The sequence below is a fragment of the Brassica napus genome, chromosome C3 (assembly GCF_020379485.1).
Source record: "Brassica napus cultivar Da-Ae chromosome C3, Da-Ae, whole genome shotgun sequence".
Classification (NCBI taxonomy): Eukaryota; Viridiplantae; Streptophyta; class Magnoliopsida; order Brassicales; family Brassicaceae; genus Brassica; species Brassica napus.
Window position 1 is genome coordinate 59,625,736 of NC_063446.1, and position 51,404 is coordinate 59,677,139.

Consider the following 51,404-nt stretch of genomic DNA (forward strand, 5'->3'; position numbering starts at 1 on the left):
TTAATAAAACTACATGTAGACAAATGACATCATGCTAGAATAATACCTGACGAAATCTAGATAAGATAGAATATACAAGAAATTTTTGTTTGTATTCTATATCTAAGATGAATCTATGTATAATACTTAATATCCGATTTCTATATTAAGTAAAAGGCTAGAATGAGTATTTTATCTGTAGCTATGATATAAAATAAAATATGATTCTACTATTTAAAAAATAAAAATAAATATATAAATGGTCATACTTATGTTTCCAATGGTTTTCATTTTTTTTTTTTTTTAACACTTATTTTACTCTTTTCCCACTACATAAGGGTAAAACAAGTCCAAAATGACCAAAAATATCAAAAATCCTATTGGGACAAATAAAAATTGAAAGTGTTTTTTTTTTTTCCAATTCTTCTAAAAATTAAATCGAATAATGTAGAAAAACCTCATGTGATGTTTTCGTTAATGAAGTATACCATGGGAAACTCTCAAACTCTTAAATAATCTTGTGGGACAAGTTTATGAATTCGATACGAATATAGCTGGCGTGCGGTGATTGCACTTAGAGAACGCAATGGTGATGAAGTTAGCGGAGACAGTGTGTGATATTGTGCTTAGGAACGCTATTTTTTCCTCTATATTTTACACTAAAATAGAATAACTTTATTATAGAGTTGAATTTGCTCCAATGGTTTACTCTATAATAGAGTTATTCTATAATAGAGTGAAATATAGAGGAATGTTGTTTTTTTACTCCAAATATGGTATTTATATAATAGAGTTATTCTATAATAGAGTGAAATATAGAGGAATGTTGTTTTTTTACTCCAAATACTCCAAATACATTTTATAAATGTATTTAATATTATTACAAATGTTTTAAATATATAATTTCCATTTTAGTGTTATATATTGTGTATTCTATAATATTATTGTTTATATTTCTTATTCAGCAATATTTGTATATAGTGATTTATTTAGTACTTTTACTTTGTTATTCATTTTTATTACTTACTAATATATTTTCGAGTTAGTTACAATAAAATAACAATCTGAAATAATCAGATGGAGAACCTCCTTCGAAATATATTGTTTCTTTAATTTATACATTTTGCATATAATACATTTTAAAATTTATTTATATTATAGAAAAAAATATGTTAAAAAAATTATAATTACATGTTGTGTTTAAAAAATATACTTTAGTATTTTACGGGATTTATAAATAAAAGCATTGTTTTGTTTAAATAATACAGCTCTATTATTTTAGTAAATTTTGTACATAATAGAATCATTATATTATTTTACTAAATTGTATTTATATAGGATATTTTTTGGATGTTATGATATTAATTTTTTTTAATTAAGATTTCAAAATATTAGATTGCAGTAATATTTACCACATATATATTTTGTTTTATTTTCAAAATTTGAAAATATTATCATTTTAAGTTTGAATATTTATTATTATCTATGATTTTATCTTTTGTAAAATTTGAAATATTTTCATTTTAAGTTTGAATATTTATTTTCAAAATTTCATATTTGTTAAAAAAAAACTTTAGAAAATTACACAACTATTTTGAGTTTGGAAGACTACATATATTTTGATTTTTTTTCTATTACATTAATACATTATTTTATAAAAAATATTTGAATTTTTCTCTATATTTTCTAAATTTTTCTCAACACATTTTTTTATAATTAAAATTTGATTTATTATTAATATTTTAAATGAGTTACTAAAATTTCATAGTTTTCTAATAACATACTTTTTTAAATAATGTAGTATATGAACCAAAGGTTATTATATACTATTATATTTTTGTATATAAACATTTAAAATATATATATATATATATATATATTGTTGAGAGTTTCAAAATAAATAAAAAGATAATATATAGTTGTAGATATAAAAGTTTAACATATGTTAATAAATTTATCTTTATATAAAAATATTATACATTTTACGAATTTTAACCCATTTTAAAGATAAGTGATAACTTATTTAAATGAAACAATCTTAAAAATAAATTTTGTTAACTTAACTATTAATATAATTTTTTTATATTTAATTCATGTATCACTTCTGTTTATATATAATACATAATATTATGGGGGATTTGCCAAAAATGGCTCAAAACTTGATTTTGAATACAAAAATGTACCCCAAATTCAATCAATTGCAAAAGTAATCCAAAAGCATAGTGAAATTACAACAGCCACTTTATGAACGAACAAAAAACATGTATTCAATTTTACCATTATAACCCTCCGTTAGAGAAGACTTACAAAGAAGTCTTCTCTATGATGACTTCTTTGTAAGTCTTCTCTTTTAGTAGATCTTTAAAAAAAGTTTATAATTTTATAAGAAATATTTTGATGGGTAAAAATTGAAATCATGTAATAATAAACATTTCTCAATGATGTAAATTTAGTTCATCTGAAATTGAATTATTTTCAACATAGATGAGTGAATGTATATTGGTTCATGAGTCATTAGTTTATGGTTTGGTAACATATGTTATAGTATTGTATGTATCATTAGGGTTAAATTCTGAAGTTTTACCTTCATTTTTTTCTCTTTCAAATTGACTCATATATGTTTAATAACTATCTAATAACTTGATTTAAATACTTTCTAAGTTTTTTTTAAAAGTTTAAGAAAGTGTTTTTTTGCATAGTTAATTGATTTTAGGGTCTCGAAGACTTATAGAAGACTTAAAAAGAACTCTGCAGACACATCCCGCCTAAATTTTAGTAAAATTTATGGTTCCCGCCTAAATTTTGGAATAATTTAGGTTTCCCGCCTAAATCAAAGTCTTCTATAAGTCTTCCAGAAGTCTTCCAGAACAAGTCTTCTTATGGATTAGATCTTAAAAATAATTTAAATTTTTTATAAAAAATATTTTCATGGGTTAAAATTTGAAACATGTAATAATAAACATTTTTAATGATGTAAATTTAGTTTATCTGAAATTGAATTATTTTCAATATAGATGAGTGAATGTAAATTGGTTCATGAGTCATTGGTTTAGGGTTTGGTAACATATGTTATAGTATTGTTGGTATCTTTAGGGTTAGATTTGAAATCTTATCTTCATTTTTTTTCTTTTTCAAATTGACCTATATATGTTTAGTAATTATCTAATAATTTGATTTAAACACCTTCTAAGTTTTTTTAAGTTTAAAAAGCTTTTTTTGCATAATTATTTGATTTTAGGGTCTAGAAGACTCACATAAGACTTAAAAAGAAGTCTTCCGACACATCTCACCTACATTTAAGTAAAATTTAAGGTTCACGCCTAAATTTTGGAATAATTTATGTTTCCCGCCTAAATCAAAGTCTTCCATAAGTCTTCCATAAGTTTTCCATGAATCTTCCATAAGTCTTCCAGAAGTCTTCTGGATCGAAAATAATTAACCTAATTAGAATTTTTGTCTCCATATATAAAGAAAATTTACACATTCTCTTTCTTCCTCTCAAATGACTGCAGCAAAATGTAATGTTTCTCACTCTAAAACTCTCCAACCTCTCTCTAATCTCTTTGAACATCAAAACACCAAACTTTATATCTATTTCTCACTTTTTCTTATGTCTTCTCACTTTTTCTTATGTCTTCTCACTAATTTATCTTTTTTTGCAGGTTTTTCATTACATGATTCTCATCTTTCACTCTTTCAAAGGTAGATCTCTAAATTTTGGATATGAATTTATGTGTGTGTTTATATGTTAGACTCTAAAAAGCTATAAACTCAACATAGTGTGACTGTTTTGTTTATTTTTCAAGCACAAAATTTTCATTTTTGAAATTTTTCTCTGTTTTGAAATCATTTGAATGTTTTTGAATTTGCAGGTTTTTCAAATCCGAGATAGATTTTGGAAGACTTCTGGGATCATTCTTGGAAGACTCTCGAAAGACTCTCGGAAGACTTCTCAGAAGCCTTCTTAGAAAGTCTTCTGGCATAAAAATGCTAGAAGACTTCCCACGAAATCTTCAGGAAATCTTCCGAAGTCTTCTGCCTAAAGTGGTATAAATTTTGGTTATGTATTTTGTGTGTTTTATATATTAGATTTTAAAAAATTATAGATCCAACCAAATGTAACTGTTTTGCTTATTATCTAAAAATTTATTTTTGAAGTCTTCTCTATTTTGAAGTCATTTGAATGCTTTTGAATATGAATATTTTTCAGATCCAAGACAGATTTTGGAAGACTTCTGGGATAATTCTTGGAAGACTCTCGGAAGACTGTCGAAAGACTCTCGGATGACTTCTTGGGAAATCTTCTAATGTATTTTATGCTAGAAGACTTCCCACGAAGTCTTCAGAAAGTTTTCCAAAGTCTTCTGCCCAAAGTGGTACAAAGAGATGATGTGAAGTGGAGTCCAAGCTTATCTATGTTGAAGAATAATATCGAGCGGTGTAATAATTTTGTTTATGGTCTTTTTATGATTTGTATGTGTAATATTTTAGTTGTGAATTATTTTGTAAACTTTAAGAGATGTTAATCAAAAGAACGGTAAATATGTACATGTTTTGCCAAAAGTACTTGACTTCATTAAGGTTATTGATGCAACATACCAAAAAATATTTTAATCATTCTACCCACACATAACAAAGCACAACAACACAAAAACTTAGTAAAATTTGCTAAAACTAAGAGAGAAGACTTCTCAAGAAACCTTAGTCAAATTCACAAAAGATCAAAATTGAATTTTAAACGAAAGTTGAAATTTTAAATCTCGTGGAAGCTAAAAATTGTATCATATGAGGAAGACAACACAAACACAAAACATCATCTTAATAAAACAAAATCATCGGAGAAGACTTCTGTTTAGCTAGAAAGACTTACAGAAGACTTCTGTTTAGCTAGAAACATTATTAAACATCAAAGCTTGTAACTTCATAATTATCACCAATTAAGTTATAAATTCGACTCAGTAGTTCCAATATTGACTAATAAACATGAATTATCAAGAAGATATTAAAAATTCATTTTAATTTTGGATAAATTTGAAGTTTAATAAAGATTTACGTTGAAAACTTCTTTTGAAGTCATCCACGGAAGACTTCAAAAGAAGTCTACTCTGTGTAGACTTCAAAAGAAGTATTTTATTTAGGTCATTTTTGCAATTGCAAATTTACGAAGGATGATTTTTTAAGAAGTCTACTCTACAGAAGACATCTTCGGAAGTCTTCATTTGTAAATATTGGCTTACTTTTGAAATTGAAATTTTTTCAAAATTTCCAAAGTCTTCTCTTATAAACAGGTTACTTTTGAATTTGACCGAAGTTAGTTAGAATTTTGATTTTTTGTAGAAGACTTGTAGGGAAGTGTACCTGGAGAATACTTCAAAAAAGTCTTCTCTAAGTCTTCCGGAAGTCTTTTCAATATCGCAAGAAGTCTGCTGGATTACTTTTGCAATTGACTATATTTGACTTTTCGAGAGAAGACTTCTTTAGAAGTCTTCCGTCGGATGACTTCTCTAGAAGTCTTCTCTCAAGGGCAAAGTTTTGACCAAAACCCAGAATTAAACTCGAAAAGACTTCTAAAGAAGTCTCATTGATATTAAATGTTTTACTATTATTTTTCAATTGCAAAAATAACCCACGCAGACATCTTCTGACATTGAGAAGACTTAGGGAAGATTTTCAGAAGACTATTGTAGAAGTTTTCTCCAAGAAGACTTCTACAAAAAGTCAAATTTCTGACTAATTTCGGTCAAATTTAAAAGTAACATGTTTATCCAAAGAAGTCTTCTCTGGGAATTTTGAATTTTTTTGTTTACAAAGGAAAGTTATTGAAAACACACAAAAGATCAATTGCAAAACTAACATATGCATTGACCAGAAGACTTCTAAAAAAGTCTTCTCGATGAAGATAACTTCTAAAGAAGTGATCTTCTTCGTCGAACAGATCTGAAAAATAAAATATAGTTCGTGATTTTATACCTTTAACTCGTGAGATGACTTGCATGGTTTCTCCAATCACCCAGAACTTCACCACAACAGCTACTTACTAGTTAATCACCAAGAATCGTGAGCTTATGAACCTTACATAATTTGTAATCAAAATCTTCAGTTTTTTTGATGAATTTTGAGAGAAAGTGTAAGATGTGTGGTTTGTGTGGATAGGAAATGAGAAAAGAAGAGAAAAAGTCAAAACTTTAGGGCATTAACACTCTCAATTTGGTAGTTCATGGTGGTTGAGGTATTGATGTCAATGGCAAAATTGTTAATATTTGGTGAAGATGAGGACGGTAAGGTAAAAGCCTTATTTTTGAAAAAAAAAGAAAAAAAAAATAATGGCATTTTCGTGAATAACTAGAACTTCTAAGGTGAATATGACAAAACAAAGTTAAAAAAAAAAAAGTTATTTTTGTGTTTGACTTAAAATTTTGAGTCATTTTTTGAAAGAACCTCTAATATTATTATAGAATTTATAAAAAATAGTATTGAATTTTTATTTTCTTTTTTTATAATAAAAGTTTAGTTAATAATGATTTATTATATATTATATTACTAATTACGAAATTATTAATGTGTTATTTTAATAAAAATATTTCAATTCTTAATTAAGATTTTGTTAGATACCTTCTCAACAGATTTTGTTATAATTAAAAAAATTTAAATTTATAGTTAGTTTATTATTTATGTAAATAATTAAATATGTCATAAGAACTCATTTTCTAAGTGGTCCTACTATGGCTTATTAATAGTAGATAAAAATAGGACCCTAAATTAATCGATTAGATGATCTTTTTTGCTTTGGCCGTCAAGATTGGCTTTTATTAACGTTGATTTGGTTAACTCTATGAAAAGTTAGGTGGCATTACTTAACCTTTATTAAATAGTTTTGGTATGATACTATCACAATATTTATCTATACTATTATTTGAGAATTTAATTTTTTTATTTGTTCTTTTTTTCCATGGTTTTAGGATAAATTATTAGTTTAATTAATATTATTATTTAAAATAATTTGTTTACTTGTTATATTCTTTATGATTTTAGGAAAAGCCATTAGTATAATTAATATTATTATTTAAATTTTTATTTTAATATTTATACTTATCATGATATTTAGAATATTTAATTAATAGATAAATATTAACTATTGTAACATCTTTGATGATTTAGCGTTTAGAAACAATCCCAGCCATATTAAATTTGTGAGTTTTTCAAATTTTTTTGTTAAAGTTTAAGAGTTTTTGTTTTATTGTGTATCGTTACATGAAAACATAAAGATTGTGCATCTGCAGTTTTCTCATGGTTTAGGAAGTCATGCAGCAAATCATGTTATCTATATTCTTCACAGATTTTTTTGTTAGTCTTAACTAGGGCTGGGCAAATAAACCGAAACCGAAAACCCGAACCGAACCCGATCCGATAAAAAAGAATCTGAACCGATCTGAATCCGATGTAAATACCAAATGGAACTTGTTTTATGGTATTTCGGGTTATGGGTATTATCCGAACCGAATCTGAACCTAAATGGATACCCGATAGAACCCAAAAGATTCAAAATCTCAAAAAAAGAATTTGTAGCGAACATGACTCGGTTTCTAATATATATCCAAAATACACTAATATATTATTGAACATCTAAAATATTATCTATTACATGAAGGTTGATGGTTAAAGGTGGCGGGTTGAAACTTGAAGTTTTTAGATTTTGGTTTTGTTTTCATTGAATAATGTTTCTCATTTCATGAGAACTTGGTTTTTATTTTATGCTTTCATTTATTTGATTTTATTTCACCCAATAACTATGTTTACCTTTCGTTTGATTTTGAATGATCATGTTTGATGTTCTATTCTTATTTTTGAATAGATTTTACTTATGTTTTGGTTACAAAATAGGTATAAATCAAGTATTTTAAAACCGAAGAACCGATTTTATTAATGTTTTGCTTAGAAAGTAGATACAAATCATGTAGTTTTAAACCGAATAACCGATTGGGACCCAAACCCGAAAGTACATCGGGTTGTACCGGTTTTTTGGAAATTTACTAACCCCGACCCGAACCCGGCAGAACCCGAACCGGTCCCGAACTGAACTTTCATATAACCCGAATGGGGCTGTTTTTTATAAATCCAAAAAACCGAGATCCGATTGGACAAAACCGAAACCCGATTGGGACCCCGAATGCCCATGCCTAGTCTTAAATTTGGTTTTGGGATTTCACTATTATAAAATTCAATTAATTGGATGTTATATTCAGTATTTTTCTGAAAGAGAGTTTATTAATAGTATAGATCGGGATTGAGAGGAGGTACCCCAACTTGAACACACCACTTTTTAATATATATATATATATATAATTTATTTTTTAGATAAGATAATTTATTAATATAACATAAATTTGCTAAAAGCATAGAAATATATTTTAAAATAAAAGATAAATCATATATAATCTGTTATTATCCGAAAATATGTTTCAATCATAAAAGTTTTAAAAATTAAGAAACAAAAATGTATAATTAAATATTAATTAAATAAAAATTGGATGTTGTATAATCGAAAAGGAAATATTCAGTGATTTGAAAATTTTATTTATAAGATTTACTTATTATCAACAAATGTAGTATATAAAATATTTAAAAATATATTTATAACAAGTGAAAGTTTCCAAAAATGTTAATGAACTTTGTTCGGTTTAAACTTTTTGAGAGCATAAACGATAACTTATCGATGAAAGTCAAATGAATATATGCGGACAAAACACCTAGTACATTTGTACGTGAGTTGTGAGTTTGGTGTTAAATCTACAATAAGATAGATTATTAATTAATTGATCTTAATTATTGTCAGAAATTATTTTTATTTCTTTAACTATCATAGACTCATTTCAGCAAAACAAACAAAAAGTCATTTATGTTGTAAACTTAAAGATTTAGAATCGGTAAGTTCTTATTATTATTCATAACATAAGGTGCTCTTATATATGGGAATTACAAAGAGATAAATGGAAAGATACAAATATGAAAAGTATACAAATACAAGTAAAATGAAACTAGGGTTTGTTGTCTCTCCTAGCCGCCTCTCTCTCTCTCTCCTCTTGCTGCGGCCGCCTCTTTCTCTCTCTAGGTATTGGGCCGGCTTATGGACCGGGCCGGTTATGGACATCCATCATATGGTTTATAACACTCCCCTTTTGATGTCATAACCATTCAGAGTTTGTAATACGCTTTGGATGTTGCCTCATTAAAACCTTATCAGGAAAACCCAGTGGGACAAAACCATGATGAAGGAAAAAGAGTACAACACGTATTACTCCCCCTGGTGTGTACCTCCGTATATGTCCTTCAAGTTGGCGCATCCCAACCTGATGGTTGAGCTTCATGGACGCCAATGACTAATGGTCTCAATACCAAGGTAAAGTAGTGCTACCGCGTTGCAAAGACATAACTTGCCTGGGATCTATCATTGTGGATCCGAGAGATAACATGTATCAATCAAAACATATTAACCCTTCTTTGGGTTTTGGTTAGTACAATGTAATCTCAAATTCTTAGTTCCTTGTAGGTAACATAGGATGTATTTTATCATGTCCCAGTCCCTTATGTTCGGACATGACCTAAACCTAGACAATAGGTTTACATCAATACTCATGTCCGGATGTGTATGACATGACAAATACATCAAGGCAAGGCGCCAATAGTACTTAAGGTAAGGGACGTGTATGTCTTTATTTCCAGTGCCTCATGGTCGAAAATGAGCTAAACATATATAAGAGAGTCACGGCAAGAACACATGTCCGGCCTAGTATGGCTTGCCTATTACATCAAGGCGCCAATGGCACTTGGGTAAGGGACTTTACCGGACCAAGGACATATTTATTTTCCTTCTTGGGACCAAAGAATCTGTGTCCAAGTCAGGGGTACTCACGACCATGTCCTTCTTGGGACTTACAATGGGTTTGTGTCCGGACCAAGGACCTTATGGGACAACTCAATGGGCGAGATTTGGTCCATGTTAAAACCGTTTGAATACCTTTCTATAAGTCCTTTGATGCACAAGGATTCCATCTTTTAAGATGTTCAATTTGTAATCCTAAACAAAACTTTGTTTGTCCCAAATTTTCATTTCAATCTCTTTCTTTAGATAATCGTTTGAAAGTCTCTCCAGAGGTTCCTAGGATATTTTAGATCATTAACATATACTTGTATACTTTAGTTCTCGAGAACCTGTTACATTTGACAACTCAATACCCTCTGGGAATTTTATATATATCTCATTATCCAGTGGACCATACAAGTAGGCGGTTTCTACATTCTTTAAAGGCAAGTCTATTTTTCTTCTTTTATGGCCAGACTTATTAGGAATCTAAATGTTTGTTGCATCCACCACAGGGGAGTATGTCTCCTCATAATTGATTACTGGTCTTTGTGGAATCCTTGTGCATATGGTCGTGCCTTATATCTTGCTATCACGTCATGTATCATTTCTTTCACAAAAACCCATTTTTGTCCAACTGGTTTCACATCTAGAGGTGTCCGAACTATGGGACCAAAACCTCTCTTTTCTTAATGAACTTAATTCCACGTCCCCTTTCCATTTGATCTAATCTGATTTGTTGAGTGCACTCACGTATGGACGTGGGTTCATGATCCTTATTCATTTCATAATCTCAAGTGCTACACTGCATGCAAATATATCATCAATGTCGACTTTCTTTCTCTTGTTCCATTTGTTCCCCGTACATGACATAACTTATTGAGGTTTCATTATGACCTTCAGTACCCTGAAGCTTGGCTTCCCAAGCCTCATTGTTAGGCACCTTAGGTACAACCATGTTTATGGTTTTCTCATCCACAGTTGTGGCTTTTAAGTTTGTCCATCTTAGGATCGACCATGTCTAGGATTCCCTCGTCCACGGATTCATTAGCACCTTCAAACGTGCCTTAGACTCAGTAGTAACTTGATTGTGTCCTTCTTGAACATCAATTCGAATTTGGTGCATTTACAGCTGGTATATATGACTTAGTCATTCTATTCGGGTCAGTAACGGAATCTGGCAATTGTTTAAGCTAGCTTTTGTATAATCTTTTGGACTTCTAAATCTCATTCTTGAGTCTGAGGATCTTGCCAATATAAGGATGTATAATTCCATGTAATTTCTTTTACTCTTTTACCAGCTTATTACTTTCTCCCCCCTAATCTGTGTACCTGGCCTCAAATTGATCACCCATATTTGGCTCAAGGTACTTAATAATCGTGGGAGAATCATATCCAACATTTATATCCATCCTCCTTTGAGGTCCCATCTTAGTTCTCTGTGGTGGAGTAATTTGTATATAGACGGCACATCCAAATGTCTTACGATGGGATATGTCTGGCTCTTGACTTGTTATCTAATCGATGGGGAATATCTATGCTCACTAAATGGCCTGATGCGTATTAACTTAGATGCATGTAAATTTTGTGTGGCCCAACCTGTGACTAGGAGTTTTGACCTCATAAGTAATGGTCTAGCAATCAGCTGTATGCGTTTAATAAAAGATTTCGGCCAAGCCGTACTTGGTATGGACATGTATCACAGAATTGTCCACACTTACCCCCATGGACATACCATAATCATTTAAACGCTTGAGACATGTATTCACCAGTTTATTATTTACTTAGTCTCTTTGACTGGTGATGGCCTATCAATGAGTTTCCCTTGTGTACATGCTACACACGTGAGATTCTTTGGGATAACTCTTTCTTTCTTTCAATGTGTGCCCATTTGTATATCAATTTCGCATCATGTTTGAACCATGATGGCCAATCCGGTTATGTCATAAAGTGAATATTTTTCGCAGGTATTTAGCCTCTGTCATCCAGATCTTGGCATAGTAAAGACCAGTAGAGAATGCATGTATAGTTTCGACCATTTTTCTATGGTCTTGGGCGAATTTTATATTTCTAAAAGGAACTTTTTATTTCTTTTGTTCATTGTTTCAATATGGAAACCACTCTTATATCTTTTAAACTCAATGGGCTTCTATGAGTGAATATAAATCATTAAACTTCTTTAGTCTGGTCGTAGCTTATCATGAGAATGGCTATACCCGCAACTATATTTCTTATTAACTTATATATTTGAAAAAATCATTCATTCCTTTTATTAAGTTCGGAGCCAACAAAGCAATAAAATAAATTCAAAGTGATAAAACAAAGCAAGTATAAAAGCAAAACAAACACAGAAGTCGAAATCAACATTATTCTTTTAGGCAATCAGAAATTTCATATTCCGTAGGATCATCTCTTTCATGATCAAAATCATCTTTACCATCTTTATATACCAAGTGGGCTTCAGGATTCTTCCCTTTCAGACTCTCTTGATTGAGGTCACAAAGATGTTTGGGAGTCCTACATATCTTAGCCGAATGGTTCCCCATTCCACATCTATGGCACACTGATTTGGTCGAGCTTTGTGGTTTAAAGGATATACCACGGTCTCTGCCTCGACCATGGTATCAAATTAGGTTGATACCCACGGCCTTTGCCATAATGGTTCCCACGGCCAAATGTATAATACTGGCCATGGCCACGTCCTTTCTAACCTCCACGGCCATGACCGTGTGGTCTATCATCCTGGACGTGGTTAGATTCTTTGGATTCTTTCTTTTCCTTTGTGGCCTTATTGGCTTCAGGTAATAGGATTGATCCAGGAGGTCTCAATTCATTGTTTCTCATCAGTATTGGAGGCTTAGCTAGCAATAGACTCATCCACGGACTTGTAGTCCTGGATTCTGAGATTCCTCCATAGCTTTTGGTAATAACACATTTCTTTGGTGATCATATCTCGATTTGAATTATGTCCAAAGATCTAGAGGATTCTCAATTGTCAATAAGATGATGGCGAATAATTAATATTGCCTTGTATCAATCTTTCTCATTTGCATTATTGCTTCTATGATACATTCACCAAGTCTTTTTGACTTTAGGATAATCTTTGTATCCAATGCCCACTGTAAATAATTATCTCCAGAGAGATTTAGGGCAGCAAAATCCAGGTTGATTTTCGACATCTCAAATCATATATCACTCAATATTTAGGTATAATTTTTCATACGGTCTTATTCTTAAAAACAATCAATTCGGATTTCAATCTTGTGAGAACAATGAAACTGTCAATCTTAAAAGCATTTAATCAATCAGTCAATTTCTAGCAAGTCTCAGCAATACTATTTCTATGTGCTCATAATATTATGGTTTATTAAGACTAGCAAAATCAGATTCAATTAATCACTCAATCTGTTTCAAGGCTGATTTTAGCAATACTAGAATATAAATATCAAGCATGAATTTCAATGAATCAGTTTCAAGGCTGCTTGGTATTTAGCATAAACCGTGTGTAAATAATCTATCTAGTATCCAAATTTATTAAACCTCAAAAACATATAATCAGATCAATCAATTTAATAGAACTCATAAGCATAATGAATTTAGGGTTTCAAGTTTCAGATATGAGGATTAAGGTTAGGACTAGAATTAGGGTTTCATGATTTCTAATCAGATCAATCAATAAAATCAAACCTAGCATACAATCTTAAACCTCAAGACATTAGATTTTATCATGAATCTATCAACCTATCGGATTATATAAGCAAAGCAAGCTAGCAACCTATCGGATTCAATCAATGCTTTAACAGGCTGGTCGGTTTAATCAATTTTAAATCAGATGAACAATTAACCAAGCAGGATGAGAAAATAATTCTATCAATCCTAACTTTTAGCTTAGTTTATTGTTGAAACCGAACCACCAAAGAATGAACCTCGAGCTGGACTGGACGCGAGCTGGCCTGGACGCGAGCTGGCCTGGACGCGAGCTGACTGCGAACGGATTGAGGCTGAGGTCGCGAGTGGCTGATCGGGGACGCGAGCTGTTTGATGTCGGATCGCGAACGGCTTGATCGTCTGGTGCGAACGGGACGCTTGCTGTCCGGGAACGCGAGCTGTCCTGGATGGTAGCTGAGGCTGAGTTCGTCTAGGATCAGGAACGCCTTGGGCTGGAGCTGATCGGGGACGTGAGCTGGAACAAAAGACGCGATCGGATGATTAGGGTTCGTCGGGTCGCGACTACGTTTAGGGTTTTGCGATTTTGGTTTTGGCTCAGGGTGTTTAGAGTTTCGTGCTGATAACGTGTTGTAAACTTAAGGATTTAGAATCTGTAAGTTCTTATTATTATTCATAACATAATGTGCCCTTATATATGAGAATTACAAAGAGATAAATGGAAAGATACAAATATGGAAAGTATACAAATACAAGTAAAATGAAACTAGGGTTTGTTGTCTCTCCTAGCCGCCTTTCTCTCTCTCCTTTTGTTGCGGCCACCTCTCTCTTTCTCTAGGTATTGGGCCGGTTTATGGACCGGGACGGTTATGGACATCCATCATATATGGTTTATAACAATTTCAAATTTTGGATCACACGTCAATTAATTAACCCGCAAGCAAACTTATCTGGACGTACGAGGGCTTCTTTGTGAGAAACTAGAACCACATGATTAGGTTCCAGAGCCCAATAATAGGCCTTGTTTGAAGCCTTCTTATAAGGCCCATTTGTCTTCTCAAGACGGACTTTGACTATAATTAAGTCAATGGGTCAGTTTTCAAGCAGGTTAAACAAAGGGTATATATATATATATATACTGTGAATGCAGGTTTTTATAAAAGACCTAATCTGTCTCTTTTCTTAATAATGAAGTATACAGAAGAAACAACATCTCGAGGCTGGTTTGATCTCAAGAAGGCGAAGAGGTATTTTTAACATAAGATTACTATATGATAATTCGTATTTTATCATAATCTACAAAGCTTCATCTTACTTTTGTTACAATCTCAGCCGCTATGAGTTCCGATGTCGAACAACTGCAGAAGAAGAAGAAGAATCCATCTCCTCCGTCGTTGTTGTCACTTCCAGAAGAAATAGTTGTAAACTGTCTAGCCCGAATATCAAAATCTTACTATCCAAAACTCTCCCTAGTCTGCAAGACCATTTGCTCTCTCATCTTATCCATGGAGCTCTACGTGGCTAGATTGGAACTTGAAACCCATGAAAACGTCCTTCACGTCTGCTTACAGTTGCTCGATAAAACCCGTCCCTCGTGGCGTCAAGCCCCTAGCATGACGGTAGCTAGAGCAAATGCCGTTGCGTGCGTCTTTGATGATAAAATTTACGTGATGGGAGGTTGTCATGCAGATGAATATACAAATTGGGCTGGGTTTTTGATCCAGAGACTCAAACATGGGAACCCTTACACTACAAGAAAACAACATGGATACTGAGGGAAAAAATCGTCGGAATTTCGTCGGAATAACGTTATTCCGACGACATACCGACGAAACAAGTCCTCGGAAATAATTCCTCAGAATTTTTTCTTTCCTCGGAAATCCCTCAGATATTTCCGACGGAATTCTGAGGAAACACATTTCCGAGGAAATTCCGAGGAGCACTAGTTTATCGGAAATCTCCTCGGAATATACCGAGGGAGATCTTCGTCGGGATATTCATCGATCGATGCGTTTTTGAACTTATACCCATCGATCGACCCGTTTATAAAAACACGTTCGGAATATACCGAGGGACACCTTTCCTCGGAATATTCCGAGGAACATGTCCCTCGGTATATTCCGAGGAACATCTCCCTCGGTATATTCCGAGGAACATCTCCCTCGGTATATTCCGAGGAAGATGTCCCTCGGTATATTCCGAACGTTTTTATATAAACGGATCGATTGATGGGTATATGTCCAAAAACGCATCGATCGATCGAGTAAAAAATATAATTAATTTCCTCGGAATGTAAAAAATATTAATTTTTTATAAAAAAAAAAAATTTTGAAATTTAAATTCGAAAATATAAAATTAAAATTAAAATTGAAATCATATTAATTAATATTCAAAGTTTCAGAAATAAAAATAAAACATTCCGAGTTTTTGGAAAAAAAAAAAACTACGGGTCTGGCACGTCCGGGAACACCTCGTTCGGGTACATCCTCTGCATCATCTCCATCATTTGCTGGTTCAGCCTCCTCTGTGCCTCATAGACCGCCTGTTGAGCCGCCATCTGGGTCTCCAACAAAGATATGCGATCATCCTTGTCCTTCAACTGAGCCGTAAGTACTTCTGGATCAACAAAGGGCGGTGGTGCAGAAGAAGGAGGAACCGACCGGGTGCGACGACCCAAACCGACCAAACGTCCCTTCTTCTTTGGAACCGACTGAATAGAAAATAGCCAAATTTACAAATTTAAACCAAGAAATAAATGAATTGAACTTTAAAAAAAAAAGAACTTACGGATTCAACGATTTCGTTGATTCGAAACCGGGACAAATTGGTCGAAGCCGTCGAAGCGTCATCCTCGGTTTGAAGCTGAGACACCTCGTCTACCACCTGAGTTTGGATCAGGTCGACCACGTCCCTCACAAGACCGTCATCAATCTGGCCGGTCTTCTTGTTGGTATACGCCCTCCTCATTAGGGCGAGATCATCAACCGGCTCGCCATCATTTTATTCCGCCTTGAAAAAAAACATAAATTAAAGAAACATTAGAAATTAGAAGAAATGCACAATAAATTAAAATTCTGAAACTCAAATAATTGAAGAAAAAACAGTTGAACTTACCATGCGATCTCCTAGAGTGGCAATAGATTGAGCACCCAAGTTATGCTTGTAGATGTCCATCCCTTTACGGTCGCTCCTGCGGTTGGTGGAGTTGGTGGAAGAAGTTTCTTTCGTCTCTTCCTTATCCCAATGCGCACACAACTCCTTCCAGACCGTGTCGTTCATCGACTTTGGGACCTTTTAATAAAAAAAAAATAGTTTATTAAATTTAAAAATAGTTTAATAAATTAAAAAATTGTTTAATAAATTAAATCGAACCTTATTGATTTCCCACTTCTTCTTCCACTCGTGGATCTGCTTCCCATAGTTGTCCATAACTTTATGGACGAAGTGGTGATAGATAAAGAGCGTCTCATCGGAATTCCAGTTGAACTTTTGCTGGAAAAAAAAACACAATTAGTAGAAAATTTATATTAAAGATTAAAAATGGAAGTAAAAAATTAGAATACTTACCGCAAACTGACGAAACCACAGAACCTGCTTGTCGGTAGGGAAGTGAGTGAAAATCGGATGTCCCTTGTCGAGGGCCGAGTACATCATACGGTTGATCCATGCGCTGATCCCGTTCCCGGATCGGTTGAACCTAATAAAAAGAACAAACGGTTAATAATGAATCCAAATTTAAAGAAAAAAAATGTTTAATTACCATGTTTGACCCCGTCCATGTGGATACGGAGTGAGATACGGAAGATGGTCACGACCGGGCTGTTGAACCAACTCCGCAACACTCATCACTCCCGGAGGACCCGGAGGAGGAGGAGCGGATGCAGCAGCGGGAGCGAGAGGAGCAGGAGCGGGTGCAGCAGAGGGAGATGTATGGTTGGAGCTGTGGGGCGAAGGAGAATCCTGAAAATGGCTGGAATCCCGAGACTGGCTCCCCGTACCACCACGACCACGACGCTGTCGAGGCCGGATCTGATCATCATAAGACCTGTAAATTAAAAAAATATATTTAATAAATACATAAATATATAAATTATTTTTGTTTTTTTAAAAGTCTCAAATAATTTAATCAAACAAAAATATTTATAGATATTAAAAATATTTAATAAATATATAAAAATAGTTCTAATAAAAAATAGTTTTAATAAATAAAAAATAGTTTAATAATTACAAAAAATAGTTTTAATAATATATAAATATATTAAAAATATTTTTAAATCCCAAATAATAGTTTTTAATCAAAAAAAAAGTTTTATAGATATTAAAAAATGTTTTGTAAAATCCAAAAAAATCAAATTTATATACAAAAAAGATTTTGTAAAATCCAAAAAATCGAATTTATATAGAAAAAATCGTTTTGTAAAATACAAAAATCGATTTTATATACAAAAATCGATTTTATAAATACAAAAAAAATAAAAAAATTATAAATCAATTCAACAAAACAAATTATTTAACCAAATCACAATTCTAAACCTATTATACAACCAAAAATAACAGTCCTAACCAATCTAACCAATCATCCTAACAAAAATCTATCAAAACTACACAAAAACCTAACAAATAGAACCTAAGAGAGTGGGATAGGGTCCTTACATGATTTGTGTGAGAAAAGAGGGAGATCGCCGGAGATATCGTCGGATTTCAGGGGGAAATCGCCGGAGATAAAAGAGAGGAGTCGCGCAGAGGAAGAAGAAAGAAATGGGGAAGAAGAAGTGGCTCGTGGTTATAAAACCTAGGGTCCGACGGATATTATCCGTCGGAATTCTAATTTCAATTTTCGCGAAATATTTGCCCGGTAAAATGAAAATATTCCGAGGACATTCCGACGGATAGTAAAATATCCGTCGGAATTTCCTAGGAATATTCCGAGGAAATACCGAGGAACTAGTGTTTGGGGTTTCAAAACATCAATTTTTTTTGCCGTATTTCATTTCTTATACAATTGTAATGTATACCATTGAGGAAAGCATCAGTGTTATCTTGACAATATGGACATGATAGCCTTCCATGCGTTGTCCATCCAGACAACATACCATATGCTGGAAAATCACTTATTGTCCACATTAGTACTGCCCGCATTTGAAAGTTTTCTTTACACGAAACATCGTATGTTTCAGCACCTTGAGCCCATAGTTGTTGCAACTCATATATTAGTGGCTGAAGAAACACATCAAGTGATCTCTTAGGATGCTCTGGTCCGGGAACGAGAATCGAGAGAAACAAAAACTCTCGCCGCAAGCACAAGTTTGGGGGTAGGTTGTATGGTGTAAGAATGACGGGCCATAGATAATACTGTCTTCCACTCTTGCCAAACGGACTGAAACCATCAGTACATAATCCAAGGTAGACATTTCTTCTCTCATACGCAAAGTCGGGATACTTTGATTGGAAATGCTTCCACGCTTTTGCATCTGAAGGATGTCTGATCTCACCATCTGTTGAGTGCTCCGCATGCCATCTCATTGGTTGCGCTGTGCGTTCAGACATATACAACCTCTGCAACCTTTCCGTCAAAGGCAAATACCACATCCTTTTATATGGCACTGGAACTCTTCCACTCGTATCTTTATAATGAGGCTTCCCACAAAATTTGCATGTAACCCGCTGTTCATCCGCCCTCCAATAAATCATGCAGTTGTCGCTGCATACATCTATTACCTGATACGATAAACCAAGACCAGCTACGAGTTTCTGAACCTCGTAGTATGAACCAGGAGCTACATTATCCTCGGGTAGAATACCTTTTACAAAATCAGCAATCGCATCCACACAGTCTTCAGCCAAATTATAATCTGTTTTAATGCCCATCAATCATGTAGCAGATGATAAAGCTGAATGACCATCTCTGCAACCTTCGTACAATGGTTGCTTTCCAGCATCCAACATATCATAAAATCTCCTAGCTTCTGCATTGGGTAAATCTTCCCCTCTAAAATGATCATTTACCATCTGCTCAGTACCTACACCATAATCTACATCCGCTCTAATTGGTTCTTCTAATCTAACCGCTGGCTGAGGTTCGCTAGTACTACCATGTTCATAATCAGTTTCCCCATGATGATACCAAATTTTGTAACTTCGTGTAAACCCACTCAAATATAGATGAGTCCAAACATCCCACTCTTTAATAACCTTTCTATTTTTACAATTAGAGCAAGGACATCTTAACTTACCTGTTTTTGCTTCCGGTTGTCGGTGAACTAACCCCATGAATTCGGTTATACCTCGTTGGTATTCTTCCGTAAGCAATCTCGTGTTCGGATCCAAATGAGGTCGATCGATCCAAGAACGAAAATAATTTGAAGAAGACATATTTTTTATGAATCAAATTCGTGTGTAAATAGAGTAAGAGGGAGGATGAAGATATGGAGTGAATGAAGAGGAAGAGGAGTGCTTGTATTTATAGGTTAAATCTTGCCGACAGACCGAGGAAATTCCGACGGAATTCCGACGCCAACGGCTAGTTCGTTGGAATTTCCTCGGAATTTTGTAAAATCCCCAAACGGCTCTCCAACGGCTATAATATTTCCTCGGAATTCATCGGTTTTTTCCGAGGAAATAAATTTACTCGGAATTTCCTCGAAATATTCCGACGGATTGATATTTCCTCGGAATTCCGTCGGTATATTCCGAAGAAATTCCAAGGAAACCAAATTTTGTGTTTCCTCGGAATTTCCTCGGAAATTCCTCGGGATATTCCGAGGATTTCATTTTCCGTCGGAATGTCCGTCAGAATATCGCTGTTTTCTTGTAGTGTTACCAGACCCTGGAGCTGAGCTACGTGTAACTTTGATTAAGAAAGTGGAGGTGAAAACAGGAAAAATTTGCGTTAAGAGCATTGAGGAGATGGATTATGTTTATGATCCGAAGGAAGGTAAATGGGATGTTCCAGAAGCATTTGTGATCGAAAGTGAGTGTGAGATAGATAACGTAAGGTATCAATGTGGTAGACAAAGTTGCTTGTGGTATGACATAAAGCATAATGAATGGAAAGCTGTTAAAGGTTTGGCTACATTGAACGGGAATCGTCTTTGTTATTTTGTTGAAATAGCTAACTACGGTGGGAAACTGTTGATCTTGTGGGGAAAGTTTGCGCCGCCTCGTCGGCAAAACAAGAACATTTGGTGTGCGGTGATTGCGCTTGAAAGGGGCAACAACGATGAGGAAGTTTGGGGAAAGGTTGAGTGGGCTAGTGTTGTCCTTACGGTTCCTAAATCATATGTTTTCTTGCGTTGTGAAGTGAAGCCGGTTTGATAAATATCTGTGGTCATGCTTTTGTTTTGATTCTGTTGATTTGACCATCGACAATGCCTTTTTTCTGATGGTTGTGTATTGTGGTTTTATATTTAGCTCTTAAACAAGCAGTTATCTAAAATAAGTACTATATTCAAATAAGTTATTGGCAACACGAATGGGAATACATTCAGATATGGTCACCATAGTATACTGCCATAGCTAGTGCAATGGATTTTGGAATCGGTATTATGCTAGTTAACCACATACCACAACAACCCATTAAGCTTTAATTAGCGAATAAGTGGAACTAGATAGTGGATATCAACAGGCGAGGCAAATTGGCCATTTACACTGAAGATGCATAAATGGGCGAGGTTTATAAAAAATATAGTTGGGCAGTGGAACTACTTTGAGCCACCGGCTAATACTAAAAGGAAAAAAAAATCATATGATGATCACCTAGAAAAATCTTGTGTGTACAAAATCCACAGCCTCATACTCATCTTATTCGAAAATCATTTTTATAAACAAATTAATACAATTGACATGTTTTGTTCTTCATATAATTTTATTGGTGATCAAAATTTCTATCCCATTTGGAGACCAGTGGTTGGTGATACAAGTTAAACGCCGGAAATTAAAAAGAACAATACAAACTTTTTCTCCTACACTTCCACATGGTCTCGTTGGAACGCATGGTTCTTGCCATCTCTTATTTATATATGTTTCTTCTTATGGTTTTTGTACTTTCTTTAACCGTATTCCCTTAAAAGTATTACTTTCTTATTTCCCTTGATTTATTTAGTTTAAAGCCCATCAACTATTCACTAAATCATTTAGACTTAGTAAACAAATAATTATAACAAGTTAGAGAAGATTGTCCAAGTAAAATATCGACACATAAGTTCTGCTCCCTATAATGAGGGCATCTGAGTCACATGCTTCCACATGCTGCCAAAGAGTTTGGAACTTCCCATACACACATATATATATTATATATTAGATGTGGTATGCGTATGAACACAACATTCAGAGAACACGTTTTAGAAAGTCATTCATAAGAACACCTTAAGATGATCCCAGATGGTTCAAGAAAAAAAGAATCTTGGTCATGTGAACTGTTCTTGGGGTTTCTAATGAACAACTATAATATATAATTTCTTTTACATTGTAGATACATCCAATGAGGTATTATATAATACATAGTACGCAAGTCTTGCTGGTCTTGGATTTATTTAATTGAAGGGTTCATTTACCCAATTTTTATTGTTTTGATTAATTGCTTGTTGTTTTACTTATTACAAATTTAGGAAACTTTCTATGTGTTTCGTCTTTACACATATTTCTTAAAATATATTTCATTAAAACATTAAAGATTATAACATTTAACAAGAAATACGATTCGTGGAATATTTATATATATATAATAAGTAGAACTTTTTGGAGAATAGTCGATTTGGGCAGGTTCCTTAGAAATTTAATCTCGGCTTTGTTTTTATTGTGTTAAAGTGCTAACATTATTATTACAAGGAAAGTAATGCCCGAAATTTCCAATTTATTTTATGTCAAAGTGAAGCACGTTAGCTTTAGTACGCTTGCATTCACTTGATATCAAACTAAAATTTCAAAGAATGCATGCATTATTTTCATACTTTCTTGAGTGAATAAATCTCTTAAGATTGACCTACGTGTAAAAGAAAAGGTCTACGAACTTAGAAAATTACGGCGAACAATAATTGGTCGAATACTACTATTATCGTGTTTCTAGGATTGTGAATTTTTGTCGGCCAATAATTGGAGCCTGAGATATTTATTTTTCAAAAGACATAGTTGTAGAAATTAAAGTTTAAAAGGTGAAATTATAGAGAATCTATCTCACCTTTTCTGGTGGGTTCCAACTCTTCACAACCAAGGCCTGTTCGTTTATCTATCGCGCGACCTGCGACATGCGACCTGCGACTTATCGCAAGTCGCAGATTGTTGTACGTTTTGCTGTCGTGTAACATGCGATTGGTCGCATGTCGCAAGTCGCAGGTTGTTATTCGTTTTGATGTCGCGCGACTGATCGCACGACCAGTCGCGGGTTCCCATTCAAATCGTCCGAAAAAACAGCGACTAAAAATTAAGAAAATTTTGATCGCGCGACCTGCACGTAAACGAACATAGTTTTAGTCGCAGGTCGCAGGTCGCAAGTTGCAGGTCGCGCGAAACGAAAACGAACGTAATCTTAGTCGCAGGTTGCAAATCGCAGGTCGCACGACACGAAAACGAACGTAATCTTAGTTGTAGATCGCATGTCGCATGTCGTGCGACACGTAAACGAACAGGGCCTTAACTTTTTTTCTTTCCAACAAGTTTTAAGATATTGTTTAGAGTCATGCATTGTTAACCTATGCTTTTTCTTAGTTGAAATTCCTAACCCAATGGAAAAGGTTTTATTTTTCTTAAGCCAGAGTAGGAAAAAGTGTTTAAGCCAAAATAAAAATAATGATACTACATACTTATTAATTTTGGCTTGATTTAATCATAGTGGACATATATAATATAAGGTCAAAGTCTCAAAGCTTGTCCTCGGTTTTGCATTTTTGCCTCTTTCATATTTTAAATTCTACAAATAGGTAATTCTGCTTTCCAAATTTCTTATGAGTAACCGATTTTAAAAAGAATATGATAGAATTTTTTTTTTTTTTTTTTTTTTTTTGCTAAAGGAATATATGATAGAATTTCCTTGCTAAACTCTAATTATTTGGTAAAATAGTTGGCGAGAGTTCGAAATTTATCGTAACTATGTTTTTATATCTTACAGAACATTGCCAAACGACTCAATTCTCAGATGCATTATGATTTATGAGGCACATATGATTCTATGAAAGATTCGGATCTAGAGTTGCTTCCCTTATTAATAAAAGCAAATTAGGGTTTGTGTAGTCGATATACATTAAATACTCCGAGGTTTGTTGAATCGTTTGAATAAGAAAATACATTAGTTAAATTTAGTGATAACACGTGTCAATGATGGTGTGATTGGAAATCTCAGACAAGCTTCACAGTTCACGAGCCAATTGGCTTAAGTCTCAATTATTTTTCTGTAGCATAGGAGTCTCCCTAAGAACTTATTAGGGTCGTTTAAAATGTATACGCACTTCATATAGATTAAAATATTACTGCGATAACAATTTTGGAGCTTTAACATTTAAACTAGTTAATGGATCGTATAGTTAAAGCTATAAATTAATCGCCACCAAATCTCACAACGATCTTCTTGTGGCACGTCGGGAGAAATGGGTGTAGTATCACTAATGGTTTGTTCTAAAGTTGACAGCCAATAACGTAAGACAAAACCCTAATCAAAGCCTAAATAACGATAATTATTTATCTAATTACCTACAGTCATTAACAAAATGTTTTCTTCCTAACCTCTCATGACTACAAACACACTTATAATTAGGTCCACGTCTAGGATATAAGAAGTCAATCAAGTTGGTCCTTGAACATGTTATTTAACTAGAGCTAGTTGTTTTTTCCTTACATTAATTATTTATAAGGAAAATATTGAAAAGTCTTATTTTGCATCTTCTCTCGGAGTCAAAATATTGAATTGACCACATGGGATGGTGACCCTATAACAATTCAAATATTAATACTAGACTGTCTAGATTCTATTTTTTTTTGGAAAGTATCAAAAATTTACTAACAAATAACAATGAGTTAAGGAATTAAATAAATAGAAAATGGTTTTCAAATAAATTTTTAATAATTTATGTTTTTTAAAAAACTAATGTGTATGTAGTTTAAATTTTAAAACTTGCTAATAGTATATATATATATAATCAGAGAAATGAAAACAAATAAATGGTGTACATGTGTGATTTAATCATTTTACAAAGATTTATCACTTTTCAAAAATAAAATTTAAAAAATTTAAAATTAAAACCCGAACAATAACTCCCAAAACATGGTTAAGAATATTAACTAGCAGTCGATTATAACCTACTCAAAAACAAAAAACAAAAAAGTATTTTGAAAAGTATAAATTGATAGTCTATAATCTACTATCAAAATAAAGAAGCATCTCACCGCCAAAAATTTTAAACCAATTTTATTCAAAATTCTAATTTGGCAATATAATATAAACCAATTTTTATTTAGTTCAGATATTTTAGTTTTATACTTTTATATATGAAATGGAGAATCAGAATAAGAATATAAAAACTCAAAATTTTTAATTAAAAGTAAGTTAGTAGTATATTTGATTGACTATTATCAAACATTCAACCCTGAACTGAAAAGTGCTAATTGCATCAATATCTGGTAGAATTTGTTTACTTTGATTAATTGTCATTATTTTGAACTTAAAATCCAAAAAAACTTATTAAAGACTGAAATATTATTTAATACTGAAATGAAAGAGTTACTTATACCATTATAGTTTCATTTCATTTTTAAAATCATGATAACATTTAGATGATATATGTCAAGTATTTATATACATGCGCAAAAAAATTATACAAAACTAATCGCAATTATATAAATATGTTCTTTAAGAATTGACAACAATTAGTAATAAGATTTTATACATACGCGTTGAGCCTTTGAGTACAATTTTTTTTCTCTGTTTGTCAAAGATACGGTGAGTACAATAGGGAAAAACTAGATTAACAAGTTATTAAAAAAGATTTCATTCTTATGTACTTATAGCTCTCATCATGCGCCAGATCTCAGTTGTTCCCATTCCACTAAACGTTGCAAGAAATCCATAACCTGTGAATAATTTAAAAATGGTGTGGTCAGTTAATGACATATGCACAATAAAGAACAGTTTAAGGAACTGTAAATTATTTGATAGGAACTTAATAACATAGATCGAACTATAAACTTAATACCTCATCAGGCTCTTGCAGAGAATAAGACGCATTAGTCTCCTTCGGAAATTTGGATACAAGAATGCCAAGACCTTGTCTTTTGTCTCTTAATATCTACAACATCAGTTGAATCAAATTTACTTAGATCGTTGAAAATGACTTTTTTTCTTGGGCAAAAGAACAATAACGATTTAATTTGAATATTACAGTAATTACGATTATATATATATATATACCTTAAATGCATCTTCGTCTGTGCGATCATCGCCGATGTAAATGGGGAAAACGTCAGTACAATTAGCATACCCTACGCAGGCCAATATTAATTTTAATTAATACTATAAATCTCAACAGTAGTCATGTTACTCATAATTAATTAATTGGTGAAGATTTTACCAAGTGACTCTAATAAAAACTCTAGTGCTTTGCCTTTATCCCACTTAATGATAGGACGAATCTCCAAAACCTGAACGATTTTACCAAAACATAACCCATTAATTAAGAAAGTAAACATAAAACCATTAAGTAAAATAGTATTAATTAATATCTTACTTTTCTTCCTTGAGTAATACGGAGTTTAGGGTATTCCTTAATTACTGATCCAACTTGATTAGCCAGATCACTCCAGTTCTGTCAATATATAAATAAATTAATTGATCGCGTCATTTTATTTTTGTCACACTAATAATAGAATATTAAATAGAATAATAAATAGAATATTATCGTACTTTCTCATCTACGCGTCGGAAGTGAACAGATGCACAAAACTTATTGTTCTCTACGTTGGCTCCAGGAGTTACTTTTGTTTTCTCCACTAATTTTTGATAAACCTGCACAAAAACATTTAAAATAATGTAAGTAACAATAAAGTAGCTTTTTCTTATTGTATATATGAGACTGAATCTTGAAGGCGAATGTGACCTCGTCGATCATGGGGAGGAACTCTGTAGCTGGTTGGCAAAGAAGAGATTTACCCTGTAATTTTCATAATAATAATTGAAAATGAGAAATATATAAGAAAAATTCTAAAGTAGAAAAATATTAATGGTTTATTTACGTCAACGGACTCAACACTATAGAAAAAAAAACTTACTTCCTTATACTTGGACCCTTGCGCTGGTCCCTTGATGTCCATGCCATGACTTCCAGCATAGTACAACTCAGTTAATTTCACGAAATTATAAACCTGAATATTGTCATTGTTGTATTTAGATTCAGTATTTAGTCATGACTAGTAATTAATCGCGCTACTTTAAAATTTAAAATACCTTTTCTCTGCACCTCCCACTAACTATGGCAGTCGGAAAGCAAATTGCTAGTTTCCTTAATGTTCTTCTCATCTAAAAATCAGACCGAAAAAGAGAATAAGTAAAACATATTTTCTTTTTGAATAATTAGATTTCTTCTATTGTTTATATATATAGGTTTAGAAATGAACCTTCTTAGACATGAAAGCTCGATCTGGATTATCAACAATGGGGGATAAAGTGCCATCATAATCCAAGAACATAACGATTTGTTTTCCTTCAGAAACATGAAGAATCTCTTCGAACATATCTAAAGCTGGTGGATGCTCTGTCTGCAAATATTATACAACCCTCTTCTATTATAAGAGAGAAGATAAGAAGCAGATATAAAAGCTTGATGATCACTGAATAATATACGTACGAGCCAAGAGCTTTGTTTCATCAAAGATTTGAGATGAGTAGGAGAACAAGCTCTCATGGAATTGACCCATGAATTGACTAATCCTCCTCCATTGTTGATACTAAGATCTTGAAGAACTTTCTTCTTCACCGTCGTTACATCCGTGTTTGATATGTTTCCTGTTTCTTTTTCCATATGTTTTGTGTTTTCTTCAACGAATCTTACTGAAAGTAACATAAAAACAGATGAGGACATATGAACTATATAAAAGTTTGTTTACGTATTATCTAACAAACTGAACAACTTACGTACCCATTAATTGTTTCTGTTTGCAAATATGAGCCGAAAGAGAAAGAGATTTGAGTTGTGAAATTGTAAATCAGTAAGTGTGTGTGTGGGCTTGATAGAGACAGAGGCTGAAGCGTGGTATGGTCTAAATTTATAGTTGCAAATTATTATAGGAAAATAAAACATGAGACTTTAATGTTTTGGCAAATGTTTTTACTTGACTAAAAAAGAAAAAGGAAAACCAGATACTGCGGTGTGTCTGAACGCTGGAACCCATTTGACTGTGGGGCCTACAAAGCGCTTTCCGCCTTTCCCGCTCTTACCGATCGCTAAGAACATGATTATTTGCTAATAACATGATTATTGGGATTCTTAAGGTGGAGGTCTTAGCGGAATACAAAAACCTGTCTCTTAACTTTTAACTAAAAAAGTTAAAAACCGTTTTAAGAACCGATTCTTAGTTTTTTTACTTAAAAATTAAGAAACAGGTTCTTATATTCCGCTAAAAATCCTACTTTAAGAATTCTTCAATAATCGTGCTCAGAGTTCGCGCTGCAGAGTTCCCAGCAACTGCTACGTGGTCCCCTTCCATTACTACACCATATGCTTTCTCAGTTTCTTCTATTTTTTTGTTGCAATATTAACAAAATAATATTATGCATTAAATTGTAAAGTTGCAATTGTTTTGGGAGGTTTATGAAAATTACAAGATACATAAAATTTCAATATATGCTAGTCTGCTGGTTAATTTTTTTTCTTAGTTTTTTTTTTCAATAAATCATGAGTTCTAATTAATAATGAGTGAGTGTGGATATATTATATACTAACTTAGAAATATTATATTGTTTTTTTTAACTGTTAATTATATTGTTAATTAGTCTAAGAAAATATTATATTGTTAATTAGTCTAATTCTGTAGTACCCATACTTTTAAAAGGTTTTACTGTTTGATTCCATCAAAAGATGTATTCATACAAAATATTTTCTTATGGTGAGATACATGTGATGTAAATACATCTACGCATATCTTAACTCCTTGAGTTAGCTTAGCTCTCTTGGAAACTCTGGGGATATCGACCGTTCTATATTTTTCTTTATTAATTCGCCTTATTATAAATGTGTTGTATATTATTAAAATAAAGATTAGGCAACCATATTTATCATCTAATTCGGAGTACGATCGATTAAAATCGAAACCCCATATTCTATTACATTGTTCCGCAATTAAAAAAATTCAAAATGAGTTGAAGAATTTTTTTATTAAACAAAATAATCATGTTAGCTCATTATTTTAACGGTTACGATTTACGAATAAAGACTTTAGTGGTGCATCAGCCAATCATTCCCGCTAATATGTAATTTTATAAAATGACAAGTGTCTCGTAGTTGCATCGAACATTTCCATTAATAATTTCTGTTAGCTAATAGCTATAGTCTGTAGACTATATAGATGTTGAAATTTTTTTAAATACCACGTGGGTAAGCAGTCATCACTAATAGAGATTCCTCGAGAGTTCGAATCACACTTGTATGCAAAGCATATATTCGGGTTTATTCCGTCGTCAGTTTCGATCCAATAAATTATCCAAGAATGATTTGCAGAATCGATTATGGATCGTATACGAGTATTAAAATCAATTAACCAACCAAGTTGATCGAACATTTCATTGATATATTTAAACCTGCATGCCCCCGCGCCGCACGTATGCTTAGCTCAGGATTTAATTATGAAAATTTGAAGAATCCGAATAGGGTTCTTAGTGACTTCTAGGAGAAGGAAACCTCGTGAAAAACATGATTGTGGGACTAAAAGAGTCTAAGATTATTCTCGTGGCCAGTCTTTTCAAATAGTTCGGTTTACATTTGCGTAGAACTTTTAATTAGCATATTTAAGGTGTGATTGGTTAATATGAGAGTAAATGGTGAAAAAAAAAATGGGAAAAGGAGGACAGAAATTAGAAAATGGGGAGTGGAGATAAATCTTACTCTACTTTTGTTGAGTTTTCTCAAATTTTTGAGTAAAATGGTTGAAATATTATTCACTTGATTAGTGGAAAGAAGTGAAAATGAGAGTAAAAACTAAAGTTAGAGTAAAATTTTACTCTAATAGGTACATCCAATCACACTCCTAGAATAGATAACATGAAAAGTTCAAACGTTTCACATACATAAAAACAACTAATATCACATTTTTATATAACTTCTGACAGGTCTATAAAACATAAATCATCAGTCTCCAAAAGTAATTAACACCTAAAATTTGAATTAAATTTGATATTCTTAACCAACGTTTTTATCTGCTTGACGAATTCTAAAGCACATATATACAATGCATAAAGAAGTTTTCGCGTCGTAATACTAGCTTGAACAAACCTAAACTTAGTATAAGAAATTAGGAAAAATCTCCAAAATAGTGTTAAAAATCTAAAATAGCATACAATGATAAAATCTAAATCAAAATTCTGAATTCTAAATCCTAACCCTTAGTAACTAAAATCTAAATCAAAATAAGAATTTTTTTTTTTTTATCTTTGATAAAATGTGAGATTTTTGATGTGCTAATTTTGTCATAAAACATGAATTAGTGCTATTTGAAAATATTTTTCTAAAAATTAAATAACCAAGAAATTGACATATATCATTATATGATACATATATTTATACCGGTATACGTGAGTTTGTGTGTGTGAATTGCATGAAAGTAATATATGCGTCTCATTGCATGACATTTAGGCCATGTTCAAAATTCCGAACCGACACATCACATGTAACGAATCGCGAGTGTCCTATCAAATAATTGTCCATTTTTGTTAACCCTCTCTTATCGAATCCTTAATTACCTCAAATCGGATGATATTAAAGCGGTATGATGGGTTAGTTAATTACGCCTGATCGAAAGAAAAATTTGGAACAAGATTATAAGTTTATACTACTGGAGACAGTTCAGAATTAAGTTTATACTACTGGAGACATTTCAGAATTAAGTAGTTAAAACAATCTAATGACAATTAATTTTCGATATGTAACAAGTAAGTTTCATGTTAATGGTTGACAATTTGACATCATCCACATTTACATCGATTCCTTTTTCAATAAGTTAGCACTTTTAAGAAAACCAAGCATAATGTCGTAGGCATCAGACATATTTTATAGTACTTCTTTGACCATATAATTATATCACATGACATTTTTGGATGAGACAAGCTCTTATTGTAAACCACCAAACGAGTAAATTCCAGGACTGTGTACTTTATGGAAAAGGCATAGAATAATTATAACCCCGTTAGAAAAAACATGATGAAAATCCTAAAAATCAAAAATCTGACCTCTTTTCTTTTGGGAAATATAAAAAAACAAAACAAATAATGGGAGAGAAAATAAAAATCTTGACAATTGAGTCAATGGCTTTGACTAAACTGTTAACGGCAACCGCTTCTCCAAACTTTTCGGCGTAACTCTTGATTGGTGGGTCCCAAGCGTGCAACCTCGACAGAATTCGCCACGTGGGATAGTCCATGGGTGTTCACAGGTCCTGCTATACCTGCTTTCCGGTTAATACTTTCTTCCATAAAATTAAGTACTTTTCTTCCGTAAAACCAAATATATTGCATAAATAAACCAAATATATAGCTGTGATGAAATTTATGAAAATCTATATCTGCGATAGGTTTTGTTAAATTTCAAAAGAATATAAAAAGTTGATAGCCTTTAATATGAGAATATTAACAGATCACTATATGGACGTCGCCTATGAAAGGAGAAAAGGAACGATTCTTTTTGTCAATATATATTTCACTATTCCATCAAGTTGCTCTCGTTTCTTTAATAACAAGTTGCTCTATATTTTCATTCTAGATACCAAATTCTAATTAAGTTTACCTGGCGTCCCAACCAACCAGTAAAACATTCTAAATCGTTTAATTTATTTTGTAGAGTCGATCCACGGCTACATTATATGAACCTATATATGCAATAAACATTGTAATTACTATGTGATATGAAGAATATTATAGATCACATAGATACTATATGCCACTATTAAACTAAGATTTTGGGTTCTGATATTGGTGTAATGATATAATCTTAGGTCAAAATGCCCCAATCATTGAGACCTTTTCCACTATTTATAAAAGTAATAAATTAAGCACAAGCTATGTATTACTTTGTTAATTATATAAATAGCTCAGTTATAATATCTAGAAATGATCGATTTGCTAAGGTTCGGCAAATAAAAATGAACATGCACATATATACGATCATAATGAACTCGTACAACTTATTTTTCATGTCACATTTGATTCTTACACTCTCGATATAAAAAAAAATACACTAGTTTAAAATGTACTATGTAAAATTATTCTTCAACAAATGCAGACAATATTGTTTTAGGATACTTTTATTTTCTTAAATCAAGTATGTACTACCAATTCCAACCATCACCACATAAAATAAAACAGAAATATATATTAAGGTTTACTAATACTGAGAACCTTTCAGAAGTGTTGGGGCTAAATCACCAGCGGCCTTTTGGGCTAGTGGTACTTGAGGGGAAAACCCCCAATACGGTACCAGCAGTTCGAACTCCGCTGACCACCCGGGCTAGGGTTAAATCCCAAGAATACGTGGAGTGCCGTGGGCCTCGCGGGAATAGTCGGTTGACCACGGTCGTCGGAAACCCGCGGTTACCTAAAAAAAAAAAAAAAAAGTGTTGGGGCTAAATATGTAGTGCAGAAAATTCGCTAAAGAGTAAAACAAGCACGTTCTTACTTTATAATCATCGATATATGTGTTAAAAGGAAATGTCTTAGGTTACTCTTTATCATCTCCAAGAGTCGCCAATCTACAACTTGGGTGGCTTCTCTTTATATCTCCATGGCCTTCATCAGACCTTTAGTGGACCGACACCTTTTCGATAACTAAAGCTATGAGGTTGATATGATCTTCCTTTTAACGTATCTGAAATGCATATATGTTAATCATCCCAGCTCGTTTTCATGCGATGAAGTTTTTACGGATATATACTTTTAGTTATGAAATATCCGTAAAGGAAATTACCTGGTTATAAATGTGATCTCCATTTGTATGATATCTATAGCTGAATTGTCGCGATGTGAAATATTTCTATACTATATTGAATTCATTGTACCGTTTAACGCACAAATTAAATAACTCAGAAGCATATCACTGTAATATTGAATCCAATTTAATCACTAAAAATACATATATCTATCCCACGCGAACCACACAGTGCATAAATGTAGCTAGGGATGTCGATCACGGAATTATTTTAGTTTTCTTATAGAAAATGATCAACTGGTTAACCATTCTAACAACGTGAAAAGACAATCCATTAGAGATCATATGTGTATATTACAAAATGAAATCGTTCGACGGATTTGAACAGAAACTAGTTGAACTGATTGTGATATTTGTAAAGAATTAGAAATGGATCATAGTAAGCTTCGCGTTGGAGTTGTTCACTTTCGACGTGTCTTGCATTAGAGATTAATCCTAAGCCCCTTTTTGTTTTATATGATTAGATATATAAGAAACAAAACATTATTATTTTATCTAAACTCATAAAGTTGAAATATCCTCTAATGTTCTCTTTATTTTGTCCTTAATCGACCAAGCACGTACCTCCATCACATTAATGTGTATATGTGTATTTATATTATAAACACATATATTTAAAGTTTGACGTGTATATTAGTGTATACACGTCTAAATCTACACTACAAACACTTAAATCATATATCTACTCCCAACTGGATGAAAGTATATATAGTAGATTTCTATAGAATAATCACATTTAGATTATAATATTTTATTAATTTTAGAGAGATCAGTTTATAAAAATACCAGATCTAATTTAAGATTTACGAATTCTTCTAATTTATGAAATAATAATTTATAGGGGTTATACTGCATATGCTATATATTTGGCATGCGATGGAAAATATAAAGAAATCGATTGATGAAATCTTTCTTATTAAAACATAAACTTTCCTTTGGACCCAGTCTTTTTGTAAGTTTTCAAATTAAATTCATTCATTTATTAGACTATTATAAAGTAACTATGGAAATAATATTATATTACTATCTATATTTCCAAACAACATCATAATTAATCTTAAGTCCAAAACATTATAATTGATTAAAACATTCAAAAAAATTAATGAAAAATCAAAATAAATATAAATAATAAAACATTATTGTGTTTATTTAAGTAACATAATAATTCAATAATAGCCATTACATTAAAAATTATATATATATATAAACATTATACATTGAAAATAACTACAATGTACAATAAATATAGTAACACAAATAATTATGAAAAATTTCAAAATATATATTATTTAAAGATAAATGCTTAACACTAATTAATAAACAAAATATCAAATTAATTATAATATGAACCAAATTATTAGATATATAAATTAAAAAAAGTTATGACTGTTAATTAAGCCACATTAAATAAATATTATATAATTAAAATCTCTCTTAACACTAAATACCATTCATTTAATTTATGAAATTTGTTTAATCAATTGTAGCTACATCAATGGGCTGGCCTGGCCAATTTTAGTATAAATATTGTTTTTTCTGAAAGCTTATCGGGCCTGGTTTTACAAATGGAATCATAATCCAATCTTTTTGGGTCATACTCACTGAAAACACTAGTAGTATATCATCTATACTTTGGCCCAATTATCTCCAATTCTGCTATACCATGCCCAAAAGGCCTATAATGGTACTTTTGTATAATGATTCCAACAAATATATATCAATAAATTTCAAAAGAACTAAACATATAGATAATAGATCAACTAGTTGATTCTCTTGTGCTCTTGCACGTGAATAAAAATTTACAAAATTAGTAACTATAGTATTAAAAATATTTTCTTTTGTTTGTTTATATGTTTTAAACAATTTTGTTATTTCTATGTATGAAGAAAAACTGTATTAAGTATATTTATGTTACGATCTTAATTAGATATATGATTTCATATAAAATATTTTGTATTAGTTTAACTATTCATTACGGTATGTTGATTTGTTTCTATTTTTTTAAATTGACGATGATTTTTTGTTTTTGTTTTAATCAGGTTTAAATTGACTTATTAGTTGGTAGTTCAGTTTATCCTCTTATATTTGTAAATATATTTTATAAAATTTTGTATGGTTCAGAAATAGAAAAGAGAAATATCAAATTAGATATGCATTAATAAAAATTACTTGTAATATTATGAAAATTAAGGCACATATATGAATATATATATATATATATAATAGATAAATCATAATAATGGGTTGATTTAATTTTTCATATTTTGATTGGTTGCATTATTTATATTTTGGTATATTGGATTATATCATTTTTTGAAATGAATCATATTTTTTTGTTATAATTAAATTAAAATAAGAATAATATTGTTAATTATATTTTTTAGTTTTTCCTTAGGTTGATAAAAATATTTTTGTATAATTTTATATATGTAATTCGATAAAATATATATCTATATTTTTAAAATTTATAGATATTTAATTTTTGTTTGTGTTTTTGGACAAATATAAAGAAAAATAATTTTTTATATATAATCTATCTTTTTATATTTTATAAATATTTACTTGTATTTTTATGTGCCATTGTGAAAAAGGAAGTTTAAGCTTTTTTGAAAAATGGAAATTCGAGTTAAAAAGCTAATTATTATTTTTTTTCAAAAAGAGAAACAAAATAATTATCAAAAATGGTATTTAGGTATAATTTTAGCTCATTAAGATTATCTATGTAATTAATATTTGTGAAACATATGATATTAGATGATGATTTATGTTTTTAGATTATTTTATTATTAATCATTTGATAAAACATTCATAATAAAATATCATTATCTTATATAAAATAATGTCTAAATTATTTTACTTTTTAAAATTTTTTTGTGAAGTTGTGTTTCATATACATAAGTAAATACATTTTAAAAATTTCTAGATATTTTATTTTTATTTATGTTTTTGGGAAAATATAAGAGGTAATAAAATTTAAACTCATTTATATATAAAAAATTATATGTATATATTTTATAAATATTCCTTTGTCTTATTTATGTGCTTTTGAAAAAAGGAAAAATTATTTTAAAAGTTTATTTAAATTTTATTAAGAAAAAAAAAGAAATAAAAATAGTTGTTATTAATGGAAATCATATAAAATATTTTTAGTTTATTAAGGGTAGTTACGTAATTAACCGTCCTGAAAATTAACGTGAGTGTGACACATAGAAAGTGACTTCTCAAATAATATTATACATATATATCTATGCAACATTAGTTTATTCAAGTATATGCCAGTATAAATAAATATTTAGTAGTTATAAAGAACTAAATGTTTACAAACCTCCATTTCAACTTTTGGCGTATGGAACACTGTCTGTATGTGCTGAAAGAAAAGAATCAGAATCTTGGGGTTGGATAAGGCTGTTTTGTTATTTTTATCTGTATAATATTAATAAAATACTATACTGGCTTCATATATACTTTTAGAGGGATATATCGAATATGAAATGTAAAGTGTTTGATTGTTAAGCGAATCAGAAAATTTGGTGTGATTTTTGTCAATTCTAGAATTTTATATAAATTTTTATTTTTATTTTTATAACTAAGGAACCCTATTTAGCAAAAAAAAAAAAAAAACGAAGGAACCCTTCTTAAATATTTTAGAAGTAACTAAAATATATATTTTTTTTTTGGATAATCCAGGTATCCGGACCTCTCACTTAGTCCGGAACCGCGTCCAACCGGAACTGGCGAGGAAGGTCCTGGAAGCCAAACGGAAACCATGTTAAATCCGCTGTTGTCAAGGCTCGAACTCGTGATGGCGGGCACCTCAGTCGAGGTTCCTTTACCACCAGACTACGAGGCCCGATTGTAACTAAAATATTTTAAAATCTTCAACTTAATTTTCTTTTAATAATAGTAAATTTCGGAGTATTTTATAAAATGATAAGTTTAAAAACACTGGATTTTAAAATGTTTTTTTTTCATCCACGTTTGAATTATAGTAGATTTGTCATTTTAATATCAATAACTTAAAATTACCAGTTGAATACACCTCCCTATTGACAAAAAAAAAAGAATACACCTCCTTAAATTAGTTATATGTGTACATAATTTTTAACATTTGTTTTTTTTTAACTAAAAACCAAATTTGTTGTATTGCAAAGATTCTTTACCTTAAAAAATCAAACTCTGTGGTTTATGTGTTCTTATATGTCAATTATGGACCCCTCTCTGACCCTCTTCCTTCCACAATAAAGAATAAACACGATGGCAACATAAACCTTTTAAAAATAATCTCGTGGATAAATTCATAATTTGTTTTTATAAAAGGATTTCTTTAGAAGAAATAGAAAAGACTATGAACATAAGATCGTAAAATAAAAGAGTAATAATTTACATTCAATAAAAACTTAAAAATATGATAATACACAAAAGCTTCTCTGATTGGTCAATGACAAGGTTTCTGAACAAAAAAAAACATAAACCAGCCAGACCAAACACATAGAGGACTTCTTTAGCATAAACAAAGCCTTAAACAAGTCTCTACAACTGTAAAAATTTCAGTTGCAGAGATTAACTACTAACTAATATGAGACATCAATAGACACTGAGTCGAAGACAGGCTCCTAAGATTCGGACAATTTGCTAATCGCATCCCAATCAATCTCCACAGAAGGAAACTTCTCCAGCACGAAACTCCCACTCTCATCATCAAACCCTGAATCCGAAAAATCCAAGAACGTACCCGGCGACGAAGATCCCACCTGAGACTCATCAGAGAACAAACTCTCATCAGCTCTCAAAGACCACCTACATTCACTTTCTTGATACTCTGCTTTTGGCGGGAAAAGCTCTGTTTCAGAACAGGGGAGATCATCATCATCCTCTGTTTTCCCCAAGCTCTGACAAATCGCCTCGAGTTTTACTTCAACAGAGGGATGAAGAGCCTTGAATCTGCTATCACCATACTCGTGCCTGATGTATGGGAAATTAAGCCTCGCTAACTCGCCTCGGAGCTTGTAAGCAGCTCGATCATAAGCCATGGCTGCTTCTTCAGCTGTGTTGAAAGTTCCAAGCCAGAGTCGGGTCCGGTTCTTGGGTAAACGTATCTCAGCAACCCATTTCCCCCAGTGCCTTTGTCTAACTCCTCTGTAGAGTTTCTGAGCTGCCATGTTCTTCATTGGCACTGGCTTTGGGGAGAGGGTTGAGATGGTGGCGTTGCGTTTCTGGTTAAGCTGGTTTTGGATCTGGTGGATTTGGTAAGGTGTGAGCTGGTTCAGACCGAGAGGTGTGGTTTGATTGAAACCGAAGATTGGGTTTGGAATTGGAGGAAGAGAAGAAACAGAGTTGGTGAAAGGTTTAAGTACTTTCATGAGCTCTTCTTTGAAAGGATCTGAGAGATTTGTGCTGCTATTGAACATATCTATTGCTGCCATGGATCTTAAAAAGGATAGATGTTTGATATTTAGATTGAAATAACAAGTAACAGAGAAGGATCAGAAACACACCTTGTTGGTTTGATACTTGGTGTTTTTTTTTTCTCTCTATAAATTTGATTTGATTTGATTTTTTTGTTGCTCTTGGCTTTGCTGGATGCAAACTTCTTTGCTTATATAATACGAGAAATCAAGCCCCCCATTGAATTCGTAGTATATGTTTTTAATTATAAAAAGTAGGTCAATGCAATTTTTTTCATTATTATATCTTTGTCTACATTTTGTTTGATGCTTTTGTTCTATTCACATTCTGTTTGATGCTTTTAAAAAGAAAAAAAATTAATTTGATGTTTCACACTTGTTTTGGAAAATGTTTTCAATAAAATTCCGAAAAGAATCTTTTCAGCAGTAAAAATCATAAGAGCCAAAAGGGGTATTGTTGATTCTAAGGCAGGTTGAAAGGTCAGTATCATTTTTTTCATTACGTCAAACTATAACACCAAATTACATGAAAATTTCATAAACTGGATCATTTTTTCTTTCATAAACTGTATCATATATATAACTAATGTGAATTAGAAGAGAAAAAGCGTGAAATAATTCATGGAAGTATTGTATATCATCCATGTCAATAAAATGAAGAAGTTGTAGTGATAGTGTAATACCAACCATGAGAACATTTGGTGGTCATAGTATTTTTTCTACGGTCATAAAGTCGTATTGCGTATACCGCACAGAAGTGAAACTCTTTAGCAAATTATACGTTGGCATGCATATATATAATATAATGTATGTAAAAGTAGGGAATATGAAGATTTAACATTAAACTAAAAGGCTTATAAGTTTGTGAGCAAGAAATATAGTGAAAGAACGTCAAGAAAGCTATTAGAGGTTGATGGAAAGAGGTTAGAATTGGTATAAAGTTTGCGTCACAAGGCAGCTAATGGATGTTCTTCTTCACCGATAAAGCACCACTTTCTTACATCAGCAGGGTTGTTTTCCCTCCACGTTTATTCCCAAAAAGGAAATTAAAATTTCAAATTAACGGTGGATTTAATATCAATTAAGAGCAGCCCTCCACGTAATTGTATTCTCTTATTGTCTTACTTCAAGAAAACAGATTCTTGAAAACTATATTACGCGAAAAAAAGCCAGTATGTGGCCAACTATTTAACGAGCAAGAAAATAATTTATGGGACCTGCTTTGGCGTGTTCACACGTAAGATCCTACATGGAAGTCACTATCTCTCGGTTCTGTAAGACCTGACAACTGACAAAAGATAAAGAAAGAACCCCTATCTTTGATCTAATCTAAAGCCATCGAGATAAACTCTGATTACACGTCTGATAAAGTTGGCCGATAGAGAATCTTAACTTTCTATATTTTTCCTTCAAAAGATAGTTTTTATCCTTGATCGGCAATGTTAACTATAAGAATATTCGTAGATAATGATCTAGAATATGGCAAAGACACGTAAATCAAAAAAAAAAAAAAAAAAGACACGTAAACCGACACACAAATCTAATAGAAAGGCCTACCCAAAACAGCTCTTAGACCTTAACTTATCGCATCAAATTTTCAAGCTTTACAACCACTCACTTAAATATTGTAAGAATGATTATGAAGTTCATGTACATTTTCTTATAATCCTTTAATCTTATTATCTAATAGAAAGAAGCCATGTAATCATATTAGCATGACAACCTAACCTTATCATGGACAATAGTTAATATCCAAAGTCATCCCCGAAGTGTATTTAAATTTATTTTCTAATTCTATATGGACAAGATCATGGTGATGTAGTGGCCACTGAACACATTGAGTAATTATTATAAAGTCTTGGATATTGTTTAAAATTCAACGGTTTGACTTTTGTAAATGTCAACTCTTCCTCCACCATTGGAGGCTTGGAAGTCAAGATAACATCAAATGAAAGCTATGATTCCCTGACGGTGACCCAACTTTTTGACTATTGTCCTCTGGTGACTGAGATATAACCGTTCTTTATAATTTATGCTTTCTAATTCTAGTTTATAGAATGCAAATCTGCAAGGATCACTACAAAAAAAAGATGATTTAACATCATTTATTTTATATATTTGTATTACTTATAAATGATGTAAAAGAATTTTGTATCACTTATGTAAATGACTCTGAAAGTGGTGATGCAAATAATTTACATCATTTTATTAATAATTGATGTAAAATAATTGAATATTTGCATCAATTTTTAAGTGATGTCAATATGTATCAATTGTAGAAAATGATACTAAAATTTGGATCAGTTTTTAAAAAATGATGTTAGTATTAACATCAATTAAAATAACTGATGTCAACTATCTATTATTTATCAATTATTAAAATTTAACTAATATTAAAATTTGGAAAATATTTTAAATTTTATATTGTTTATAATTTTCAATTTAAATATTATTACTGTTATCCGATAAATAAATTTGTCAATAAATAATAAAAATCATTTGCATTGACTATTTTTATTCTTTTCCACTGAAAATATAATATGACAAAGAAGAAAAAAAAGAAGCGTTACAAATGAATCAGTGATAAATGAATACATAGAAAAAATAGTTAAAAATAAATGATCATGACTTTCTTCTATCTAGGATCTACTCTTCTTCTTGATCTTGTATTTTATTTTCATCCTCAATCTTCGATCATGGCATGAAGGTTGTTGCTCCTACTTTTTCAAGATATAGCTCAGACAACATGAGCCAGTCTTGTACTCTTCATCTTCAAACCACGGTGCTGCTTTCATGTACTCCATACACGATAATACTCCAGCATCAAACCCTATTGTTATTGAAACCTGACGAAACAATAGTACCAATCTTTAGGAAAAAGACTTAAACACATGAGATTCATTCTAAAGTTAAAATATGTTTATAATACCTTAAAAATACCAAGAACCCTGGACACGTCATGTCTCATCATCCGTTTCTCTTTATACACCTCATTGTCATCACAATCTGAAATGTCGACAATGTACAGAAAAAAAAAATAGAGAGAAGTTAACTCAATTTAAGAAAGAAATGAATGGTTTTTGTTGAAAATTTTAAAGTAATAAAAAGCTTAAATTTGAGAGAAGGAGAAGAACTCATGAATGAGGATCACAATAGAGAAGATTTTTGGTTGAGGTAAACAGTTATAGAATTTAAAATGATAATTGAATTAAAGAAAAACAGGTTAAATTCAAATAATATAGAGTAACTACTTCACGTAATCTCTGGATTTTGAAGTTTAAAATATTTTGTAACTGATTGGTTTTAGTGGGTTGTTTTATTTAGTTTTGTAATGGTTACATCAGTTTCTATAACTGAAGTTATTATACAATAATTATTTCTGATAAAAAAACATTATTGGCATCGGTTTTATTTAATAAGCGATGTCAACAACAAAATAAGTACATCATTTATATAATTGATATAACTTTAGTATCATTTTTTTGTTAAAGTGATACAATTTGCAACAAAAATATGTCGTTTGTTAAAATGATGCCAAATGATTTAATAAAACATCACTTTCTTAGAAGTGATGCTAAATTATATATATTTGTCTCATTTACAAATAAATGATTTAAAATAGGATCACTTAATTATGTGATATAAATTAAGTGATACAATTCACCTCTTTTTTTGTAGTGGATGTATTCAAAATAGTTCTTGAACCCTAGAATATTATTTCTAATATTTACTTAGTAGATATAGAACTACATTGATAATTTAAACATTAAAAAAAAAACTGAATTGACAAATTTCTTTGGACTGAAACCACGATTTTATATATAAGTTGTTTACACACATATGGAACCGATTATGAAATTATGGTCCAACCTAGAACACTTGCACAATGTACTAACCCATCCGGTTTACTACACATACAAGTTACTTCACACCATATAAAGATCAAACTAAAAGCTCTCTGATCTCTGAAAAGTGAAAATACAACATTCATCATAAACATTTAATAATAATAAAACACACAAAGGACACACAAAGGTATTGCGACAGGGAAATCAACCAAGACAGATTTCATCTTTTTTTTTTTTGGTTGAAGACAGATTTCATCTTGTTCTGACCACTCTTGAGTCTTGAAATCATCTCCACCGATTAAAAAATTGTTCTTAATAGCCAAGTCAATACGACCTGAAACAAAGGGGTTCTGAGGGCTTCCATTGATGAAGGGGATGTTTTTGATAGGTATAGTTGTAGCCATGCATGCGCACGTTTGAACATTAATAATTTGTCCTAATTTCTAAACCCTTCTTCTATATTTCTCAACATCACATATTTCTCTTTATTTCACTGTCTTGTTTTTCACTCTTAAATCATATTATATGTAAACATGATTTATTGATAAATGAAATAGCTAATTAGTTAAATCTATTAAAAATTTGTTCTTAATTACAATTTTTTTTGTTCTTATAGGTAAATCTATTAAAAAATTTGACATGATATATATTGTTTTGTTGAATTTCACTTCAGATTGAAAACATGATTTATTGATAAATGAAATAGCTAATTAGTTTGACCCATACTAATTTACAGTTGTTGAGGATACTTCTACAATATATACAATTGAATTCCTTTTTATTTTAAATAAACAAATTAATAATTACTAAGGATATATATTAATCATCTAAGCAAAGAATGAGAATGTTTGATCAAGTTTTGAAGAGCTTGGTTGCCTTGAGCTTTGCTTAAGAGATTCTTTACATTTTGTGTCATCTGTATTGATTCAAAAACAAGTTATAACTAAAAGATATATATATAGTAAAATCTTATATAAAAATTTAATAACCTGAGAGGAGAAAAACAATAGTATTACCTTCCCGAGACTACCACCCTTCGAGTAAGGCATAGCCCTTGGAGCTATTTGTTTATTACTTCGACTTCTTGTCATGATCTTTGAAGAACTTTGCCATTGTGCTTCCAGTTGATTGGGAAGTGTAGATTCCTGTATAAATACATTTCATATAATAAACTCTCACATAGCTATTTTTAAGTTTTTGTTACAAAAATAGCTCTTAAGAAAGAAAATGACCAAAATAACTTCTTTTTATTTTGAAAATTTTAATTTTTTATTTTTTAAAATTTGAAACCATATCCCCAAAATTTCACCCCTTAACTCTAAACCATAAGTATAGATTAGTTAACCCTCGGGTAAAAATACATTTTTATCTTTTAATAAAAATTTTATCCTTTAATAAAACATTTTTGGCCATTTTCTTCATTGATAGCTATTTTGTGATAAAATTTTTAAAAAAACTATCATAGGGAATTTATCGTAAATGAATTTGATATATATTATAATGAAAAAGAATAAAGAAATGGGAAGAAAATACGTGAATACGACATACCAAGAAAAGAACTGTTGCACAGTGCTTGAGGACCTCTAAATTCATTCGAACATCGTCAAGACTCCTGCAATTATCAACGTATATATGTGTGTAACATTATCTTACAAAAAACATAACATTAATATACACAAATATTATTTAGGGCAATTCTTTCAAATAACATTTTTTAAGTTTTTGTCATAAAAATAGCACTCAAGAAATAAAATGACCAAAATAACTTTTTTTATTTTGAAATTTTTAATTTTTAATTTTTAATTTTTTTTCAAATTTGAAACCATATCTCCAAAACTCCACCCCTTAACTATAAACCTTAAGTCTATATTAGTTAACTCTAGGTTAAAAATACATTTTTACCATTTAATAAAACTTATTTTAGTTATTTTCTTCATTGATAGCTATTTTTATGACAAAAACTTAAAAATGATTATCATAGAAATTTTTTCTATTATCTATGTACCTGTGTTTTTGCACTCCAAGACCAAAATAGGCAGCCAAACTTGCCATCTACAACATAATATGATTTAAGCTTGTTAAATACACATTTTTAATCTTTTTGATTTCGCAAAGACCATGATATAAATTCGATTTTATCAAAATAAATGTATTATACTATATGATTTTAAATAATAAAGCTTTAGGTCTCTAATCAGTTTTAAAATATGGTAATATCATTTAAAGAATCTCGGATGTACCTTCATGTTACCAGCTCTTTTGCCAAACTTGTCGCTTAATAACCCCAAAGAATCAATGATCCCAGAGGGCTCAGGGGCAGCTTTACCAATCTCAGCAAAAGCTTCTTTAATTCTAACGCAATCGAATCTTCTAATGTTATGACCAGCCCAAATCCGACCATGCAACAAACCATAGATCTTTTCAGCCACATCTTCGAAGCTTGGTGCGTCCCTGACCTTAGCCCTCGTGATCCCACCGGACCTAGACGACCTTAGTGAGACCACCGATATGTCTTTCGGCTGTATAAGCGTTGTGAAGCTATCTAGCTCCTCAAGTTTTCTTGGGCATACGATGATTGCACCAAACTCTAGGATGTGAAAATGTTGTCCTGTTTTGTTTGGTACGGTTGTTTCTAAATCAAAGAAGACGATTTCGCTGGGAAATGTTTGGATCTCCATATCAATTTATGCTTTTTTGGTCGATTTGTAAAGCGTACGTGTGTATGTATATAATGTAGAGTTAGGGTTTGTTACTTGTGACACAAGCTAACTGTAGGTTCGTCTTGGAGGTTACTTCGGTGGTTATTTAGCTTCATGGAGAAAACTTTGCTGTGTAGGGTAAGTAAGAATCTTTAGCTTTTCTTTATCTGATTCAATTAAAAACAATTCCTTAATTTTTAATTGCCCCCACAAAGCTTTCTTGTGTGTTTATTAACTTCTATAAACGCCATATATTCTACTCGAATTACTCAAAATACATGGCTTTAAATCATCCATTAGTGTTGAATTAACAAACTCTCTTCATTAGTGTTTAACAGCAAGTGTAGCAAAAATCTTTATATGAAAATGGACATGGCGTACCATGCAAGAAAGTTCCAAGGGTTTAGGGGCAACAACCATTTCCTGACTCGCACAATAGAGAAACGTACAAACAATATGCAGTCATCATTACTCGCATCAACAGAGACTCAAGCTGGAGGCCAAACTCAGCAAGATCAAGATCCTTGGTTCTTTTCTTAGTCTTTGGCTAATTACATTTGCTTAGCTGAAAACTGCAATTTTGAATGCTAAAGGATCAATTTTGTAACCATAACATTAACCAATCAGTTCTAAAGGAAGTTGAAGAATGGAAGAGCACAATACCTCAAACTCTGGTACAAGAAGAATCAAAGTCATCAGGAGCAACACGTGCAATCCAATTGTTCAAAGTCCTCTTGACATCAGTGTGATTAACATAAGCCAACTCATACATACTACACAAGTTCCCCACCAAGCTCTCGTTCAAAGCCGCGGTCGGCACTCTCTCCAACGCACTCTCCATCACCTTGATCGCATCAGACAAATCTCTCGAGTACATCAAACAAAGCGCCTTGTTGTTAACCGCGACAACATCAGAGTTATCTCTCTCAATACACTCTTCATACTCTCTCACAGCAGCAGCATAGTCCTTGGCCACAACGTGAACCAAAGCCTTGTTCCTCCCTACAAGATTCTTGAACTGAGTCTCACTCACCAACCCATTGTGATTGCTCATCTTCTCGACACGATCAAACGTGGCTTTAGCTCCTTCTATATCCCCAAACTGCATCTGAACAGAGCCTAGCTTCGAAACCAAGACAGGATCCAAAGGATCACGCTTTATCAACTCCTTAATCAACTCCAAAGAAACACCAAACTCCTTGTGACCTAAGTGAAACCCTAACAGACAACTCATCACAAAGATCTCTCTCTTCTTCCACAACTCCACAGAATCATCATTCCCCTCTTTCTCTTTAATCCTCTCCCTAACGAAGTCGAGCAACGTGTACAACCGATCTAACCCTTCCTGGCGATTCCCTAGCCTAGTCGGAACCAAAGCGTACATCCACCGTAACGAGAAAGGCACCATGGATCCCTTCCGGTCAGGGTAGATCTCGGGGAACGATTCGTACCTGTAGTGCTCCCCGTCGAAGTCGTGCAGGGAGTTGAGCTCGTGCGAGGCTTCGTCGGAGCGGCGGAGCTTCGTGAGGGCGATGACTTGGTAGGTTAGGTAGGTGAGGTGCTCGTGAGGCTTGGTGAGGAGGAAGAGGGCTCGGGATTGGGATATTTTGTCGAGGATCGCTTCCCATTGGCCGCGGGTGGAGAGATCGTGGAGGGAGCTGAGGTCGTGAGTTAGCTCGTCGAGGGAATTGGATCGTTCCGGTGGTGGATCGGCGACGGGTGATGGGGTTGATTCGAACGCCGTCGCTTCGGGTCTAGCTTCGATTGGTTGTACGGCGGCGGGATTGGTAGCGGCGGAGGATGGATTGATTTCGGGTCGGGTCTCGGATTCGGGTGAAGTCGGATCCATTACCGGAGACGAGTCCGAGAACATCGTGGAAGAGCACGTTATGGAAATTTGTGGGGTTGGACTGTTTGATGGTTTTGATATGTTCTTATAAATGGGCCCAATCAAGGCCCGTTTCAGTTTCGGGCACATGCTTAACGCATGGTCCTCCTTACGTCTAGTCATTCGGATACCCGTTCGGGTTCGGATCCGGTATTTCGGATTTTCGATTTATACTCATATCAATATAAACATTAAACTGATTATTTGAAATACTTATATATATTTTAAATATTTTTATTGACTATTAATTTTAGATATTTTTAGATTATCCGTTTGAATTCGGTTAATAACACTTCGGATTCGTATATATTTTATACCATTCTATAAAATCCGCCTAGATATTTTTACATTTCGATCGGACAGCGGGTCGGATTTTTGGTTCGGATTCGAGTTCGGGTTAGATTTCGATTTTTATGCTCAGGCCTAGTCCTCCTCACTCATTTGAGCAAACGATTAAAGAAAACGCATGTTTCGCTTAGCTTTACAATAAAACTAATATACAAATTACATGTATTCAAAAGTAAATTATTAAGATTGGCTCTCAGAGATGATCTGATGAAATAGATAGAAAAGTTAGCACTATAGTTAGGCGTATTCTAAAGATACTATTGGCTTTCTCCCACTATTTGCATAGGATCCGGCGATATAGGGGACAAAACATTAATAGGGCTGTTCGTTTGGTTCCCGCAGGTTCCTGCGGCTGCGGCAATGTTTTTCAATTTTTTTGTTCGTTTGATTGACGCAAGTTCTTGCGTCCAATCGCTGCGTCTGATGCCATGACCTGCGATCGACGCTCTGAAATCCCGCGGTCGCGACATAAATGATGCGGCCAGAAGTCAATTTACATTTTTATCCTTAACATCTTTCAATATTTACAAATAAACCTAGCCCTAATTAGACGCAGCCGCATCTCTCCCCTTTCCCATTTGACGCAGCCGCAACTTTGCTTGAGCTCTCTTCTCCCGATTCATATCTCGATCTCTCATCTCCATATTTCTCATCTCGATCTCTCATCTCCATATTTCTCGATTTTGAGCTCTCGAGCTCTCTGTCTCCATCTCCTTTGAGCTCTCTGTCTCCATCTCCCTCGAGCTCTCTCTCTCTCTCAACTCTCTTCCCTGACACAAACCCTTCTCAAGCTCTCTCTCTCTCTCTCGAGCTCTTTGTCTCCATCTCCTTCGAGCTCTCTGTCTCCATCTCCCTCGAGCTCTCTCTCTCTCTCTCTCTCTCTCTCATCTCTCTTCTCCGACACAAACCCTTCTCAAGCTCTCCATCTCTCTCGAGCTCTATGTCTCCATCTCCTTTGAGCTCTCTGTCTCCATCTCCCTCGAGCTCTCTCTCTCTCTCTCTCAACTCTCTTCCCCGACACAAAACCTTCTCAAGCTCTCTCTCTCCATCTCTCTTCTCCGACGGAAACCCATCTCCAGAGCTCTCTCTCTCTCTTCTCCGACGACGCTCTCTCTTTTCTCCGACGCTCTCTCTTTGAGGTATGTTGCATTTCAAGCTCTGTTTGATACTTATGTTTGTTGTTGTAGGTTGTAGTTTTAATTTCGAACCAAGCTCTTTGAGATTAACACTCTGTCTCCATCTCTCTGTCTTTTTGTCTTTTTTGCAGGCACTCTTCTCAAGCTCACACTCTCCAGCTCTCTCTCTTCTCCCTCTCGAGCTCTCTCTCTTGTAAGCATTGTACATCTTAAGCTCATTACTTCCATCTCTGCGTATTGATTGATGTTGTACGAGTTTGGTCTTAGTTTACTCTGCGTATTGATTGATCGTTTGAGTATTTGTTTATGGGCTCTGTTGTTTACAGGAAGAAGACGTATTATAAGCTTATTATAAGTACTTTTGATTGGTTTCAGAAAAGATATCTTCTTGTCATAGATTCTGAAGCTTATGACTACTTTTGATTGGTTGTGAGTTCTGCTTTTAGAGGTTATGTTAAGGTTTCTTAGAGCTAATCAATCGTAGTGTATCTGAGTTTAGTTTCTTTATGTTAAAGTGTAAGTCTTTACCTTGTTGATGAATGTGTTGTGTGTTTGCTTTTGTAATCTGAGACATGAGATTGATATGTCTTGGCTCTGTCTTGATCTTGTTTCCATTTATAAACATTTATACATCATGCGTACTGGTTTGAAAATGACCAGATTGGTTGAACTTGATGGAATGTCTATAGCTTTGTTATGATCGGTCTCTGACACTAACCCATCATGTCTTGTTTATGCTTAGGTTTGTGTAAAGCCGAGCTCTCTCTCACGAGCTCTCTCTGTTATTTTTTTTTGCAGGTTGCAGGTCTCTCAAGTTCAAACCCTCTCCAAGCTCAAACCCTCTCAAGCTCACTCTCTCAAGCTCAGACCCTCTCAAGCTCACTCTCTTTAGTAAGGTTTGTTTCCTAAGTTTGAGTTTGTCTATCCTCCTTTTCTCGTTAGCTTTTTAATTCACTTATGATATTCCAACTAATTTTTTTTCTCAGATTGTCCATGTTCCTCTCAAGCTCACTCTCTCAAGCTCAGACCCTCTCAAGCTCACTCTCTTTAGTAAGGTTTGTTTCCTAAGTTTGAGTTTGTCTCTCCTCCTTTTCTCGTTAGCTTTTTAATTCACTTCTGATATTCCAACTAATTTATTTCTCAGACTGTCCATGTTCCTCTCAAGCTCACTCTCTCAAGCTCAGACCCTCTCAAGCTCAGACCCTCTCAAGCTCACTCTCTTTAGTAAGGCTTGTTTCCTAAGTTTGAGTTTGTCTCTCCTCCTTTTCTCGTTAGCTTTTTAATTCACTTCTGATATTCCAACTAATTTTTTTCTCAGACTGTCCCTGTTCCTCTCAAGCTCACTCTCTCAAGCTCAGACCCTCTCAAGCTCACTCTCTTTAGTAAGGTTTGTTTCCTAAGTTTGAGTTTGTCTCTCCTCCTTTTCTCGTTAGCTTTTTAATTCACTTCTGATATTCCAACTAATTTTTTTTTCTCAGACTGTCCCTGTTCCTCTCAAGCTCACTCTCTACCGCTGTTCCTCTCACTTTTTAAGATGTCAAAAAGATGTAAGGCTCTCTCACACTAGTCTTGTTTGTTATATGTATGGAACTGTCTTGCTTTAGGTCAGTATAGAACTTGAGTAGTGTATGGAACTGAACTGTCGTTAGGTCAGTATAGAATTTGAGTTTATGTGTTTCTATGATTTAGACTTGGACTCCTGAAGAAGTTAGGTATTTTTTCGAACTCCACGCGGAAGAGAGAAGAAAATGAAATAGGACGACATCAATGAATAAAATAGGGAAACAAAAATCATAGAGGCGTTTGAAGAGAGGTTTAAGAAAGGTATCTCGATTGGTCTGTGTTCAAGAACAAGTACGACACAAGTAGAAAGAAGTACACCAAATTTAGGAAGTTGATTAAGAATAGGACAGGTTTTGGGTTTGACAGCATGGGAAGGGTTGATATGTCAGATGATTGGTGGAGTGAACGCGAAAAGGTCAGTTTCTCTTATCTATCACTACAAGAAAAACGCGTTTTTATAGCGGCCGAATAACGCTATCTAACGATAGGATAGCGGTTTGTTAAGCGATGTATCATCGCCCGTCATAATAGGTCGAGGACATTAAATAGCAGTATTTCGTTGTGCTATCTTTTCTTCCGCTACGATAGCGCTTTTATTTCTGCAATTAAATATTATTTAATAGCGTCTTTTTACTGCTATTACTAATTTTATAAATAGCGTTTTCTGTTTGTTTTAGTTAATTCTACTATAGCAGTTACCAAAGTGCAATGTATATATGTACTACTATAGCAGTTTCATTTGTGCTGTATATATAATGTTAATATATTTATATATTTTAAATTTTAATTTTTATATATTTATATTTTTAAATTTACACAAATTCGTTTTCTGGGATTTTGAAACAAAATATCAACTTATATAAATAAACATAAATTTCATAGATTCAACTTAAACAGATTACATAGTTGTTCACACATCCTTAGAGATTACATTATAAGTTCACACTAAAGCAACATTGTAATCCTTAGAGATACACAATGTTATCATTTGGCCAAGCCACGGTGCTTCCTACTGCATCACCCATGAATTCGATTTCAGAGTTTGGCCTCCACACTCGAGCCCCATCGAACTCGGAAACCTCTACCCAAACCTTCGTAGCATTGGGACCTAAAGGAACGAAATGCACTTTCTCTGCTGGATCAGTTGAGAACACACGACCTAAAGCAACTCTCTGTCCTAAGTTATGACAGTCCAAGAGAGCAACCTTCTGTTTGCCACCTTTGTTGCTACTACTAGTGCTGTTACCACCACTCTAAAACCCAAAAAGACAAACACATTCACCACAATATCAACACCGGCAACCTAACAATTCAATATCTAATCACCTTCTAAGAATTTACAAACTTACCTGATTGGATATCTTGTTTGATTCAGTAGGTGAATGTTGATCAGTAGGCGAATTTTGATCGGGTAGTCTTATCTTATCTAGAGGCCACGCTATTGTCCCATGTACTGCATCACCCATCTTTGTCATTTCAGGTGTAGGTCTCCAGATATAGGCATTAGGTTTAAAAACCATTTCGACTCTAAGAACTGCTGCATTCGGTCCCAGTGGAATTTGGTTGACGAGGTGAGTAGGTTCGGTTGTCAACAAGACACCCTCAGCTATCAACTCCTCTTCTATTTTCCAGTAATCAAATATTTTAACATTTCCTAAAGATGCAGCTACATCCTGAATCATGTAAAATATATTCACACATTTCAGGAGTACATTAATGAATGATTATCAAGATTTGGAGGACGGAATTTATTTACCTCCGACTCGTCGTTGTTGCCATTGTTTGAAATGTCAATGCCATCATCCAAGATGAGCTTCTCAGATGGCCATGCAATTTTGACTCCA

The 51,404-nt window shown here is 32.7% G+C and overlaps 4 protein-coding genes and 1 pseudogene across 4 annotated transcripts; 1 reads left to right on the forward strand and 4 right to left on the reverse strand.

Annotated features, from left to right (window-relative positions):
• The first annotated feature begins 14,760 nt into the window (after positions 1 to 14,760).
• Positions 14,761 to 21,911, forward strand: LOC106378938 (annotated as a pseudogene).
• Positions 21,912 to 25,268: 3,357 nt separating this feature from the next.
• LOC106430482 (probable trehalose-phosphate phosphatase H) lies at positions 25,269 to 27,758 on the reverse strand. Its single transcript, XM_013871271.3, has 12 exons — positions 27,622 to 27,758; positions 27,331 to 27,533; positions 27,101 to 27,241; positions 26,931 to 27,002; positions 26,756 to 26,848; positions 26,584 to 26,637; positions 26,391 to 26,492; positions 26,215 to 26,292; positions 26,059 to 26,128; positions 25,899 to 25,969; positions 25,684 to 25,776; positions 25,269 to 25,561 (listed from the first exon to the last, which is right to left on the reverse strand). Exons 1-12 carry the CDS (start codon positions 27,623 to 27,625, stop codon positions 25,505 to 25,507), a joined length of 1,038 nt encoding a protein of 345 aa, XP_013726725.1. The 5' UTR covers positions 27,626 to 27,758; the 3' UTR covers positions 25,269 to 25,504.
• Positions 27,759 to 37,038: 9,280 nt separating this feature from the next.
• Positions 37,039 to 38,291, reverse strand: LOC106430468 (ethylene-responsive transcription factor ERF060-like). The gene has a single exon (XM_013871254.3). It carries the CDS (start codon positions 38,094 to 38,096, stop codon positions 37,287 to 37,289), a length of 810 nt encoding a protein of 269 aa, XP_013726708.1. The 5' UTR covers positions 38,097 to 38,291; the 3' UTR covers positions 37,039 to 37,286.
• Positions 38,292 to 42,598: 4,307 nt separating this feature from the next.
• On the reverse strand, positions 42,599 to 44,695 carry LOC106378937 (protein NEN4-like). Its single transcript, XM_048750348.1, has 5 exons — positions 44,167 to 44,695; positions 43,932 to 43,978; positions 43,475 to 43,538; positions 42,943 to 43,071; positions 42,599 to 42,842 (listed from the first exon to the last, which is right to left on the reverse strand). Exons 1-5 carry the CDS (start codon positions 44,602 to 44,604, stop codon positions 42,750 to 42,752), a joined length of 771 nt encoding a protein of 256 aa, XP_048606305.1. The 5' UTR covers positions 44,605 to 44,695; the 3' UTR covers positions 42,599 to 42,749.
• A 209-nt stretch (positions 44,696 to 44,904) lies between these two features.
• LOC125583422 (trafficking protein particle complex subunit 12-like) lies at positions 44,905 to 46,547 on the reverse strand. The gene is made up of 2 exons (XM_048750349.1): positions 45,289 to 46,547; positions 44,905 to 45,197 (listed from the first exon to the last, which is right to left on the reverse strand). Exon 1 carries the CDS (start codon positions 46,496 to 46,498, stop codon positions 45,290 to 45,292), a length of 1,209 nt encoding a protein of 402 aa, XP_048606306.1. The 5' UTR covers positions 46,499 to 46,547; the 3' UTR covers positions 44,905 to 45,197; position 45,289.
• Between the last annotated feature and the right edge of the window lie 4,857 nt (positions 46,548 to 51,404).

Bases quoted from the DNA above. Each gene is read 5' to 3' on its own strand.
- LOC106430482 (XM_013871271.3), bottom strand. The intron at 26,129-26,214 runs GTAAGATATTAA...AAAATCGTTCAG, and splicing joins GTATTACTCAAGGAAGAAAA to GTTTTGGAGATTCGTCCTAT. The intron at 25,970-26,058 runs GTAAAATCTTCA...TGGCCTGCGTAG, and splicing joins GTTTTTATTAGAGTCACTTG to GGTATGCTAATTGTACTGAC.
- LOC125583422 (XM_048750349.1), bottom strand. From the start codon at position 46,498: ATGTTCTCGGACTCGTCTCCGGTAATGGATCCGACTTCACCCGAATCC.
- LOC106378937 (XM_048750348.1), bottom strand. From the start codon at position 44,604: ATGGAGATCCAAACATTTCCCAGCGAAATCGTCTTCTTTGATTTAGAA. The intron at 43,979-44,166 runs GTACATCCGAGA...ATTATGTTGTAG, and splicing joins AAAGAGCTGGTAACATGAAG to ATGGCAAGTTTGGCTGCCTA. The intron at 42,843-42,942 runs GTAATACTATTG...GAATCAATACAG, and splicing joins AGGGTGGTAGTCTCGGGAAG to ATGACACAAAATGTAAAGAA.
- LOC106430468 (XM_013871254.3), bottom strand. From the start codon at position 38,096: ATGGCAGCAATAGATATGTTCAATAGCAGCACAAATCTCTCAGATCCT.